Consider the following 59,144-nt stretch of genomic DNA (forward strand, 5'->3'; position numbering starts at 1 on the left):
ATGGTATCCTGTGGCATATTGCACCACCTTTGCTGTAATTGAGACTTTAGATCATGTAAACTCGTAAGCTGTCAAAGTTGGTGCCTGAGATAGTCCCATACCTGTTCTATTGGCAATAAATCTGGCAACCGGGCAGGTCTTGGAAGTGTGACTATGTTGTAAAGACATTCCTCTGACCCCCTTGTGTGTGCAGCCGAACATTTTCCTGCTGCCTCTTAGAAGCCACCATGAGAGGAACACATGTAGCTGCAGGATATCCTGAACATATCGCTGAGCTGTCATTGTCCCTTGTACCATTGATAGGGGTGACCGACTGTTGTATGCGATCGTTACCCAGACCATCACACCAGCAGGGGGCAGCATGCCGCTGCACAGTAAAGGCAGGATTGAGGCGCTCACCCCTAGGTCTCCAGACACAGAAATGGCCATTGTCAGTGCCCAAACTAAGCCTGGATTCATCACTGAAGACAACCCGGTTCCACCCTGTAGCGTCCAGTTTCAGCATTCACGACACTACTACAAATGGAGGCGTCGGTGGGTGTCAAAGGCAGTATGCGTAATTGGTGCAGTGAAGCCAAATTTGCTTCAGCCGAGACCTGGAAATTGTTCAGACAAAGGGACCTGTAACAATGGTACCACCTGTCTCTGGATGATGGACAACAAAACAGTTGGAGCTGCTCGTGCTTGTCGAAGAATCAGGCGCTCCTCTCTACTGGTGGTCTGTCGGGGGTCCTGAGCCTGGTTACTTTATGTGCCCTCACACATTCATTGGTCCCACGACCTTCCAACAGTCTGGTCAGATCGGCCCAGGTGGTTGGCAATTCATTGATATGACTATCCAGCTTCTCATATTCCAATAATGCGCCCCTCTCAGACTCTGGTAACGGGGTGAAATCTTTTCTCTGCATCATAGAGGCGTCTAGTAGTCAACAAGCTCTACACAAGTGGAAGAAGAGTCCACTACACACAAGGAGCCTCCGAGAGTCTTTTATAAGCTAAGGGTGGAACCACTTTTAGAGTCTCAGGTGGCAAGTCCATACATCTAATTATACCTGAGATGTAACTGCATGCCAAGTTTTGCAGTCAAACGTCAACTCCTTCTAGGTGCTACCTTTTTTGACAAAGAGTATATATTAAACTGGCGAAGATTTCAGCCGGAAAACAATGATTTGTTTCATTTTGGCATAACTTTATTCATTCTCCTGTTGACACAGTGATTTTTTCATTATCATGGCATTGTCTGAAGTTGCTGTGTCATCCACTCTGCGAGTTCTATCCGATGGCCTGGGTCATCCTCCATCAGGTGTTCCAGCATTTGCAATTTGTACGGATAACATTTATGTGTAGAGATAATTCACTCTACGGAGGCACGGCTATCCCCACAAAAACATGCTTCCTAATGTGGGTATGGCGATGAGCAAATTATCAAGATGAACTCTGGTACCTAGTGAGAACGGATCAAGTCTCAAAGAACCAGTGGATTGGCATGCCGACCGCGTCTTAGGGCTCACTCACACAGGTGTATGTGGTCTGCGTATTACGTGCATATTTTTCAGGCGTATAATCGACGGTGCTAAAAAATTCCTTGATTTCTATTAGGCCACTCCCACCTGCATTTTTTTAACGCGCATGAAAAAAACTTAGCATGTCCTATTTTGGTGCATTTTACGTGCCAATATAGGCTTTGGAGATTTAACATACACAGCAAATACACGTTACATGCGTATTTGCTGTGTACTGAGTATTACACGCATGAAAAGTACGTGAGCCACATAGGTTCATGTGAGTGAGCCCTTAAGCATATACAGCTGCTGCAGCACAGTGCAGGGTCCCCAGTGCGCCCAAGGAAGTTTCCAAGACTCTTAAGTCCTGGCTGGGATAAGTACAGGAAAACATACAGAGGTGCCAAGAGATGACATCCCAAAAGCCTTCCTTAGCAGTCAACTATTGGTGTGATGCAATAGTTCAAGGGACCAGAATGACAGAAGAAGTATGGCCCTATCCACAACAAGCGGACCATATGGCTTAAGCCTTGGTCAGCCGCCACAGTCTCAAAAATAAATCTATGCACCATGAAATACCAGCCAGGAAGACTGTTCAGACAACAACTGGACAAACTAATGAAGGGATTGTGTGATAAAAAAGGGAGATCCCTCCCTCAAGTTCCTGGGAGGGCTACTAGAAGCTTCTTTCAGAGGAATGATTCCCTTGAAGAATCTAGGCAGCAAAGGTCTTTTGAGTCAAGAGGATCCCAGAAGGGCTTCTGGGGAAGCACCTAAATAAAGGGGAAGGCTTTCTGCTCAATTTCCAAGAAGAGTGATTTCATACATGAAGTCGGTATTAGTGTATCTTGACGCCACCAGGAAGTGCTGGTGGAGTCAAGATGGACAGGGAGGGGGTGATGCCACCTGTGCGTGATTGGCTGCAGAGGTGGCAGGAGAGCAGGTTCTGGCAGCCCACTCTGGATGTCGCCTACAGCATCCGCCGCTGCCGCAGCGGAAAGTGTGTGGGTGCTGTCAGCAGCACCCTCCTCGGTGGAGAAGGACACAGCGTGGTGGGAAGGAGGGAGCTGGCAGCAGCAGCGTGAAGAAGAAGCTTTATCGGTATATCTCCAGAAGTCCGGCACCCGCCCCTGCCGACAGGATGTAAGTTAACCATTGCAGGCGGCGTAACCATAACCCCTGTTCATACCCCACCCGGTAACAGGGCACACAGCGCCGGCGGAATAAACACTGCTAGCGGTGTACAGTAATGCAGGACAGGGGATCCCACAGCACACAGTACCCACAACCCCCCTTAACAGCGCGACCGACAGCAGGAAGCACAGTCCTGCTGCACAGGGGATTCATACAGCAGCGCAGCATGTCCGGTAACATGAAACAAGGCTCCACCAATTGGCCAGGATACAGCAGCGACTTCATGTAACATACAGCCGGGTAAAAGGGGCCAGCACTGCGCTGGGAAACACAGGCAGCGCGCATCGCAGACCTCTGCACCTTCCAGGACCTAGGGATCTTCTGCCAATTGGGAGCTAGGGGTGTGAGAGGGGCGTTCTCCCTGTCAAATCCCTAGCTTCCGGTGGCGTCAAGATACACTAATACCCATGAAGTCATACTGTGATACACTTTTGATATTGTGCTTCTAATTCCGTTATATATGCGGTGATCCGTATCGCAGGAGACCATATTATTATTGAAATGGTGGGAGACTCCAATCAATGGCAGATCCTTCAAGATTACAGGATGAACAAACCTCTACATGAATGCATCATTTTGGGACTGGGGATCCCATATGGTACTATTGAAAGCCCAAAGGGCTTGGTCTCATCTTGAGAAAGCATATGTTGACCTGATGGTGACATACAGCAATGCCAAAGTAAAGAGGCTGTTCTCACTTTATAGTCAGGATCATTTTCTGGTGACAGATGAATTCTCCATAGAGTGGAACTTTCCTTTGATATATGTCTTCCCATCAATACCCATGATCCTGAAAGTGCTGATGGAAATCAGGGGAAATTAGGTCTGTGTGATGATCATCGTCCACTTCTAACCCAAAAGAATATGGTTACCACTGTTATTACAGCTAGCCAGTAGCAAAGGTGGAGAATACCATCGACTCCTCAACTACTGATGCAGGGCCACAAACTGACAGCCTGGATGTTAACGGTCCCCTACTGATAGACAGAGGTCTAATGAGGTCCGTGGTTAAAACCCTATGTCATTCAAGGGGTAAGACAACAAACAGAGCATATTCTCGGGTGAACAAATCTTCCAGGCCTGATGGAGGTCCAGAGAGCAGCCAGGGGACCAACAAACAATTTCTTCCATTCTAGACTAAGCCCCAAAAGTCTAAGGCCACTCTCACACACACGCCACTTTTTGCAGCGATTAGTGCAGCATCCAAGGCGCTGCGCTAACTGCGGTACAACACTGCTATTGATTTCAATGGGGCCTCGCAGACATGTACTCAAATGCGGCTTTTCTAATGCCGTGACTTTGGAGCACCATTTGTTTTATTTTCACTTGTTTTCATGCTTTTTAACGCACCTGATCACCCATCACAATGATGGGGAGCGTTAAAAAGTGCTGTCAAACGCTGTGACATGCGTCCAAAAATGCAGCTCAAAATCGTGGTGAAAATGCCGCGATTTCGAGCTGTGTTTTATGAACGCATGCGTGAGAGTGGCCTTTACTGGCATGTCTCTGTCAAATCACCCCTTGCTTCAGTGCTTCCTTAAAGCAGCTTTAAGGAAGACCTCGGAAACGTGAATGGGTCCCAAAGTGAGATCTAGTCTTCATGCCTAGTAGGCTGTCACACCAGCCTATTGAGCCACTTAGGGAAAGAGCCCTAAAGTTCTAGCGTCTGATAGTATGTTTCCTCATGGCAATAACATCTGCTATAAGTAGTAGGAAAAGAGCAATCCTGAGAAGAGTCCTATCTTTTCTTCCTAAGGTTCCTTCATTTTCCAACTTATGGGCTAATTCATACGGATGTTGTTTTCAGGCAGAATAGGCGCATGAAAGAAACTGCGTCTGTTAGAACCAATGGTTTACTATAGAAACGTTCAGATGAAGGAAAAAAGATAGGACATGCGTGACTACAATGCTCACATCTAAGGTCCGTGATGTGTGAAAACATAGGACCTGGCCTATCTTTGGTGCGCGATGCACAGGAGTCTCCATAGACTCTTATGGAAGCAGGAGTTTCCATAGACTCCTATGGGATAAGGAGTTTTTTTTTAACTCGTTTTATTGAACAGTATGTATTATACATTACATGGATAAACAATTTCTCAAACCGTGTGTATTTACATACACTAACAAATGGTTAAACCTTACATACATCAGAAAATTCTCTGTTAACGGCATTCAGTACACAAGTGCATTACATTTTCTCTATGTTTATTCAATATATCTCGGCATGTACATCTGTACTATTCATAGCTTTGTTGCTCGTTTTACCTGCCAAGCCTGGATGTGTTCTGTCTTAATAAATTTTGGAACATTTCTTGCGTGAAGTTTGTACTTGTTGTCCCGCACCAAATCCCCCACACCTTATCAAACTTTTCAGGGTATTTCCTGTTTTTGTAGACTATTTTCTCGTATGGTAGGATGGTATTGATAATACTCTGCCATTTTGCAATTGTCGGAGGGCGTCTGTCCATCCATCTTAGCGCTATAACTTTGCGGGCATAGAATAATACTTTAGTGAGGAATATTTTATCATAATGTTGCCATTGTTCCTCGTTTATAATCCCCAGTAAGCACATTACTGGATCCAGTGGTACTGGCAATCCCATCAGTTGGGTCAGGAATTCTGTGACCTCTTCCCAATATGTGTATACTATCGGGCACCCCCATATTAGATGATTAAAATTTGCGCTTGCTACGTGGCATCTGTGGCACTGGTTGGTTACTGATCTGTTCATTTTATGCAGTCTAGTTGGCGTTAGATAACATTGGTGTAAGATATATAACTGGGTCAGTTTATTATTCGCGGCTGGTGAGACCCTGGTGTAGGTGGCCATTGCGGTCTCCCAGTCTTCATCGGTCAGTGTTGGGATCAGCTCCCTCCATTTTTCCAGCACCACCATTCGCGTGTTGGGGATCTTAGAGTATAACAGGTGGGTTGGGATAAGGAGTTTAGCTGTGTCCGACACGCCGAAAAGAAGATTAGAAGTCATTAGGAGGATTTCTGCCGACCGAGGGAATTCCAAACAGCAGCGGTGCTGCTACATCCAGAAGCACATTTTAAATGTCCTGCTGTAAACTCCTGTTAGTCCCCGCGGGGATGAGGGGAAGCCCCGAGGGTTCCGTTCATCTTCCCGGAGGTTCCCTTAATCTCCGCCGGGACTGACAGAAGTTTACATCGGGACATTTAAAATGTGCTTCTGGGCAGTAGGAAATTCTTCCAGCCCCACTGCTGGGCAATTCCCCAGTAGTGGAGGGCAGCAGGGGACTCCCCCTACTTCTCTCCCCAGCATCGAGTACCCCAAGGGATTTCCCCATAGTGGGGAGAGAGGGTGGCAGGGTTAGAGGGCGAAGAAGCCCCAATTTTTATATGATGTTCATTTGGCCATTGTGAGATGACTACTTCAACTTTGTAGCACAGAATGCAATTTTGAGACACAGAATACACAGCTAAAATGTTGTGATGCGAAATAAACACTTTAATATGATTATTAGGTACTATAGAGTATGATTACATTACGATATATACAGTCACTGGTGTAACTATAGGGGATGCGGTTGCACCCGGGCCCAGGACCCTTAGGGGGCCCATAAGGCCTCTCTTCTCCATATAGGGAGCCCAGTACTATGAATAAAATATTATAGTTGGGGGCCCTGTTACAGGTTTTGCATTGGGGCCCAGAAGCTTCAAGTTACCCCTTTGTAATATATATATACACATATATATATACACACACTAACATATATATGTGTATATATATATATATATATATATATATATATATATATATATATATATATATATATAAAAACAGCTGATACAAGATGACATGTACCAATACTATAGAGGACAGATCACAAAGGGTGAGAATGTTGAGAGCATTATAGAGGATAGTTCACACAGGGCGACATGTATAGGGCATTCTAGAGAAGAGATCACACAGGATCACATGCACAGGACACAATGAAGGACAGGTCATACAGGATGACATATATATGACGCTATGCAGGACAGAGAGTACAGGATCATATCCATAGGTGTAACGTGAAGCTTCTGGGCCCCAAGGCAAAACCTGCAACCGGGCCCCCAACTACAATGCTTTATTCATAATATGGAGAAGAAAGGCCTTATGGGCCCCCTAAGGCTCCTGGGCCTGGGTGCAACCGCATCCTCTGCATCCTTTATAGTTATACCAGTGATCACATCTATAGTACATTACAAAGGACAAGTCATCCTGTGAGATCTGTCCTCTATAATATCCTGCATGTGCCATTCTGATTGTTCTGTCTTCTGTAGCACCCTACACATGCTATCCTGTATGATCTGTACATGTCATCATGTCATATTTTACCTTATAATGTACTATCCTGTGATTCTGTGTGGCCTGTCCTATACTTTGTCTGTCCTAAAGGTGCTATTCTGTGTGATTTATCCTCTGTAATGCACTGCATTTGTGATCCCGTGACCCATTATATACTTGTCAACGTGTAAGATCCATAACAGATCACGTAGGATCCCATATATAGTGCATGACAGAGGATAGATTACCCAGGATAGCATGTTTAGGACATTATATAGAACAGATCACGCAGAATCTCTTGTATAGTGCATTAATATCCGACAGGATGACATATACATTACACTATAGAGGGTAGATCATACTGGATAGCATATACAGGACAATATAGAAAACAGATCATACAGGATAGCATATACAGGGCATTATAGAGGGCATATCATACAGGATAGTATATACAGTACATTATAGCAGCCAGATCATACAGCATAGCACATACAGGACAGATCATACAAGATAACATATACAGTACACTATGGAGGGCAAATCATACATGATAACATATACAGGACATTATAGAGGACAGATCAAACAGGATAGCATATACAAGACATTATTGAAAGCAGATCATACTGGATAGTATATATAGGGCAGATCATACAGGATAACATATACAAGACATTATTGAAAGCAGATCATACAGGATAGCATATACAGGAAAAAATATACAGAATAGCATATACAGGACATTATAAAGGACAGCTCAAACAGGATAGCTTATACAGGATCTTATACAGGGCAGATCATACTAGATAGCATATACAGGACATTACAGAAGACAGATCAAACAGGGCGACGTACAGAATGGACAATACTGTACATAATAACACAAAATGACTCGTACAGAAGAATACAGAGAACAGCTCTTATGACAAGCAGGTTATAAGTGATAGAACATATAATATACAGTGCTTACATCACCGGCTTCAGATTAGGTCCTATATACTAAAATGCAGCAGTGTGACTGACTCTCAGGACAATTATCATGTGCGGTATTCAGCATTAACCATTCACTAATGATTACACTTAATAGTAAACCCCCTAGTAGTACATGTAACCCGGTGGGCATGTCTACTAGGTGAAAGGCGGTAACTGAATGAACTGAGCTAATAGTTAGCATGTTGGAAAGGGTTAGAATTACTAACCAGCTAATGTGGTGCTATGCAGCAGCCTAGGGCAGCTGGGTGACGGGCGCTGCGATAGCAACTAACTGGAAATTAAAAATAGCATTTGAAAACGTTCTATATGCCATGAAGTAGTACACAGCTTCCATGCGAGGCCTGGCCGTGCCGGGCGCTCCAGCGTCAGCGATGCTTTGTATCCGTTCTCTGCACTGATACATCTACTCTGTGAATACTTGGCTCGCAGTGAAGGTAATGATGTTGAATCCACACAAATTCATATAGATTCACTGTGGGCAGGTTTAAAAGGGTTATCCAACTTTTAACCCCTTAATAACCCGGCCTATTTTGGCCTAAGGACAATGATTTTGGGGGGATTTTCATCTCCACTTTTCAAAAGCTATAACTTTTATATTTTCCATCGACACGTCCGTATGAGTGATTGTTTTTTGTGTGGCAAACTGTAGCTTTTATTGGTACCATATAACCAAACTACTAATGACCACTTGTCTGTGACTATGTATGTATGTGTGTGTGTGATTCTTATGCTCCACCCCTGGTGATGTCATCACTCCAACCCCTGGTGACGTCATTGAAGGTCCTACAACATATATAAAACACAGTCTGACCGACAGAAGAACAACACAGTTAGGGCTCTTGAAAAGGAGAGGACAAAAATAACAAAATGAGAATACAACTAAACCGCTACTATGTTAGACACAACTTAGCACTCCTGACAGAACACACTGACCTACCACCACCACCACAGGGATCAGGTGGGCTGAAGGAGCTGTGGTGATGTCACTGCTGTGGGAGGAGCCAAGCTGTGTTTGTCTTGTGTGGTAATCTAGCTGCTGTGTGTGTGATGTGCCACCAGAAACACTGCTACTATAATTTTCTAATAATTACTAGTGTATTGTAAAACGTATATTAATTTTGTTTTGGAGGGCAGAGAAAAAAAACATCAATTTTGCCATTGCTGGTTTTTGCAGTGTAATTCATGCAGCATAAATGACATAATACATTTTTTCTGCAGGCTGGTATATATACATATTTTTGCACAATAAAAGTCCTTGTTTTTTGCATCGCTGCATTTAAAAGGCCACAGAAGGGGCACTAATACTTTGTAGCACCATAGAGGTATCCCTATTAGTTTTTAGGGGCACAGAGGAGTCAATATAACTAAGTGAGGCCACAGAATGGGTAATGTAGGGAGGATTACTGGGGGTGGTATTGGGGTTAATGAAAGGATGGGAAGAGTGTACAGAGACAACTCATAGCTGGAGGAAATCTTTATGGCAATTTGGACACAGAAAGAAAAACAAAAGACATCACTAATTGGAGAAGACGTCACTTCCTATCACTGGAAGTAACTGAACTACAATCAGTATCACTGTATAGAATTAGTATCCATTATTTACAGGTATACTAGTACTGTGATAAGAGTCTCTGAGGGGCACTATTATTGTGAAAGGGTCACTAAGGGACACTATTACAGTGAGGGGACACACAGGGTGTGGCTAAAATAAAAGGGACATGGCTTAATAGGGAAAAAAATTGCCACTAGCTCCAGCATGCTTGGGTTTCCAGCAGTCAACCTCCAGAATTCAAACATTTATCCTGTGGATAGGCAATGAACATTTTTTGTAGGATAACCCCTTTAATTCCAGGGACACTTAGATGACATTTTCTCTGAAACAGGGGGATTAATGAACAAATCCTATGAAGTGGAGACCCATCCAAAATACTCAATACCAAAACACATCTGCATTGGAACCTACATGCAGTGCTTTTTCATCTGGTAAAATGCCGAGCAGTTGAGGGGAAACTGAACGGACCCCATTATAGTCAATGGAATCCGTCCAGCGCTGTTTTGTTCTATCATAAGGCGGAGCCGTTTAACCAGGGGATTCCCCTTTCCTTCTCCCCGAACCACTCTGTGAACTGGCAGGCATGGAGGCTCTAGTACCCTGTTGTGCCAAGTCTAGCTTGGATACAAGATGTAATACAGGTGGGCATAGAGGCTCTAGTACCCTGTTGTACCACCTCTAGCTTGAATACAAGATGTGATATGGGTGGGCATGAAGGCTCTAGTACCCTGTTGTACCACCTCTAGCTTGGATACAAGATGTGATACAGTCAGGCATGGAGGCTGTAGTACCCTTTTGTGCCACCTATAGATTGGATACAAGATGTGATACAGGCGGGCATGGAGGTTCTAGTACCCTGTTGTACCACCTCTAGCTTGAATACAAGATGTGATATGGGTGGGCATGAAGGCTCTAGTACCCTTTTGTGCCACCTATAGATTGGATACAAGATGTGATACAGGCGGGCATGGAGGTTCTAGTACCCTGTTGTACCACCTCTAGCTTGGATACAAGATGTGATATGAGTGGGCATGGAGGTTCTGTTTGGTATGTTATCGCATACCATTCCATATCTGTTGTAATTGAGCCTCTAGATCGTGCAAACTCATAGGCTGTTGAAGTTGGCGTCCTAGATGGTCCCATTCTTGTTCTATTAGCAATAAATCTGGCGACCGAGCAGCCACAGAAGTGTGACAATGTTGTGGAGGTATTTCTGCGGCACCGTAGGGTGCGGCGAGCATTATCCTGCTGCCTCCTGGAAGCCGCTATGAGAGGAACAAATGTGACTGCAGGATGTCCTGAACATATTGCTTAGCTGTCATTGTCCCTCGTACCATTACTAGGGGTGACCGAACATCATATTCGATGGCCCCCCAGACTATCACACCAGCAGGGTGCAGTGTGCCGCTCCACAGCAAAGGCAGGATTGGGGTGCTCAGCTTAGGTCTGCAAACACGAACACGGCCATCAAGATGGAGTCCAACAGCACACACAGGCAAATCCTTATTCAGGCGAGGTGGATACAATGCAACGCCACTCAGAAGTCCAAAAATATTATAAAGAATGTGGCAGCATAAATGGTAAAGATTAAAACACTAAACCTTTATTTCTCCAAGTTTTTAAAGATAAAGCTATGTTTGACCTGCATTTGGTCTTTATCAAGCTTGATAAAGACCAAATGCAGGTCAAACATAGCTTTATCTTTAAAGACATGGAGAAACAAACACAGCCATCATCAGCGACCAAACTAAACCTGGAGTCATAGATAAAGACAGCCCGGTTTCACTCTGTTGCGTCCAGTTGCATCGTACACAACACCACTGCAAATAGAGACTGTGGTGGGTTGTTGTCAAAAGCAAAAATGTCCTTCAGCTAAATGCCTGGAAATGGTTCTGACAGACACAGGAGTGTAATAATGGGGCCACCTGTCCCTGAATGGCGGACAATGAAACTGATGCCATCAGCTGCTCATGCTTGTCGGACAATATGACGATCCTCTCTGCTGGTAGTCTGTAAGGGGCTATCTCAGCTCAATTGCCTTGTGTGCGTGCCCTCGCGCATCTACTGGTCACAACACCTCCAATCTAGTCAGAATGGCCCAGGTAGAGGGCAATCTGTCGATACGACCATCCAGCATCTCACATCCCAATAATGCGCCCCTCTCCGACTCTGGTAATGGGGTGAAATCTCTTCTCTGCGTCGTAGAGGTGTCTAGTGGTCAACAAGCTCTACACAAGCGGAAGAAGAGGTCACTACACACAAGGAGCCTCTGAGAGCCTCTTATAAGCCAAGGGGGGGAACCACTTTTAGGGCCTCCGGTGACAAGACCGTCCATCTAATCACACCCTATTCATTTACATACCTACCTAAGATGTAACTGCATTATGAGTTTTGCAGCAAAACGATAACTCCTTCTAGAGGATGGATATGTAAAACATAGTGCTAGTGTGAACCAATCCTTAGGTGGTGAGAATTCCTGCTTGAGGATATTACAGCTCCAAGCTATCTCAGATTTACAATACAGAAATGCAGAAAAAAAGAGAAAGACTGTTTCTTCATTTGCATTGTAAATGCTCATCTTGTACCATAACCTTTTGGTTCCTGTTGACAGCATTGAGATTTTGCAGTATTTCGCTCAAAATCTGTAGGTGGTGGTGTGATGTGATCCGTAGTCTTAGTGCCCATTTATATCTCATTATTATCTATGTCCGGGGGTTCCCTCAAGCTTTATGTCCAAGAAATGGAACCCCTGGTGGGAACTGTGACAGAAACTCTCCTTTCTATTGTTGAAATCTGCAGAAACGGAGACCATTTGAAGACCTTTCCTTTAGTTCCCCGAGCTTTGTGCCGGAAACAATGTGGCCCTAAGTAGTCTAGTACTGACGACGATGCCTCACTTGAGGTTTCTTAGATCACTTGATTTTCCCATTCTTTTAGACTAATTTAACACGGATGAGCGCAATATCTAGCCGTAAAACGCACGAGGAACCCAAGGATGCAGGGCGTTTCTGTGTCAAAAACACCTCCCATTAATTCAGTACAGTTGTGATCCTCTGGCGCAGTTGAGAATCAGTAAGTGTTTCCCATTGTTTTCAATGGGAAATCTCGCATCACATTCACATCGCACGCCATGTGATGTGTTTTCCGGCCCCATTAAAAACAATGGGCGAGGTTCTCTGATGGAACGCCCAAAGATAGGACATGCTGCGATTTTCCCCCGCATCGCGATGCAGAGAAAAGAACTGCTCATGTATATGACTCCATTCAAAAGAATACGGTTCACAATTATGCAAGATTTGTGAAAGCGGCCTTAATGTGGATTTACAGAAACTGGTTTACAGTAGAACTTGCTCCCTTGATTTTATGCGCCAATTGTGAAAGGGCCATTGTCTCTAATTGTATTGCTGCAAAGAGCAAGACTTTAGGTTCAGATTACGTTTTATAGAGAGTACAATAATATGGAAGGTTCAACAATAATAATTTATTCAAATTAAGTGATAATTGAGCATAGTGGTGAATATTTGTCCTTTTGTAAATTATATCTATATACAAAGGATAAAGGTTGCAGGCAGCACATCACAAAGTATAAAAATTGTGAATTAGCCTAGTGTAAGGGTTACATCTTATATCACATTATTAGCTAAAGCTTAATGGGCCTTAAACTAAAACAGCTTAAGGCCCATTTAGATGCAACGATGATTGCGCAAATGTCAGTTTGAGTGACAGTTTTGAGCGATCATTTTGCATAGACTCTTAAGTAGCTACTCAGTTTATTAGCGTTCAAATTAAGCCTTTTGCTGAATGCAGATAACAGCAGGCGGTCTGTTATTTGCATCCAGCTGCTTTGTTCTTGAGCAGGACTGCAGCTGAAAGAATGCTATCAGCGCTATCCTACTGAGAACTCAGCGTGCGGTCCTGATAAGACACATCGCTGACTTCAAGCTGGCTTGAAGTCAGCGATGAAAGAATAGTGCACGGAAAGTGCTCAAAGGGCACACGTTTAGACGCAGCGATTATTGCTCAAAAGATGGCTTTTGATCGATAATCGTTGTGTCTAAATGAGTCTTTAGATTTTACCAAAAACATCACTGAATATTGGTTCCCCTCGACTCTAGGGTATCGACAGATTGGAGACAGAATGAAGATGTGTCCTAAGTTTCCAATTTCACTTGAAAAATGTGAAAATGTTATGCTACTCTAAGGCTGATTCACACAAACAGGTTGGATCCATCGTGGAAAGTAATTGCGTATGGTTGCGGAAGCGTGCAGTTTTACGCTCGGATGTATGCGTATGCACAGGGTCTCAACCATGCAGAAGAAAGATTGCAGACAAGAAATTACACCACTGCACTCAGATTCTTTGCTCTCTTTCTCATCCAGCCCGAATTAAAGCTCGTCTATGTATTCTCATACAAAGTTCCGACCTATTTCACCGCTCATACACAATGTTAATTGCGTATGGGCTGCAGGGCGCAAAAAACCATTGACCTCAATGGAGGGCTTCTGCTCGGAATCTGCATTAAAATAGAGCATGCTGTGATTTTTCCTCTGTTTGCGGAATCCGCAATTTGTACAGACGAGTGTGAAGGAAAAGTCGAAAATGCATGCCTTTCAATGCCCATGTTTTACTCTGGATCGTCCGTGCAGACGGTGATCATGGAATCCAAAATCAAATCTGGTCGTCAGACTTCCAAAGCCCCATACACCACATATCTTGTCATAAGTAAAGAACAATCATACGGTACATTGTATGCCTCTCTTTACCCAAGACAAGATATATCTCAGAATACACAAGTCGATTCTTCTCTTGTGTGCATACACCAATAAATAGCTCTTCCCAAACATGACTATTTACCTTCCTGCCCAGAACAATGATGGTTCAAAAGTCATGTCTGAAATAATGACATACTCCGTAGATTCCTGACTGAATTAAAATGAAATTGAATCTAAATAATCAGACATTCCGTATTTTCCTGACACTAATAAAGTAGCCATTCAGCATAGAACGCACTAATTCATCCTTTTCTGTATAGTGCAATAGAGAATATGGCAATGTCTAGTAAGTAAGGTTTAGCTATGTAACAGTAATCCCAGCAGAAGTCACATCTGCTACCTTTTATCACAAAAATATTACTAGTGTTTCCCCGAAAAAAAAGACAGTCTTATATTAATTTTTGCCCAAAAAGAGGCACAGTGTCTGATTTTCGGGGGGCTTATACTCACCTGGTCCGCGGCGTCCCGGTGCCTTGTGCTGCTGGTCTCCGGTGGCAAAGCGGCAGTCTGCAGTGTCCTCAGCGCTGAGATATCTCTTTCTTTCTGGTGACGGGGCTTTGAATTCCCCGCCTCCAGCACAGTGAGCACTGTGATTGGATCGAGCGCCAGCCAATCACAGCCATTCAGTGATGTCATTCAAGAAAGGGATATCCCAGCACAGAGGACATGGCAGCTTGCTGCAGCGCTGGGGACCATTGCGAGGGACTCAGACGCCACGGGCCAGGTGAGTATTGAAGTTTTTATTTTTCATGTACTTTAGCTAGGGCTAATTTTCAGGGGAGAACTTATATTTCAAGCTGCCCCCGAAAACCGGGGTAGGTCTTATTTTCAGGGACAAACGGTATGACAAAACTCCTGCAGGGAAACAAATGGAACCAGACATTGTCATTGTCATTAATGAAGCAGACACCACTTTGGTATCACCTGGATGGATGAGGGTTACATTAATTTTTGCTATATTTCAAATACACTGAAATTCCTTCCATAGCAATTTTGACTAAAGGCTCTACTGTAGGAAACGGATACACTTGCTGTGCATGTTGTGGCAGGGTCGCTGCAACCAGTTATGTATGTTACGCCGCTTTCACATTCCCACTGGAGGGTCCATCGCAGATCTGGCATAAAATAACAGAAAAAAAAAAGTTCTGCATGCAGCGCTTTTTTGTCCAGTAAAATGCTGGACAGCTGAGCAGAAACCCAATGAACCCCATTATAGTCTATGGGGTCCGTACGCCGCTGTTCGGTTCCATCATAAGACAGATACGTACAGTCAGAAAATTCCCCTTTTTTGCTCCTGTAATGGTGCGGAAAAATGGAATACCAGGCGCAGATGTGGAAGTAGCCGTACAAAAGTGTTCGGATGATAAAAGTATTTTCTGTACTGGATGCTACGGTAAAACCTACACTTCTTTTGTACATAAAAGCTACACAAAACCACTAAGCCCAACACACAAGAAACAGAAGCATAGAAAATAGAATTTTATTAGAACTCAATTACTAAAAAAAAATGTTTAAAACATTGTATCCAGTGAGGGCAAAATTATCAAACAGCGTCTCTCTTTGTTTGGACATGTGATGCGCGATAACTCACTGGAAACAGTATTGATGCTTGGGAAAGTCAGTGGAAAGAAGATCAGGACGACAGGGAACAAGATTGCGAGATACAATCAAGGCACCACCAACATGTCAGTCGCGGAACTGAAAGAAGAGGTGAAAGACAGAACATTGATCCATAGATAACCTGATATTACATTTACACAATGTATTGGCTTGTTTGCATGTAATATTACCAGATAGTGTGAGTCTGTTTATATGGACACTGCATACTATGTTTTTTAAAACATTTTTTAGTAATTTTGAGTTCTAATAAAATTCTATTTTCTATGCTTCTGTGTCTTGTGTGTTGGACTTAGTTGTTTGGTGTAGCTTATATACAAGGGGCTGCTGATAAGTCTTTGGCTTTACCCAGAAAGAAAGGAGATAGGAAGATGAAGCTTTACATTTATTCCACATACTCTCCAGTGATGCCAACACACTTCTTACATTGGTATTCCAAGTTCTGTAAGCCTTGCAAAAAGAAGGATTTCGGTTGTGCCTCAAACCAGTCATCCGTAGCAGCCATGGCATCAGAAATGGTGTGAAATTTGGTCCCCTTGAGGTGTTTCTTCAGGTTTGGAGACAGATAGTCGGAGGGAGCTAGGTCTGGTGAATAAGGTGGGTGGTCAACCAGCTGGAAGCCTAGCTCCACCAGTTTTGCCGTGGTGGCTTGTGCAGTGTGAGCGGTGGCGTTGTCTTGCAGGAACAAGATTCCTTTGGACAGCTTGCCGCACCTTTTGGCCTTCAGAGCTGCCTTCAATTGGTCCAAAAGTTCAATGTAATGCCTTGCATTGATGGTGGAACCATTTTGAAGGTAGTCCACTAGCAGCACGCCCTCCTTTTCCCAGAACTTTAGTGGCTGAACTTCTTTGGGTGAGGAGAACCACTGTGCCTCCCCTCTTCTGACTGCTCCTTGGTTTCAGGGTCATACAAATAAATCCAGGTCTCATCCATAGTGACCAGTCGATCTAGGACGTTCTTATCCATCCGGAAGCGCTGACAAATGGACCGGGAAGTTTTCACTCGCATGCTTTTCTGATCTGTTGTCAGACATTTGGGGACCCACTTTGCAGATAGCTTCTTCATGTTCAAATGTTCATAGATGATGACACAAACACGTTCACCAGAAATCCCCATGATGTTTGCTATTCCTTTAGCTGAAATTCGCCGTTTCTCCAGTATGAGGTTGTGCACAACATCGACGATCTCCGGACCAACAACCTCTCTCGGTCGTCCAAGACGTTCCTCATCATTGGTGCTGGAGTGGACTGTTTTAAATTTAGCAACCTAGTTCTTAACTGTAGAATATGAAGGGCATTGATCCCCCAATGTCTGCGACATATCACCATGAATATCCTTCGCGGACTTTCCTTGCAGAAACAAGAATTTTATCACTCCTCTGCTCTCATTTGCGGTGAATATCACCTTAGACTCCCCCATTTTGTTTTCCCGTGTGCCTAGATCACTGTTGCCATAAGCTACAAACACAACATTTTGAAAACATATATTAGACACATAAGGCTTTCATGTGATAACATTCGTTACCATAGAAACAAAACAAGAACACAAAGCCAGAGACTTATCAGCAGCCCCTCGTGTGTATATATATGTACATACACACAGGCTTTATTTGTGATTAGGGTTGTTTCACTTTGTGTTTTTTTACATAAATATAGATTGGAAAACTAGGATTAATTTTACCGTTAATCCTTTTTCCATGAGTCCATCCTGACAGCACACATGGAGGCAATACCAGATTATAACGGTAACATTAGGGAGGGGGGGGGGGCCATGGCCTGGAAGACCTTCTGCCCAAAGGGCAGCTCCCTACCAGAATGGCGATCCAAGCGATAATACTTAGAAAATATGGATGCTAGACCAGGTTGTGGCTTTACAAATCTGCTCTGTAGAGGCTTCACTGCTTTCAGCCCATGAGGAGACGAGAGGCCTTGTAGAGTGAGCTTTTTATCCCCTCTGGGGGAGGCAGGCTTCTGGCTTTATATGCCTCTTGAACTGATGTTCTGATCCATCTAGCGATGGTATCTTTCGAAGCCGCTCTTCCTTTATTTTGGCGCTGAAATTGAAAGAATAAATTATCTGATCTGTGAGACCTGTGAATAGGTTAGGACTGCACATCTGACATCTAGGTTGTGGAAGTGTTGTTCCCTATCATTTTTATAATCCTGACAGAAAGGCGGCAGAATTATTTACTGTTCCATGTGGAACGTTGACATCACTTTGGGGAAAAAAGGAAGGATCCATGACTATCCTATCGTCAAGGACCTTTAAGTAGGGTTCTCTACAGGATAATGCCCGTATCTTTCCAATCCATCTAGCAGTTATAATTGCTACCACAAATGCTAGTTTGATGGTTAGGGTTTTAAGTGATACCTATTGTATGGGCCCAAAGGGAGGTACCCAGAGGCTGTCTAACAACAAATTAAGATCCCAGGATTTCCTAAAGAAGGGTTTGAGCCTATCTGCTCCACGTAAAAACCTACATACCCACCTATTTTCTATTAGCTGCGTGTCAAAAAAGGAACTAAGGGCTGCCACCTGTACCCCCAGGGTTCTATGGCTAAGTCCCTTATGTAGGTCGTTTTGTAAAAAATCTAAAATTGTAGCAAAGCCCGGGCTGCTCATGTCTGGACTATTTGATCTGCATCAGGTACGAAATCTTCCCCAAACCCTAGAATATATGTAGGTGGAGGTAGAGGTCTTTTGACTTTTTAAAAGAGTGTTTATTGCCTTGGACACAAGTCCTCGGTCTCTCACTCTGACGCTCAGCTGCCAAGTCATCAGCTTCATCCAGTGGATCTCCTGGCAGAATACTGGACCCTGTGACGGAAGGTTCTGCCTGAGAGGAAGCAAAATCGGAGTGTGGATCGTCAGAGAAGGTAGCAATGGGAACCAGGGCCTTTTTGGTCACGCTGGGCAATGACGATATCCCTAGTCCGGCAGTTCTTGGTTTTTCTGCAGGGCTCGGGAGATTAAGGGAAAGAGGGGTGGGGGGAAAATATATATTAAGTCCATATCCCATTCCTGGGATAGTGCGTCTAGGGCCAAGGAACTGTCCGCTGTATTTAACCCATTAAGGACCAGGCGCTGTAAATATACGGCACCTGGTCCGGGGATTACAACCCCGCCGCTAGTAAAATTACGGCAGAATTTTAAGCCTCCTGCCGCTGTAATCAATTAGAGGGTTATGTGACCCCCCCCCCCCCAGGGTTCCCTGCTACAGCAGAGCTGGAGGGTCATACTAGACCCTTGCCAGCTCTGCCCGTGACTAATGTCACTACAGGGGTTGTTTTTCCCTGTAACTGGGGCTGCTATGGATGCCCCAGCTACAGTGGGAAGTGTCAAATAAAAAAATGAATATCCCCCAGGAGGTCTTATATGACATCATGGGGAACATAGATAGTACAAACCATGATTACATAAGTAAATAAAAGTTACAGAATAAAACAACAATATATACATAAGAAAGAAAACACAAAGCCGACGCCAACCAAAACCGTCGCCGTATGCCCCCTGTAAACCAAAACCATACATACTATATATCAAAACGTCCGAAACAAATAGAGGAACCCATTTCCCATACTTTATTTTAGCATAAATATACTAAAAAAAACAAAAAAAAGCCTATAAAATGGGTAAAATCCCTAAGAAGTGTCTGATCCTTAAAGGGGTTAAGGAAAAAATCTGTGGCAGTTTGAATTAGTCTTTGACGCAAAGAGGTCTATCTGGGGATGACCCCATTGAGACGTCAACAGATTGAATACTTCTAGATTTAGAGACCATTATCCTAGTTGTTTTTTTTTTCTGTCTCAGAAAGTCTGCTATAGTGTTTTGGGAGCCTTTTAGGTAAATAGCCTATAAGGACCTTATTCAATCTTTTGCCCAGGGGAATATGCTTTGTGATGAGTGTTGAAAATGGGAATGTCTGGTACCGCGCTGATAGCGAATAAAAGACACTTATGTTGTCTGACAATATTTTCACGTACTAGGTCTTCTACTTGTATCAACGTTTCCCATACTGCTCTCAGTTTGAACATTGGAGGATTGAGAGCAGATGTAAGATGATCAGGAACCCTGCAGTTTCCTATCTGCCACCTGTGCTCCCTAACCCAACTGACTACTGTAGCATCAGTGGTTACCAAAACAAAGGGGCATAGGGACGACTGGACTATTTATTTTTTTTTTTTCAAGATTACGGGGATTTTTTTCAATGGAGTGGGACAACGTAAACTTTTTATCTAACAATGCTTGCTTTCTATCGCATATAGTCAGGATCTTCTGCTGGAGAGGTCTAAAGTAGAATTGCGCCCAAGGCAAACAGGCGGTCATTTGACCGAGAACCCTCATACCTTCTCTTATAGAGACGGAATCTCTATTTTTAAATTTATGAATAGAACGGATAATAAATTCTGCTTTTGGTTGAGACAAAAAGGAATAACCTTTTGAGGAGTCAAGGACAACCCTGAGAAAAAATCTTCCAAGTGTCCGGATTTAGGCTGGATTTTTCAAAATTGATGAACTCCTTTCTAAGTTGGGTTGGCTTAAGTGTCTGCCCCAGATGACCCTCCATACAGTCCAGGTTTGCTCCTGCGCCAGCCGCCGCATCTTTTCCCGGCAGACAGAAGCAGAGACTACTAGTATAGCAAAGACAACCTCACCGCTCACAGGGATATTTCAGAGGAAATCAATAGTGCATGTTCACACAGGACATAAATTCATAGACAGGCGCCCAGACTGTAAGGGAACTCAAATAGTGCAATACCATTTAAATCAGTTTAATTCTTAAAAGTTGAAAGTCCTATTGACTTTCACACTAAAAAGGCAAAAAAAAAATTCAAAGTGGCAGCACTGTGTTTACGAGAAAAAGCAGCGCCAACGCTCAAAGATCACGAGAACAAAGACGTGATATTGCCACGATTTTCTTGCAGCAATATCATGACCGCTCGTGTGAAACCAGCCTGAGGGCTTGTTTTTTGTGGGACGAGTTGTATTTTTATATAGCACCATTTCAAGTATCATAATGTACTAAAAAACTATTCTGAAGAAATGCAAAGTGGAGTGAAATGGAAGAAGACAACAACAAAGTTCTGTCATCTTTGGGGGGGTGAGGTGAGGGCGGTCTTATTTCTACATTATACAAATAGCAACAAAAATGACATAACTATTCTATGGGTCAGTCCGATTATTACAATACCAAATTTAGATTTATTTTTGTAAAAGTAGTTCAGATAGAAAAAAAATACCTATGCTCTTTGGGGAAAAAAAATACAATCTGGAAACTTCGACTCCTGCTTCCTTATATTCTTTTATAGGGCACGGCTTTTACAGGAATGAGCATCGTTAGTGAATGGAGGTGGAGTGGCCGGGGATCGCTGTGGCCCGCTCACCCCCATTCACAGTAAGCAAGCAGTTGTTCATAAGTTACAGACTGCTAGTTTAGACGCACCAATTAGTCATTGTTTTCTGAATGCAGAAACTGAGCGACAAATGTGAAACAAATGAATTCTCGTTCATCGTTTAGTCGGGGATGCACATCAGCACTAAACGATAATTGTTCAGATTCCCGCTGGATACAGGAATCTGAACGATTGGCCCGTGTAAAAGGGTCTTTATCCTCACCAACCCCAATGGGATTTAATTTAACTGTTCTATTTAACTAGATTCCTAGTAGCAGCTTTAGCACCATGTCTGTTTTATCTCACCTCAGTGCTGGAATCACATCTAAACTCTACAGTACTGCTGTATAATGTCCTCCATGCTGCTGTTACATATGAGGGTGTGCTACAGAGAGAAGCTATACTGCTCTATGTGGACCATGTATGGAGTTATCATAGCAGCTATTTTTACACCTATAAGCTCAGGGAAGACTTTTAAAATTAGAGATACAGCCTGCAGAAAGAAAAAAAATGGTGAAAAATGAAGTTATATATTAGGCAGAAATCGTGCCATCCCTCATGTGCGTGCATAATAGCTTATTGTGAAGCCACACTGAGAAATTGGAAATACATTTTTAAAGTGTACGTATCACATTAAGTTATCCACCTCTATCAAAAAGGGGATTCCCAGATTATGCAACAGAAGCCGTGTATATGCACTTCTGCTCCGCTCACTTCAATAGGATCACTGGAGATAACCAGGTGCTTAAACTTGGCCATCTCTGGCAGTATCACTGAATTGTATAGACTGGTGGCACGCATGTACAGTCTCCACTGTCAGAACTTTGGACATGTCAGTGCCGAAATCTCGAGATCTGTGGGGGTCCTAGCTGTCCGACACCCACACCGATCAGAAAGTTATCCCCTATCCTGTTACTTCACTTTGAACTTCACTTTACTACCGCAAAGTTGGGCTACATTCACAGCATCTTCACCCCCATTCTGGGCTTCTGTCCCAGGTCGTCACCTGGATGGCGGAAAACTGGACAACTGCTAGTAATAAAACCAAGAGAAAAGCTGCAAGCTTTGTTCTCAGTTTTGGCAGGTTTCCTTTCAGTTCCAGCATTGTGGCAGACAAAATAGTACAGTTAAATATGCTATTCAGTCCGGCCTTGGGGTAGATTGACATTTGGCAGAATTGTTGCAGAAGCTTCTGTGACTGACAAATCCTTCCCATATATGTGAATGAGGTTGTTTCTGCAGCAAGCACGTGGATTTCTGCAAGCCGCACTCAGACAAATGGGACAATCACAGAAATGTTTTTAACAAATTGCGCTGTGTGAATTTACCTTACTAGGATAACTGCAATGCTTGTCTGCCATCCCCTAAAAGGAGCTGTGTCATTTCCAGAATGTTAGTTTGTGTAGGTGATGATGGGAATTATTTTTAACAGGCCTTGAACATTTAAAAAAATGTAGCTTTTGGTTCCAAAATCCATAGGGACAATCTTTAACCTTTTAATGGTAAAAAGTCTACCCAGGACATTATAAATAAAGTGAAAACAAAGAGGTACAGTGTGTTTTAATCAACTTTATATAAAACTACAAAATCACAATCAAAAACTATTTCAAAGACTAAATCTGTGAATATTACATAAAAATGCGATAAACCAATCTGGATTTGGATCCACTTGTATTTTAGCATTTGCAGTTCTCCATATGTAGAATGAAAGCAGAAGAATGACAGCCAAGTCACACCTTGTATACAGCTGGATACAGTGTACAGTCACAGGCCGTCGGTCTCCGCATGGGACCTCTGGACAAGATTCTGCATGTTTTTATAGATGGGATTTGACTGGACTTTAGTGAATTCCCTCAGAATTAATTTTGGATTCTTCAGCTTTTTAGCCTGATCCTGCAATGAAGAGAGTCAAGAGTAGCTGATTTGCAGATTAGCTAAAACTCATAGACACGTCTCATATAGGCCTGAATTAGCCTGCATTATGCACCCAAATCTGCAGCTGTGGAATTCCACACCAGAATCTGCAGAACTGCGGATTTTGATGCAGAATTACAGGCGGGTTTATAGGTCACAGCTTTATTTACCTTTTCCATTGGCGTAGCTGTATGACAGGTACTACGGATTATGCATCATTAAACAAAAAAACAACATGTAGTTGCAAAGGCAGAGACTAGAAAATAGAGTGTCACCTCCTTACAATTAACAATGCAGAATTGGGGAGTGAATAGAATGTATGCCGTGCCAACTAAACTCATGAGAATATTGGACACCACGAGTTCCATCCCACAAGATGACAATCACATTATTTTCAAATAGCTGATATAGGTGGAAAAAGGGCTCATAAGGAATTCAAAGCAAAAATGCAAGTTACACAGCAAGCCCCAGACCTTGTGAACCGTATCCAGGCAACATCGATCTTTATAAACAATTCATTACACGGAACTATGGAGTTAAACAGTTTCCTCTACATGGGTAGGGAGGGATGCTTATGGCCCATTTATCTTTACAGGGATTTCCAAGGAAAATACTTAACTATGTAACTGCAAGCTCAGCTCCCGTTGATTTAAAAGTGCCGGCTACTATAAAGGGGTCGGAGCAGTGGCTTTCCCTCTGATCTGTGTATTTGTGGTGATGTCAGGGAACACCCAGTCAACCGATAGGCAGGGGACCCGAGCAGTGGACCCCGGCCAATCAACTATTGATAGCCTATCCTAAAGATAGATCGTAAATAGTATTTTTCCTGAAAAAAAAACCTCTTTAAGGCAACAGCCTTCTTAGCTAATAAGAATACGTATTCTCTGACAAATATCCCAATATGGTATTTCCAGACGTTTTTATAAAGAATCCCCAAAAAAGCATATTTTGGGACAATGGAGATATGGGCATGTTCAAAATTAAAGAAAGGAAACCCATGACCTGCTTTCAGATGTCCAGAATAACTGGGCATGCCCAGAAATCTGACCACTGGCAAAAGCATCCAATACGATTGGCAGATAAGGCCTTACCGATTTTCTGTAATCTTGAGGGGGTGAAGTATTACTGGTGCACAATATGCACTTGTATGAGCTTATTTGCCACAGGTGACACAAATAAAGGCGATTCGAAAACCTCCTGGAGGGTCTCATCTGTTAGACTGAACGTACTGGTGGAGTAATGAGTAATTTTGGACGTTATGAGATGACAGTATGGATTGGATATAAGGCGCCATTAGCCCTGAGAATGCAGAATCCTAATTATAGAATGATGGGATATACAATGCCTAGAAGGAAATTGTGTGCTTGCAGTGTGTCTAATTTATAAATCTCTGAAGAACGAAGTACAAGGGTTTTTAAACTTTGTAGTTGATCAAAAGAGGCCAGAATATCAAGTATGTGCATACATGTCTCCTAGGCAATGCATTCCAAATTGCTCCCACATAGCATGGGGAGTATAATTCAGGAAGGCCCGTGTTATTCCACATAGACATGGCAGCCATGGTATCCCCAAACTTACAAAGTAATAATTAAAGTCTTATTTTGCTGCGGTCTTTTGTCACTTGCTAGCACAAAAGACAACAAATTCAACAAACTATTGCACAATGGCTTATAGATGTGACATTTTACACTGGTATAGAATAAAGCGCACAGGGGAAAAAAAAAACCAAAAACGATTATGCGCCTCATGATAAATCAGGACATTGCAGTTAGACAAGTATTCTTGTCTGCAGGCTTCCATGACTGACACATTTTTTTTAATGGAGAGTGTCAATATCCGTCCACTGATATGATCATCTGATCTGCTTGTGTAAAAGCAGACAAGTGATAAAAGACCACAGCAAAATAAGACTTCAATTATTCCTCTTGTGAAATCAAAGCAAAAAAAATAAAAAAATTATGCCAACTCAGCACTGGAGTAGTTGTGTGAGAAAAGTATCAATTTTTTCTTTAAAACACATCAAAAGAGAAAGAAAAAAAAAAAACTAACAAAAGACACACACAAGTACTCCAGCTACACCATGTCCACTTTTTCCAAATAAGATTCAAAACTGCTGAAAAGGCATAACACACTCAGAACCAAGCACAAAAAGATTTAATTCTGGCATGAAAGGGAAAATTAATACAATTGCTGCAAATTGCTCCAATATACAGGAACGAAATATGACAAATTAGCCCCAAATTCTAAAATAAATACGTTTCACATTTGCTGCCCTTTTTTTTCCAGAACTAACAAAGCTCTACATACTTGCATTGTTGGAGCCTCAAATGTTCCTTGAGGAAGCTGCAGGGAGTTTTTTTTTGATAAGATTGGATTCTGTAAAAAAGAAATAATGTGATGAAAATTGCATTAAAACACAGATAAACTGAATAAAACAAGTACACTGACAATATTCAGGACAAATCATCATGGACACACTAGGGTGGCAGCAACTTATAATGCAGCTGCAGGGACAGGGTGACCCGCCACCTCTTAGAATATTATTAGAGACGTCCATAAATTGCATGAGCGGGTGCTCTGCCATGCTTGGTGAGTAGGGCTGCAAAACATATTTGGGCAAATTTACTGGTTGCCTTGTGCCTAGACTTTGGTTAAGTTAGTCAAAGTTTAACATGCTTCGGGTGCATGTTGTCACATCAAGTTTTAAACACTACATTTAGTGTTAACAAATGCAGCAAAAAATAAGCCATTCCACTGCAGTGAGTCTGGCCTAAAATTAGTTTATTTCTTCACAGCTCCCCATTCTGTTGCCCGTGCCACTGCTGCATTTCTATAATGGAGACAAGACTCAGTCTTGTGTGCACTGAAAGACATCAATACTCAGCATCCTCTTGTTTCCCCTGCAATGTGGCCATGGCCTCTCTCACACATGCCTCATTAGAGTTTCAGGACTGCCTTCCAAAAGATAAAGCATAGTGCAAGTGCATGGTCTGTGATATGCACTCAACTTGAATAAAATATATACAAGTTTTATAAAGTGGTTCAACTATTGCTTTTAGGGCTTATTCAGACGAACCTATATCGACCGGGGGCGGGAGCTCAGAGCACGGCTCCCGGCTCTACCAGCCTGCAGAGAGGGACGCCGTACATCGGCCAGTGTGAATACCCGGCCGATATACGGTCGTCTTAATAAGCCCTTAAGCTGTATTTCTTTTTTTATAATCTAGGTGACATAATGACCAGCCATTATGAATACAAGGACATCGTGCATGTTCTTACTGTTTTTTTTATTAGTGTCGAAAGAGAATGAGTGGATCAAGCCTACGGTGGTTCCTGAAGATGAAGGCTATGCCGAGTCAATCCTCTGGGTGGAGGTGCTGTCAACCAGATATATGCCTCACAGGTAGTAGGTGTAAGAGGATGTGCAGATGAAAAAAAAAAGCCTTGCACATGGCACAACCTCCCAAGAAAAAAGGTTTTTGACAATGAATGGAGGATTAAATCTTCTTTATTAAAAAAAAAATCATATACAGAATAAAACCAGGAGTAAAAGGCGTTTCGAGGCAGATAGCTTCTTCTGTGAAAATGTATTAAGAACATGAGGTGCTAGTAAAGCTATCAAAGGTTCAGGAAGGGGTTAGGTACTAATTTGAGACATCCAGAAGCGTGAATTCAGCAAAGGTCTGGAAGCTTAGATAGATAACTAGCACCTCACGCAGCACGCTGTCCTCAGCCTCTTCAGTCCAGCTGGATTATTTGCCTCAAAATGCATTTTATACCTTTTTATTATGCTCAAGACTTTTCAATAAAGAAGATTTGATCCTTCATTATCAAAAACATCTCACCTTGGAAAGTTGCGCTGTGTAACAGATTTTGTACTTCTTCCATCTTACTGTTTGATTCTTAATTTAGTTAGAAAAAAAATGTGGTTAATATTCCCTTTCAATAATCATAAATTTTAGGTTTTATAAAATTCTTTAGTCCGTATAGCAGACTTTTAGTGACCAGCATAACACACGTGTACAGCATAGTTCGGGAATTCTCTCCTCTTGATGAGGTACATGGAAGTCATATTGCAGGAAGGGGTTAATGTAGGAATTTTGTAAAAACTCCATGAAAGGGCTTTACATACTGTAAACACACATTGCTTAATCTCAACTTCTACAGCTCTGCTGCATCTATAAATTTGTTCACCTTTCTCTGCAACTAATGCTCACCAGGGATGAGGAAGTTTCTTGTGCTTGTTGCTTCAAAGTTTCAATCTTCGATTTGAGACTCACTGTAGACTCTTCTATCTTCTCTGTAGTACTCACAACTTCTTCAATTTCATGCTAAGGACAAAGTAAGAAAATTACACAGGTACTTAACAAGCACTCACATCTACACTAGGACTAACATCTGTAGCTGAAATACCTCTGTAAAGACCTTTTTACAATGAACGACCCTATCGGGCGCAGAGCACCCAACAGTTGTCCCAGCAATGATTGTTCCTCTGCTTTTACACAGGAACGATCATCGCTCAGCGAATGGAGGTTTAGTGTGCCGGGGATTGTTCTGGCTCGCCTACCTCCATTCACAGTAAACAGGCAGTCATTCACAGATGAATGGCTGCCTGTTTACACAGGCTGATCATCATTCAGGTTTAGGTATGTGTTAGCGCAATTAGATATACTATGGGTGCCATATTAGGCGTGGTTTGTCTGAGCTCGAAGAAATCAACACACGTAACATATCATGAAAAGGTGTTCAATAAGCTGACTTTCCTTTATTGTAGTTAGGTGTCCATTTCTATATTATTTTGAGGAGAAAAACGCCCTACAACGAGCCAATCACAAGAACAGCAAAATTTGTGATAATGTACAACCAGTTGCAACTTGTATTTGTATCAATCTATTTAGCATCTAACTTATTAGCATATAAACAACATTAATAGATGCACATGCCGCTTGTTCTCAGCAAATATTTTGACTCAAAGCTCCCATCTTATCTGTCATCTTTCTATGGCAACAGCGTTTGTTAATTTACAGTGTTTTATATCAGCTGGTTTGAACATTTTCTTCTGTAGAATAAAAAGATCACATGCTGAAAATAAAGGCCCATTTACACTGGACGATTATGGCTAAAACTTCGCTCACCGGTGATTGTTTTAGCGATAATCGTTGCGTGTAAATGGGCGCGGGGCACCCGCATTTCGGGCTCTTTTCGGTGATCGTTAAAATCAAGTGAGCTTGATTTTAGCGATCAGTATTATCAGTCATTCTGCACGGGTGAGTGCCGATAGCATTGTTTCCTGCTGACAGACTCCCTTTAGGCTGGGTTCTCACAGGGCGGATTCTCGTCGTAAATCTCGCGGTTTGTCCGGAGCGAAAAACCGCGAGATTTCCGCCGGGAGAACCGCTGCTGCAAAAACTGCGTCGGCTTTGAAGCGGCCAGGTCGCTCGCTCTTCTGCTGCGGACGGCGCTCCCATAGAGGAGAGCGCGGCTGCAGCAGGAAAAAATAAAAAAATAAAAAAAAGGGACATGCTGCGCTCGGCAAATCCACGCCGCAGTGGCGGCTTCTGCCGGCTTAGCCGCAGCGGATTTGCAGTCCCGGGTGGATGAGATTTCTGAGAAATCGCGTCCACATGGCTGGCTAATCCCGGGATTAGCGGCCGCATGCGGATTTGCAGCGGCGAAATTCCGCACGGAATTTCTGCGGCAAATCTGCCCCATGTGAACCCAGACTTAAGCTTGGCTATACATGCATCTGCGGAGAGATTTCCAGTTTATTGTTCATGGTGTTCAGATACAATTAAAATGAGCTATAATGCACATGCCCATCTGGGTCACTTAACAATATCAACCACTATCTGCAATAATAGGAATAAAGGGGGCAATTTTTTTTTTCTTCCAGAAAATGCACCACTTACATTCAGTGACTCCAGAGTGTCTTCATACTTCTCCATCCTATGCTGCTCTTCCTGCAGGTCTTTGGCCAGGTTTCTCAAATTGCCCAATTTAGTTGCAGGAAGTTTCATATTCTTACAGAGTTGGAGAAGCCTAAACCAACCAATAATCACAGAACTATTAATCCCAGCTAGAGTTGATATGAGAACATGGACAAAGCTCATAAAAGGGTCCTAGTATCCCCATAAAGTAAAGAGTTATCCTGAAAATGGAATTTCTGCACTAACAGTTTACCAGGAACACTGATCCTCAGAGCTACTGTCCATACGTTTTTGCTCTAGTCTAGCAATTCTAGATACTAAGGGCCTATTCATATGTCCGTATTTTGGGGCTGCACACTGTATTCTATAGACAGTTCACAGCCCCATAATAACCAGACTATTCAGATGGGCTCATGGTCTGTGTGAAAAAGATCACTGCATGTGCTATACTCATGAGTTTTCAGGAATTAGTAGGGTATGTAGTGAGACACCAAACTGAAAACATCAGTTGAGTGTCTGCAAAGGAGGTATAGTCTGTGTAAAAGGAGATAAATAAAAAAAAAAAAAAAAAGAAGTGCTGAAAAATGATTAACTCCTGCTTCCCCGCAGAATCCTCAATTTAATTTCGGATGGGCCGCGGATCAGATGGCTTCCATTGACTTCCATGGAAGCTCTCTGTGCAGAAACCATTGTCACCGTAGCAATGAAATCCTTTTTCAACTTTAATGAAACTTGTCACCGAAAGGACCAAAAATAATAAAACTTAGCTTTTATTGATTTTTAAATAATAAAAAGGCGTCCTTATATTTTCTCATATGTGCTAAAAGTCACACAATAATTAAAAACAGTAGGGCTTAGATATATAGATGAACACTGCTCTGTCCCAACAATCTAGGTGCATTGGCCGGGAATCGAACCCGGGCCTCCCGCGTGGCAGGCAAGAATTCTACCACTTCTACCACTTTTGTATTCCCTGATGTCTTTTTCTATCCAGGGTTACTCAGATTTCTATTTGTCAATGACTTGCACCACCAGATGTTTATTAAAAAGTGTGGTGAAGCACTCACTGTCAGTGACCTTGAACACTTTTAGTTCTCTATCACAGGGTAGGCCTGATGTCCTCTGATTAGTCACGGTACAGTGATGTCTGTTAATTTACAGTCAGTAATATTGTACCTGACACACACATTTACTAGTACTGTCGTCCCATTTATAACAGTTGCTCATTAATATTGCTTGGGTCGTATTTGTTCTTATTATTTCTAGAACAATATCGCGGTGATTGATTTATATAGAAATCACCCCGATATGTCACCATTAGGTGTTAAGTCCGGAGTATGTTTTTGTATAACGCAGACCCAAGCTTATATTGGCTTGATACTCTATGGTATTCCCTTATGCCTATGACTGATCGCATGAGCCATTCATTTCTTATGGCTCATGTGATTATATACCAAGGTTAATTGCAACCAGACGACAGTTTCAGTGATTATCAAGGATAGAGATAAGTTGTTCCAAATAATAGTGTGTTTTCAATATGTTCTCTCTCCTACTTATACATGGGCTCTATTCCGGAGAGATGATGCTCCCACTTGTATAAGTGATTATTACAGGTAGAACGTATATAAGATGAATAAAGACAGTGGCTGCATTAAATGGAACAGCTGCAGTATTCATCTATGAGCTACACATCCTTCAGGATTTAAATAGCTGCAATAAAATGCTCTGTCCCAACAATCTAGGTGCATTGGCCGGGAATCGAACCCGGGCCTCCCGCGTGGCAGGTGAGAATTCTGCCGCTTCTACCACTTTTGTATTCCCTGATGTCTTTTTCTATCCAGGGTTACTCAGATTTCTATTTGTCAATATGTTCTCTCTCCTACTTATACATAGGCTCTATTCCGGAGAGATGATGCTCCCACTTGTATAAGTGATTATTACAGGTAGAACATATATAAGATGAATAAAGACAGTGGCTGCATTAAATGGAACAGCTGCAGTATTCATCTATGAGCTACTCATCCTTCAGGATTTAAATAGCTGCAATAAAATGCACATAGATAGTTTGGTGGTAGCCCAGAATGAATTCTAGGCTATCACCTATATCCAATGCCCTTTTGGATAAATCTCTGTCTCTGTATATGCAGTCTGTTGTGATGCACCAACAGCTGCTGACTAGAGTGATAATGATAGACTCTGTCTGTTATAGTTGTAGTTGTATATGTCTACGTGGGTTGCATTATGATGAACATACAACCCCCACATAGATTAGTTCTTATGGAGAGAATCGGCCCATGGAACCTATCCCTCCCTCTCCATCTACGCGTTTCCACAACCTTGGAGATGGTTGCTTCCTCAGGATGGAGCTAACCTAACATGACCAGCCTCTCAGGCTGTCAGGATGTAAAATGAGCAGAGATGGTAAGTGTTGCTATCCCAAGGGTTCTTATACCCAAGGCTCCGCCTACTTCAGGGCGGGGCTTGTATTGTAGGAGTGAATCAGGCTGCAGTCCAATATGTCTCACATTTCCCTTGCGCTCATTTATATGCGCTTATTCGAGTATTACACTTGGCTCCTCCTCGCAACGTAATCACGTAATCCAGGAACATGTCATGGACCGCAGCGTAGGCTGCTCTGTTTGACTGTCCGATCACGTGATGTCATGACGTGCGGGGGGCGTGTTAGACCGGAGGTCCGATCATATACATTTTCCTTATACTCATCTGTAAGTGCTTCTTCGGGTGTTGCCTCCCCGCAGCGTGATCAGCGATCAAAGGACATGTCATAGAACGCAGCATGAGCTGCTCCGTTCTGACTGTTCGATCGCATGATGCCATAGCGTGCGGGGGGCGTGTCAGACCGAAGGTACGATCATGTGATGCCGTGACGTGCGGGGGGTGTGTCCGCTGGCCTGGCACTCCGATCACGTGACATCATGACGTTCGGAATGTCTATTGGCCTGATCATCCGGTCCCCTGCTCCTGTAAGTTACAGATGGGCGTGTCAGACCGAAGGCACGATCATGTGATGCCGTGACGTGTGGGGGGTGTGTCCGCTGGCCTGGCACTCCGATCACGTGACATCATGACGTTCGGAATGTCTATTGGCCTGATCATCCGGTCCCCTGCTCCTGTAAGTTACAGATGGGCGTGTCAGACCGAAGGCACGATCATGTGATGCCGTGACGCGCGGGGGGTGTGTTCCGCTGGCCTAGCACTCCGATCACGTGACATCATGATGCTCGGAGCGTCTATTGGCCTGATCATCCAGTCCCCTGCTCCTGTAAGTTACAGATGGTATTAAATATTCAACCAGCTGTCTCACAGGAGACTCTTGGGGATCGCAGCGAACATTTTAATCGTTCATTCGCCTAAACCTGTGACACATAGTTGGACATATTCCTCAGACTGGTAGTCACCCAGTCATACAATGCGCGGAAGATTGGTATCTTTACCGCACCTAGCGATTATCTCACCGAAATTGTGTGTCACTTCGGTTGTACACCTCAAGTGATATATCCGTTATAAGTAATTAGCATATTTTAGACTGCAGCATAATTATTCATGAACACTACAAGACGTTAGTAATCTACCGCCTGATTATATATGTGGCAAAAACATTTTCTCTGTTTTTGATATTATGAATCTCGCATTCTGTGACCAGACAGCTGATTCTCTCTCAAGATCAGAGTGTTTGCTTCATCCATAGGGGGTAATAATGGGAATCAATGTCTCATATATGCAAGGACGCATGCTTTATAGACGATGAGGTTTATTCTATTGTCAATATCATCAGTTTTTACGTGAGACCATCAGATCAACTTCATATCGATTCTTTTGGGGACATTAATCTCCTTTTACCTCATAGACGAGTCAAAAACAAATGTTACTCATCATTTAGGGATTACGGAGGAATTCCACTATATTGTCTCGCCAATCTTCAAACATCCCCTCTTCACTGTGGCCTAGTTTTAGTTCTGTATTATACTATTTTCAGACGAATGATGCAAAGGAGAGACATTCATTTAAACCCTTAGGATGGATGGTTTCAAGTCTATATATCCATCCGCACTCTTTTTGTAAAAGCTTCCGGTCCAGATTTCCTCTTACAGGAGCAGGGGACTGGATGATCAGGCCAATAGACGCTCCGAGCATCATTATGTCACGTGATCGGAGTGCTAGGCCAGCGGAACACACCCCCCGCGCGTCACGGCATCACATGATCGTGCCTTCGGTCTGACACGCCCATCTGTAACTTACAGGAGCAGGGGACCGGATGATCAGGCCAATAGACATTCCGAACGTCATGATGTCACGTGATCGGAGTGCCAGGCCAGCGGACACACCCCCCCCCCGCACGTCACGGCATCACATGATCGTACCTTCGGTCTGACACGCCCCCCGCACGCTATGACATCATGCGATCGGACAGTCAGAACGGAGCAGCTCATGCTGCGTTCTATGACATGTCCTTTGATCGCTGATCACGCTGCGGGGAGGCAACACCCGAAGAAGCACTTACAGATGAGTATAAGGAAAATGTATATGATCGGACCTCCGGTCTAACACGCCCCCCGCACGTCATGACATCACGTGATCGGACAGTCAAACAGAGCAGCCTACGCTGCGGTCCATGACATGTTCCTGGATTACGTGATTACGTTGCGAGGAGGAGCCAAGTGTAATACTCGAATAAGCGCATATAAATGAGCGCAAGGGAAATGTGAGACATATTGGACTGCAGCCTGATTCACTCCTACAATACAAGCCCCGCCCTGAAGTAGGCGGAGCCTTGGGTATAAGAACCCTTGGGATAGCAACACTTACCATCTCTGCTCATTTTACATCCTGACAGCCTGAGAGGCTGGTCATGTTAGGTTAGCTCCATCCTGAGGAAGCAACCATCTCCAAGGTTGTGGAAACGCGTAGATGGAGAGGGAGGGATAGGTTCCATGGGCCGATTCTCTCCATAAGAACTAATCTATGTGGGGGTTGTATGTTCATCATAATGCAACCCACGTAGACATATACAACTACAACTATAACAGACAGAGTCTATCACTCTAGTCAGCAGCTGTTGGTGCATCACAACAGACTGCATATACAGAGACAGAGATTTATCCAAAAGGGCATTGGATATAGGTGATAGCCTAGAATTCATTCTGGGCTACCACCAAACTATCTATGTGCATTTTATTGCAGCTATTTAAATCCTGAAGGATGAGTAGCTCATAGATGAATACTGCAGCTGTTCCATTTAATGCAGCCACTGTCTTTATTCATCTTATATATGTTCTACCTGTAATAATCACTTATACAAGTGGGAGCATCATCTCTCCGGAATAGAGCCTATGTATAAGTAGGAGAGAGAACATATTGACAAATAGAAATCTGAGTAACCCTGGATAGAAAAAGACATCAGGGAATACAAAAGTGGTAGAAGCGGCAGAATTCTCACCTGCCACGCGGGAGGCCCGGGTTCGATTCCCGGCCAATGCACCTAGATTGTTGGGACAGAGCATTTTATTGCAGCTATTTAAATCCTGAAGGATGTGTAGCTCATAGATGAATACTGCAGCTGTTCCATTTAATGCAGCCACTGTCTTTATTCATCTTATATACGTTCTACCTGTAATAATCACTTATACAAGTGGGAGCATCATCTCTCCGGAATAGAGCCTATGTATAAGTAGGAGAGAGAACATATTGAAAACACACTATTATTTGGAACAACTTATCTCTATCCTTGATAATCACTGAAACTGTCGTCTGGTTGCAATTAACCTTGGTATATAATCACATGAGCCATAAGAAATGAATGGCTCATGCGATCAGTCATAGGCATAAGGGAATACCATAGAGTATCAAGCCAATATAAGCTTGGGTCTGCGTTATACAAAAACATACTCCGGACTTAACACCTAATGGTGACATATCGGGGTGATTTCTATATAAATCAATCACCGCGATATTGTTCTAGAAATAATAAGAACAAATACGACCCAAGCAATATTAATGAGCAACTGTTATAAATGGGACGACAGTACTAGTAAATGTGTGTGTCAGGTACAATATTACTGACTGTAAATTAACAGACATCACTGTACCGTGACTAATCAGAGGACATCAGGCCTACCCTGTGATAGAGAACTAAAAGTGTTCAAGGTCACTGACAGTGAGTGCTTCACCACACTTTTTAATAAACATCTGGTGGTGCAAGTCATTGACAAATAGAAATCTGAGTAACCCTGGATAGAAAAAGACATCAGGGAATACAAAAGTGGTAGAAGTGGTAGAATTCTTGCCTGCCACGCGGGAGGCCCGGGTTCGATTCCCGGCCAATGCACCTAGATTGTTGGGACAGAGCAGTGTTCATCTATATATCTAAGCCCTACTGTTTTTAATTATTGTGTGACTTTTAGCACATATGAGAAAATATAAGGACGCCTTTTTATTATTTAAAAATCAATAAAAGCTAAGTTTTATTATTTTTGGTCCTTTCGGTGACAAGTTTCTGTGCAGAAACCACACTGAAATGTAGCATGCCGCGTTTTTTTTGTTTGTTTTTTTTTTTAACCAAAAGGTCCGCAAGTCAAAACTACATGCTTTATTTCATTTGCGGATGCCCATGTATCCCTATAGGCGGCTTGGTGCTCGGATTCCGCCAAACAGATTCGCCCATGGACATTGGGCCTAAGGCAAATGCATCATGTTGAATTATCATGATGGATATCTTTTTTTTTTTTACATGAAGGAAGAAGGAAAACAAACCCCAAATAAACAGGATGTTTCAGGGTTTACAACAAGGTTTACCTTTGCTTGAGACGAGAGAGATGGACTTGTACAGGTTCAAAGGCTGTAACTTTTTTCCTGCCCAGTACTGACCTAGAAAATAAAACAAGTGAGGTCTTATTGCAAAAGACACTTAATATATAATATAGGGTTAATAGCTATGTGTATAGTGGACAACAAGTTTTTTGTACTCTATGTAAAATCTCTCTTTCATCACGTTCATGGGTGGGAGGGGTGGGGGGTGACCGTGGGTATAGCTACTGCCAGTAAGAGGCGGACACTAAGCAAAAATCATTACTCCCTTCTACCAGCTACACCTTCTGCAGGCACCAAGCTAACCAGTTTGTATGCCAGCAGTAGGAGTAGCAGAGCAAGATAGGAAAGGATTTAAACTGTTAAAATTAAACAATTAACATTAAATAGCAAAGAATTATGTGCAACCCCTGAGAGAACGCTCCAACAAGGAAGTTGATATCAGAGAGTCCTAACTATTGAACTGGGCAAGTCCTGTGTTCACCAATGAATACGACAAGATCGATTTTACAGCAAGTACAAAAATCTGGCTTTCTCCTCCGTGTCATTGAGGGACAGAGCTGAAGACCGTAGGATGTTGCAGAGCAGTCCCCAGGGGGTGGGGGGGGGGGTGAAGAGAGTATATAAGGACACTTTCAGTCAGTTTAAGTCTTAACCCGAGAGAAGCATCAGCAGATGTAAAAGTGTGCACCTGGTAGAATTTTGAAAAATGTGTAGAGGCGACCATGTGGCGGTCTTACACACTTGAAGAGCGGAAGTACTGTTGCATAAAGCCCAAGAGTCGTCCACTGCCCAAGTAGAACTTGCAGTAACACTGAAGGGAAACTCTGCCCTTAGAATGGCAGGCTTCCGCCATGGCTGACCTGATCCAATGAGATATGACAGCTTTGGAAGCTGCGAGGCCACATCTCAGGTCATCCAGGATCACAAAAAGTCAGAACGTCTGAAAGCAGACATATGAGACAAGTAGATCCACAAAGTGCAAACTAAGTCCAACTTGTGGAGAGCACGTTCTCTCAGATAAACGGCGGAGGGACAGAATGAAGGTAAGACCATGTCTTCATTGATGTGGGAGTCCGACACCACCTTAGGCAGGAAGAAGGGAGCAGAACTACAACATTACGTTGTCCTGATGGAAGATAGAACGAAGTTTTGCCGACAAAGTTGTGAGCTGATGGCTAGAGGTGACAGCCACCAAAATAGCCACCTTCCAGGCCAAAAGGCAAGCTGGAATATCACACCAATTTTAATAAGTGAAACTGCATCCAGTGCAATACTAGACTGAGGTCCCAAGGAGATGATCGCTTGAAATTCGTTCAAATGATGGTAGCATTTACACGCAACGATTATCACTCATGTGGCATCATTTGAAATATAAGCGTACGCGAGTACTAACCGTGTGGTGTCGTCCAAGCTGCAGGCCGCCGCAGTCGGCAAGGCACCACGGTACAGGCCGCCGCAGTCGGCAAGGCACCACGGTACAGGCCGCCGCAGTCGGCAAGGCACCACGGTACAGGCCGCCGCAGTCGGCAAGGCACCACGGTACAGGCCGCCGCAGTCGGCAAGGCACCACGGTACAGGCCGCCGCAGTCGGCAAGGCACCACGGTACAGGCCGCCGCAGTCGGCAAGGCACCACGGTACAGGCCACCGCAGTCAGCAAGGCACCACGGTACAGGCCACAGGCGGCCCACAAAATACAAACACATGGCGGACACAGCTAGACAGGAGGGGGGTTCCTGTTATGGCAGCTAGGGGAAGATACTCACCTACCGTAGCTACTTACCTACTCTGCCAGGTGCCCTGATGCTAGGAATGCTCCCTCATCTCCAGCAGTGAGCCCCATCCCGAGAGGATGGGGGTGCTCCAGGATGGGGACACTATGGCTGGTGGGTCACGATCAACTTAAGTCAGAGCTGATGTGCCTCCTTTTCTTTTTGGAGGAGGACAGACACTTGCCGTCTGCCCTCCTCATGGGGAATAGGGAGAGTCCTGCCTGCCCTGTTGCCCACATCCATGTAAAACTGGGACAGGGGAGTCCTCGGACCCGCAAGGTTTTTGTGTCGGGATGTTGCATGCTACAAAACATTGAATGTGTGAATTAACCAATAGGAAAACATAGGCTTCACATACATCCGATTTATAGCATTGTAGCAATGCAACAAAATCGCACGACTTGACACCCATGTGAAGGGGGCCTTAAAAGTATCCTTACAAAGCATCTGGATGGTCCAATCTTTGATTGAACCAACTAAATCTCTGTAATGGTCTATTCAGTGCTGATCTTACCAAATAGCGGACCATGAATTATTGTTCCCATGAGATCCAGTAGGTACTTAGGATATAGCATTTATAATTGAATCACTCATATGATTGTCAGCTCTATGGCCAGCTTTAAGAGATTAGTCACATACAGCAATATAACTTACATTACCGCAGTGTTCATACAACTCTCGATGTGCTGTATAACATCTGCTTTAAGAGGACACACATTTTTTCCTTTTATCAGACGCATAGCCTTGTCCTTAGAATTCTGACCTGTATAGAGATCACATGAGCAGTAAATAAAAACAACGTAAATAGAGTAATAGTTGTACTATGAGAAATTAGGATGAAGTCTGCCCCTTACGTTGCCTTTTCCTAGATGTTTGCTCTTGTGAGTCTGGATTCTTGCGTTTCCTGACCTGTGGACAGAAAATAAATTCTGATTCTACATAAACACCGAACTACTGACAACTATAAATCCTCCCACTTTGGAAAGATACAACCCTGCGGCAGAGATCAATGATCACAGCAGGTGGCGCTGTGTGCAAGACTATTACAAAACAAAGACCATAACAGACAATGGTGCGAAGGTGGCAACACAAATTGCATAACATATACCAAATGGCAGAACTCTCTGCCAGCTCATAGAGCTGTCACACAAAGTGGAAAGGAGGGGGTTCAGCAAACAAAAATAAATAAAAATGTGCTTTTATATATAGGGGAGCCGGATGTGTGCAATAAACTGTCCCAGGGACTACTGCTCCTTTGCTTTCATAGAAGACTACTGATTGCTCGCTAAATGGAGGCGGTGCGCAGCAAACATCTCGCCTGGCCGGCATCCTCCATTTAAAGTAAACAGACGTTTAAACGGGATGACAAACCGGCAGCTAAAAACAGAGCAACGACAAGTGAGCGGCTCCCTCTCACTCACCCTGCCGAGTCCCGTGTTTATGTGAAACGTCAGTCGCCCAAAATGGCTTGTCTGGCTGTTGGCCCATGTAACTGTACCCCGACACTTACTCAATTCCTTTTTGGACAAGTCAGTACAAGGGCTGAAATAAGTGTGTGCGTATATTAAATTACTAGTAAGGTACTACACCCAGGACAAACTCGCACACATCATTGCTGACACCTCACCTCCATGCTGGAGAGGCTGCGGGTGTACGGGCATGCTTTTTTTTGGAGCTGCCCACTTATTTCTAGTTTCTTAGAACACCATGATCATTAAAGGGGTTCTGACATGAATAATTTTTTTATGCTTTAGCAGCCATTGTTCCCTGGTCTGCCTAATGGACACAGGGAACCCATGGGTTAATGGCTGCTAAAGCATAAAAATCTTATACTTACCTTGTCTCCTGTTGTTGTTGACATCGGGGGGTCATCTCCCGGCAGCATATTAGCACTTTCTGCTTAGGTTAAGCAGCCTGACTAGAGCCACCTGATTGGTGCACGCTGTGCAGTCACGTGGTGCCGAAGAGCCAATCAGGTGGCTCTAATCAGCAGCGCTGCTTAACCTAAGCAGAAAGTGCTAGTATGCCTCCCGGCAGGCAGTCTTCTTCCTCCAGCAGCCGCGCCGCTCCGGGATCGCGCGCATGCGCAGTGGAGAGGTGCCCTCTGACAGGAGTCAGGACGGGCTGCGTCTCCACTGCGCATGCGCAGCACTCCGGAGTTCAGCCGGACGGACGGGCCGCCCACAGCAAGCACTGCTTGTGACGTGCTTGCTGTGGCGGTCCGTCCGTTGACCTCGGAAGTGCCTGACGGACGGACCAGAGCAGGAAGCGGTATTTTTGACCGCTCCTGCTCTGCTTTAAAGGCAAAGAAGAAGATGCCGGCTGGAGGGGACATGCCTGGCGATCGGGCCAGGCCAGGCAAGGTGAGTACAATTTTTTTTTTTTCATGTCAGAACCCCTTTAAAGAAAAAGAAATAACTTGGTCAATAAAGTGCAAAACAGGACAGTCACTTAGGGGTGAACAAGGGGGTATCCTGCAGTGAACCATGGGTGATAAAAGCAGGAATACGTCAGCTCTGCGGCTGAGAAATAACGGAGATGCACTTACATTAGTGTCACTGCTCGGCTTCACGGTTTTCATAGTTGTGATGCTTTGTCGCTTAGGAGCCATCTTTTTGTCACTGGGTCCAGGCTGCATGGAATAAACATGGAAATCCAATTATTATAGCTATAATTAAGTCAAGGAGTACCACCCCAGGCAGTGCCAGGACTTCCACCACAGTGACCCCTATAAAGTGTCAGACAACAGGTTCCCCTTATAAATAGCCTCCCCCTATGAAGAGTACCAGGCAACAGGGTCCCCCTAAAAAAAAAAAAAGAGTCAGCCAGTGAGGCGGCTGCATTAGGGTCCAACTATAATCACAGCTAGCAAGCATTCCCCCATAAACCAGGTCATCAAGCATTTCCTGATACACAGTGGCAACTGGTGGGGGTCTTCCTATATAATATGCCAGCCAGTGAGATTACCCCGTGAAGTTTCAGTCTGTGGAGTTTCTCAGTGTTAACCAACAGGACCCCCCATAAGTACTTCCAAAAAGCAACCCCCTAGGCCACTCTCACATAGGCGTCTGTACAAATGCAGCGTTTTACAGAGTTTAAGAACGGAGTTTGTAAATGCATTCAACAGCGTTTTTAGCGCACCCAGTCATTGCAACGGGTGATGGGGGGTTTAAAAGTGCTGCACTAAAATAGGACACACAGCGTTCATTTAGTGTGGCCAAAACGCTCTTCTGAGAAGGCCCATGGAAATCAATGGAGGCTCAGTACAGCGTTTTGAGCTAAAACGTTGTAAAAACGCCTGTGTGAGAGCGGCCTTATAAGCAGCGCCAAGCAGCCGTGCCTTGCTATAAACACAAAAGTTAAACAAAAGGGGCTCCGCAGTGCAGACACCCAAACACAGAAAACATTTGATTACGCCAAGTAAAGAGAAAGAGAGGATAACTGCTGCGCTCAGGGTGACCCATGTAGTGCCGAATGTGACTGCCTGGGATGGACATGTGTAGGTGTGTGGACTAGTATAGCCCGTAGGACGCGGTAGAAAGTAACAGAGCCCTCTGTGATAAAACAAATACAAGTTTATTAAGCGGAGCTCCAGTGGACAGTGCAACGCGTTTCGGAGCCAAGGTGCTCCTTTCTCAAGCACAAGATAACTGTTATAGATAAAATGGTGCAATACAAATAAATAAGAGGCACAGTGTAAGGCTGCCTGTCCACGGGCGTTAGCTCATTGCATTACCCGCAGCGATAATCTGACTGCGGGTAACGCAGTGAACACTCCATAGCAACGCTATGGATAAAGCGCAGCCCCCTGTCCACAAGTGGAAAATCATTGCGATTCACCGCTCGCGAAATTCAAATCGCGTCAGCCCGCAATTCTCTGAAGTGAGCCTATCTGTCAGAAAGGCTCACCGCGAGCACTGACAGCTCTCCCCCCTCCCCCTCCGGAATATCACTAGCCATGGACAGATAATAAAAAGATAATATGTAATTAGAATGAGTTAAAAACCAATTAATAAACAATAGATCAGGTAATATAGTCCTAGATGTGGTTACAATCAAAATGGTATGTCATTGCAGGTAGAACAAAGTGACAAGTATAAATAAAGCAGGGGAGAATGGGGATAGTAGTAGTGGTGGGAACGGTCCCTTGTGTAGGGAACACATACCATAAGACAAAGCAGTGAGGAGCGCTGATGGGCTGTAGGAGGACATATACGTGGGACAAGCGTATTTAAAAAAATGAAAGCAGGTCCGCGTCATACCAGTATATGGAGTGCACTGGCCGGATCCTCTATATACCTTTCAAAAAGCTGGCGCTCAGAAGCCGGTCTGTGCCGGGATCTCCGACACTGCGATCACAGCCAGCGGTTTCTCGTCCACACACACGACCTCAAGCGTCATTTTTAGTCAAAGACCCTCGCTCTGCCAAAATCCTCAGGATGCCTTCCAGGGCCTATATTGAGGCACCTGTAAGCTTTTTGCAGCATTGGATGCTGCAAAAATGCCTCCCCCTCCCTTCTCTTTCCCTGCTCCCATAGGAGTCTATAGGACCCGCCGGCGTATATTGGCCAAAACATATTCCAGAACTATGTATTGGCTGAGCGTATATGTGCCGGCCGCGTATATGTTCTATTTATTGCGCTGCCGGAGTATTTACGCGCCGTATATTCGCCAGTGTGAACGGCTGTATTGGATACCAGTGCTTCACATGGATACCATATATGCGCCCGGGCGTGAAAACGCTCTTGTGCGAGACCCGCACAGACATAGAACATGCTGCAATTTGTTTTCCACGCGTTTTTAATGCAGAAAATCGTGGTTGTGTGCATGGGATTGTATTTTATAATGCTATCCTATGGCAGCGGGTCGAGCGGAAATCCTGCCGCGGAATTTCCACCCGTGTGCAGAGGGCCTAAATATATATATATATATATATATATATATATATATATATATATATATATATATATATATATATATATATATATATATTTTTTTTTTTTTTTAAACACACTTAAATACGCAGCGTATTTACGCACATTTAAGAAAAGTTATGGTTTGGAAAGTGAGGAGGAAATTAAAAAACAGAAACTGAATGATTTCATTCCATTTCATTACAGCTTTTTGCGCGCGCGTCTGCGCAGTTCTGTACTTTTTGCGCGTCTGCGCACAGCGCCGTGCTTTCTGCGCGTCTGCGCACAGCGCCGTGCTTTCTGCGCGTCTGCGCACAGCGCCGTGCTTTCTGCGCGTCTGCGCACAGCGCCGTGCTTTCTGCGCGTCTGCGCACAGCGCCGTGCTTTCTGCGCGTCTGCGCACAGCGCCGTGCTTTCTGCGCGTCTGCGCACAGCGCCGTGCTTTCTGCGCGTCTGCGCACAGCGCCGTGCTTTCTGCGCGTCTGCGCACAGCGCCGTGCTTTCTGCGCGTCTGCGCACAGCGCCGTGCTTTCTGCGCGTCTGCGCACAGCGCCGTGCTTTCTGCGCGTCTGCGCACAGCGCCGTGCTTTCTGCGCGTCTGCGCACAGCGCCGTGCTTTCTGCGCGTCTGCGCACAGCGCCGTGCTTTCTGCGCGTCTGCGCACAGCGCCGTGCTTTCTGCGCGTCTGCGCACAGCGCCGTGCTTTCTGCGCGTCTGCGCACAGCGCCGTGCTTTCTGCGCGTCTGCGCACAGCGCCGTGCTTTCTGCGCGTCTGCGCCGTGCTTTTTGCGCGTCTGCGCACAGTGCTGTTGCGCGCGCAGCGCCGGTCCACGCCCCTTCCGTTGTTTAGGGTGTTTTTATTTCCCACCATTGCGCGGTATTGAGTGCGTATCTGCGCGCCTCTCATTAGACTTTTATGGGGCCCTTGGTCTTTGCAGAAGCACGACATACACGCAGCACGCCGATGAGACGCAGCCACGGACAGCAATGGCTTCTGCGCATAGCAGGCGTATACTTTACACGCACCAATACGGTCAGCCGGGCGCTCACATGCCGCTGTGCTCCAGGGGCTGCACACAAGACCCCCACAGCTCTCCTCTGCCCTGCAGGCTTGTGGGGTCCGCCTGTCAGCGCTGCCCTGAGGTCTCGCCCCCTGCAGTCAGCGCCGGGTACTAGCAGCTAACATGCATACAGATAAGGGGACGCCATTATTGTCCTACAGGTCTCATCTCCCTCAGAGATACCGTCTACAGACCTGCAGCGCTTGTCTCTCCGGATACTGTCAGTCAGGGGAGGACTAGCTTCTCCGCGGCCGGTAGTCGCTCCCCACCCTCCTCTATACGGTTATTCCGGTAGAGCTCCATTAGTATACACGGCGGTCACATGACCCACGTCTCTCCTCACAGCGCCCTCCTCCGTGTTTCTGGCGGGAGAAGTCACGTGACGCGCCTGTCGCTCTGTGGTGATGGACACTTTCTCATGTCCTCCCCGGCCTCTCTAGCCGGCCTGTACTAACCCATAGTATATAGTTATTCATAGTGAGGCTACATTCACACGGGGGAGCGCTTGTCAACGTGCGTTTTTCATGTGGTTTCGAGGTGGTTTTCATTCAAAATCGCCTCCCATCGACGCACAAACTGACCTGATAACGTTATTCTGCGGGTCGGATACGATTACTGTATAACTTGTATATTTTTCTGCCGCCATCTTCTGTGCGCTATAACTTTTTTATCTTCCCGTCCACATAGTTGTGTGAGGGCTCATGGTTTGCGGGACGTCTTGTAGTTGACGTTGACACTATTGTTGAATACATACGACATTGATTGCTTTTTATTGCATTTTTTCTGAGAGACGGTGACCAAAAAGGCGCATTTCTGTCTTTATTGTTTTCTCACAACGTTCACTGTGCGGGGTAAATAATGCGTTATTCTGATAGATCAGACTTTTACGGACGCGGCGATACCAAATATGTATTTTTGTTTTATTAGTTAGAGTCTTTTATTATAAATATGGCAAAAGTTGTTTTTTTTAACTTTTATTTATGTTTTAATAATTAGTAAAACTTTATTGATCTACTTTTTACCCCTTTTTTAGCCCCCCTGGGGGACCACAACTCACGAGGCTTTGATCGCTCCTGTAGTATGATGTAGTGCCATAACATTACATCATACTGCGATACGCCAGGCAGTCTATCAAGGCACCCCAAAGGCATGGCTTGATAGACATTCTGCCATGACAGCCCTGGGGACTTTCAGAAGGCCACCAGCTGCCATGACACCCGCACGGCCCCCTGTGATCTCTTCGCAGCGGGCTGTACGGGACCCCTGAAAATCGGCCGGGTGATTTAAATGCCGCTGTCAGAATTAACAGCGGCATTTAAAGGGTTAACAGCTCCGAGGAGCCGCGTGGCTTATCGGACCTATTGCCATCGGGTGCCAACTGTAAGAAACGTAGATTTTCACGCCGCTGTGAAACATTTCTATGGCAAATACACCTCCCATCACTTCTGTGAAGTAGCGATCCTCTAGCGCGTCTGTCAGGCGCATTAGAGAATTGGCAAGTGTTTACCATTGTTTTCAATGGGAAACCTCATCACTGGGTGTGCCATGTGTTTTACTGCATCATTGCAAACAAAGATTGCAGACATTCCTTTGATCTGCCTGCTGGGCTGACAGCTGATACAATGTTATCAACTGTAATCAGCTCTCCGTGGGCAGAACACAGCTTGTTGTCCTGCTTATTAGCTGTTCTGCTGAACAAGGGTTTTCAAGCAGAACTGAAAACCGTCGTTCGGCAGAAAACTGAAAGATGGGCCCATTTAGACACGATTATCGCTCAAAAGACGGCTTTTGAGCGATATAATCATTGTGTCTAAATGGGCCTTTACCAAAATGGTGAGCGGTCTGCAAACCCTGTCCTATGAGGAACAGTTAAAGGATCTGGGAATGTTTAGCTTACAGAAGAGAAGGCTGAGAGGAGACTTAATAGCTGCCTACAAATATCTGAAGGGTTGTCACACTGCAGAGGGATCAGCCCTATTCTCATCTGTACAAGGAAAGACTAGAAGCAATGGGATGAAACCGAAAGGGAGGAGACACAGATTAGATATTACAGTGAGGGGGATCAATGAGGGGAACAGGTTACCACGGGAGGTAGTAAGTTCCTTCAATGGTGGTGTTCAAAGGCTGGACAGACATCTGTCTGGGATAATTTAGGCCCAATGTCGACGGGGGGATTAGAATTACGGAATCCGCAGTTCAAGCCGCCCATAGGGAAACATGGGCGTCCGCAACTGAATTAAAGCATGTGGATTTGATTTGCGGATCTTTGGGTGCAGAAATCAAATCACAGCATGCTGCATTTTAGTGTGGTTCCACACGGACGCCTGCCATTGAAGTCGGAACCGCGGCCCATCCGCAATTAAAATTGCGGATAGGCCAGGGGAAAAGCAGGAGTTTGAAAAAAACCAAACTGTACAGCGCATGTGTTCTCCAGCCGGCGCTTCCGCGCACATCTGCAGTACAGACCAAAGAAGACCCGGACAGCAGGAGGTCTGTTCCTTGACTACAGCTCCCGGCGGCTCACACGCTGCTACTTGGTACTAATAGGTATTAGTACCAAGTAGTAGCTTGTGCAAAATGATCGCTCAAAAGCCATCTTTTTAGCGATCATCTTTGCAATGTAAATGCACCTTAACTTGCTCCAGTTTGTCTTTTTTTAAATCTGGGTGCCCAGAACTGGACACAGTATTCTAGATGAGGTCTGACTAAGGAAGAGTAGAGGGGGATAATGACCTCACGTGATCTAGACTCTATGCTTCTCTTAATACATCCCAAAATTGTGTTTGCCTTTTTTGCTACTGCACCACATTGTTGACTCATTTATAAAAATACTGAACAACACTGGGCCTAGGACAGAACCTTGTGGTACCCCACTTGATACATTCTTCTGGATGTGCAGCCATTTATGACCACTCTTTGAGTGTGATCCCTCAGCCAGTTGTGAATCCACCTAACAGTTGCCTTGTCAATCCCATATTTGGTCATTTTTTCAGTAAAGATGGTAATAGGTAACTATGGCAAATACTTTACTAAAGTCAAGATATACTATATCCACCACATTTACCTGATCAACCCAGTTGGTGATTTTGTCATAGAAGGAAATTAGATTAGTCTGGCATGAATTGTTTATTACAAACCCATGCTGGCTCTGGTTAATTACTCCATTCTCATCCAAGTACTTGCATATGTGCTGTTTAATAAGTTGTTCAAAGATCATTCCTGGTATAGAAGTCAGGCTCACAGGCCTGTAGTTTCCTGGGTCCACCTTGTCCCTCAAAACACTACTAGGGGTGACTGACCGTCATATATGATGGTCCCCAGACCATCACAGCAGCAGATGGGACAGTTTGCCGCTTCACAGCGAAGGCAGGATTAAGGCGCTCAGTCCTGGGTCTCCAGACACGAACACAGCTGGATTCCTCGCTGAAGTCAACCTGGTTCCACTCTGTAGCAGTCCAGTTTAGTTGTTCACAATGCTATGGAGGCAACAGTGGGTATCAAAGGCTGTACATGTAATGAGCACTGTGAGACCAAGTGTCCTTCCACCAAGTGCCTGGAAATGGTTCCGACACACAGGGAAGATGTTTCCACCTGTCTATGGATGGCAGAAAACGAAACTGAGCTACTTGTGCTTGTTGGACAATCAGACAATCCTCTCTACTACTGCGTTTTCCCGAAAATAAGACACTATTTTATATTAATTTTTGCCTCAAAAGAGGCACGGTGTCTTATTTTCAAAGGGTGCCTAATAATACCTACCGCCAGCATTCCGGTCCTCTTGCTGGTCTCCGTCGCCACGTTGTCTTTAAAGCCGACAGAGCAGTTCTTCCTGGAAGCAGGGCTTAAATACCCTGCTTCCAGAAAACTAATGCTGTGATTGGTTAATCGAGCGTTGTGTCACCCAATGAGAGCCAGAGCTCGATTAACCAATCACAGCCATTTAATGACTCCATTTCGGGTTCATATGTGTCATGGAAAACCTGGAATTTGATGAAAGTCATGGTATACCTGGAAAGGTCATGGAATTTTGTGATTTGACATGGATTTTTGTTTTTTTGCCATGGAATGTTTTTTATGGTGTTTAACGATATAGGCCAAAGGAATAAAGAAACAGTTTTGGATAAACAGAACTAAAAACACACAAGAGCCTCAATACTGAATCTTAAAAATACAAAAAATATTTCAGATTTTGAAGTGCATTGAAGTTTTTGTTCTCAACGGCCTCTCACTGTTGGGGATTTTTAATTAAAAAATCTATATATTTAACTGGAACTAGCTTGACTTAGCAGAGTGTGTCTTTTATTATTTTTGTATATAAAAAAAACAATAAAGATGTCTTCACACTTGTGAGAAAATTGCGCTTTCTTGAGCAATGCGAGAATTAGTGAAAGCGCAGAATTATGAAACCAATGATTTTCAATGGTTATCTTCATATTTGCAATGTTGCGGGGGAAAAAATCATGGCATGTCCTATCGTTCTGCTTTTTAAAAATCTCCCTTGTTTCCCTATGGAGCCTCCTTTTTATCGTATCGCAAAGCAGGAACTTGCGATTTTTGTGCAATGCATTTTTATCATTAGAAAGTCTTATTGACTTTCTCGCTAAAAAATTGCGGCAAAATTGCTCGGGAAAATTGCAAGTGGCAGCCATGTTTTTGTAAGAAAAAACAATTCTAATGCTTAAAAATCACGGGGAAAAAGTTGCAACTTTGCTGTGATTTTTTTTAACGCAACGCTGTCGTGATAACCAGTCTGAAGGAGCCCCAAACCTTTGATTGTGTGTATTTCAAATTCCGCAAGTGTCATTGAAATCAATGGGGAGTCTGTCAAAAACACGGTAGAACACTGTGTACAGCGTTCTTGAATGCAACGTTCTATGCCACCGGGAGGGAGAGTGAAAGTGGTTGTTACGATCGTGTGGGCAAACTGAGCACGGGGCCCACACAAACGCGACCAAAGTGGACTTGGTACACACACACGAGTTTCTGGCAACTGACCCTGTTCTACACGGGAGGATGGCATGGCCCTACCTGAGCGGGGACATTGCCCCAATATCGGCAGGCCAGCGGTCTTCGGATCTGGGCTCTAGCTGATCCTAGGAGCCATGTACCACAACAGGACGCATTCACATGCCACATGACGGTTTGAACAACAGGACACACAGAGCCAGAATACACAGCATACAGCAGCCAAAATGCAACCACTAGTAACAGATAGGAAGCTGAATATAAATACCAGGTATTAGTTGACATTTTGTACAAAACATGAAAGCTAGTGGGCCACTTCACGGCTCCTGGCTATACCGCTAGTCCCTACACTAACCAGGAGTCCAGCACCACCAGACACAGTTCACACAGCAAGCTGCAACAGGACACAGATAGCAGGTCACACAGCAAGCTAACACAAAACTGACATAAAATAAACGGACATGAACCAGCAAGACACAGATCACACAGCAAACTTCAACAAACAAGGATTCATGACTGCTCACTAAACACTAGACGGAGACTGACCAGGAGCTGGGTTTATATGTGAGCACAGACCCAGGAGATTGGCTAGCAGGAAGTACCACACCCAGCCAGCTCAATCAATTAACCCTGTGAGGGCTGTGCTGCTAGGAAGCTTAGAACTGCAGATCCCAGCAGCACACGTGGCAGTGGTGAGGTCATCAGCTTTCTTTGCATGCACTAAAAGCGCAGTAACAATGCAGGTAAACGCTGCACAAAGCAGCTCTGCCCTAGTAAAAACACAGCGTTTACTAACGCCTGTGCGAGAGTGGCCTTAATCCAAGAGCATTCACCGTAATAACAATAATTTGAAAACTATTTCGTACCATTTTCCTTTCTTGGGCATGGCCTCTTCCTCAACAAAAGAGGAACCTGTTAGCGTTCGTTCATGTGCTGCAGGGAAGGTCCATACCAAAAAGCTGTAACTAATCTGAACATAGTCTTATATGATTGAAGTGTGATGGAGTGCGTGCTGCAGAATTGGTAATGTCAGTATACTTGGCCTGTATGGGGCTCACAAATTTCTGATGGCATTGTTAAAAGAGGGCTGTGAAAATGACAACTACTCCACTTACCCACAAATGTACCCACATATTTGTCACTTCATACAATTTAGATTGCTGGAACAGTGCTTGCTTTAATTGGAGATGTGCTTTAAGGTTATGTTTGCAATACATTTGTCATCTATTCCACAATGGAACAGTGTTATAAACTGGACTGATGAAAAATGTTGTCAATATCATCTCCAAGATGTAATGGTGGAAGGTGACATAAGCAATGACATCACATTGGAACAGACTTTCTGTACAGTATCCCACAGGGTTAATATAATTCACTTATAGGCCCCACAGAATTTCTGCCCGTGTCCGGTGCCATAGGATTGCATTAGAAAACACAATCCTAGGCAAACGGCCGCGATTTGTCCATGTGAAATCACACGCGGAAAACAAATCGCGGCATGTTCTATTTCTGTGCGGGTCTCGCAGAGGCCTGCACAGAAATGTCAGTAGTGCCAGGCCGGCTCCGCTCTGTCCATGCACTGGCTGGCAGGCAGCTGCCACATCACAGAGCCGCGGGAGCAGGTGAGACCCACACTGGTCCCTGCAGGGGCGCGGGTTCGGATCCCGCTGCGAGAATTCTCGCAGCAGGATTCGACCCGGCCGTCTGCAGGTGGCCAAAAGCTCGTAAAAGTGGTCAAAAGCAGAACAGGCTGCTAGAACCAGCTTGTTGGAGGGTGTAAAATGAACTAATGTATTCAAATGTCATAAAAGTCCTTGACTGGGATATGCAACAAAATAGTGGAGAAAAATGCTACACATTGTATAAACTATGCAATAATAAACGCTTCAGAAGAGCTTAGAAACATCACTTGTGTGTTTCTCACTGTTTTCTTCTCCGATGCATCGCATATATAATGACGCATACCTGGTTGATAAGGCTGCGATACCGCTTGAGTGTTACCTAAAGTGGAAGGAATACTTTAACAATCCCAAGTGACATTAATATTAGCTTTATTGACAACACTATCACATTGGTATCACAGTGTTAGTGAATGACATCATCATGGTCATAGACAGATCCAAATAAGGATCTCAAAGAAAATATAACATTAGAGATATATAGAAATAAAAAAAGTTATATTTTCTTAAATTCAAGTGAAAACGCAAAATATACAGACAAATTCATAAAGTTTTTAAAACTCCTGGCTGACTGCAGCCATCACTAGGCACTAGGGGGATTTAATCCAGTCTGATTGAGGATCAGAGGGGACTTTTTTACCCCTTACAGGCAGATTAGTTTGTGGTTTATGGGGAAATAGAGGTTTTAGTGTTTGATCATGCCACTTCCCTTAGTCCACATCCTATCCCATCCCTTGGTTGAACTTGATAGGTTTACAGTATGATTTTTTTCAACCACATTATGTAACTAAGGAGCTTATTGCATAATTTGCATACATTGATGTCTTTAATTAAAGGGGTATTCCCAAAAACGGGATTACTCGTCTATTTGCCAACACCACTGGCGGCTAGCATTACAGAAACAGTTAAACTGTCTGTCTGAGATGCAGAAACAGTATAGCCTGTTGTTCTGTGCTGTTTACGCAATTCCCATCCACTACTATGGGAGTTATGGGAACACTGAAGAACAGCCAGTTGGGCTGTTCCAGAATTTCAGCCATCCTGTGATGGGGGGAGTTTTTGAGATAGGGAAGGGTCCCACATCTCTCAGACATTTATGGCATAGATCTTAAACAGTATGTAATCAGCTCCATCTAGTGGTGGCTGCAGACAGTCAGAACATCTCCATTTAACTGTCTATTTAGGAGGTTTGGAGCTTTAGCCTTTTAACAAAAAGACAACTAGTTAAATATACCAACAGCATGAAATGAACAAACAATTGGTCCTAAGGTTCATTCAAGCTCTTCATTGCTTATAGACTTTCAATGATTTTTGTTGGACTGTACTCTATTCATGAACTATTCTCAGGATAGGTTATCAATATCAGATTGGTGGGGGTCCTTTACCTGGCACATCTGCAAGTCAGCTGTTTTTCTGAGCCACTATGGTAGTGCTGAAGCCACAGTGTGCCATGAATACCACAGCTCTGTACGCTCTGTAGTGGCCTAGAATGGTACTGCAAGCTCTGTCCTATTCACAGCTTGCAATACCATTCCCGGGCGCAGCACAGTTTACAGAGCTGTGTTATTCCCGATGCGCAGCAGCTCCAGCACTGGTCAATGGCTTGGAAAAATAGCTGATTGGTGGGGTGCTGACCCCTATCGATCTAATAGTGATGACCTATCATGAGGATAAATCATCAATAGTACAGTACTGGACACCACTTGTGATGATCTTATGGTTAAAAGCTGTTTCTTGTTCCATCTGGCCAAACTAGATCAATTTTGCAATCAAAGTGGTAACACACAATCAAACCTCAAAGAGTTTCACCAGATGAGAGTAGACACACAGATCCTGCACAGTACTCATCACATCTATTCAGGGCACACAGTAGGGTTGCTTCCCAACATGGCGGCAGATGTTGTATGGATACAAGCACTTGGAGGCCTTAGTCATCATGGTTGCCATATATAAGGGATTCATTGATCAGTAGGATGTATAAAGTGGGATTCAGAACACAAAGTGGAGTGAGATTCCATGTTGTGCCATCTGCAATAGAAAGGCAGAAATAAAAATAATGTAGGAGAGTAGTAAATATGGTAGTATATCAAGGATCTTATAGCAAAAGAGGAATGAATCCAACCAATGCGATTGAGGAGGACAAGCAAAATTACATAAAAGCCTCACTCCACTATGGCCCTGACTGAATGATGGTAATACATTGTATTGGCCGCTGCCTCCTTTCTTGTTCTCCGTGTTTTGTGACCACCCTTTCATATTCATCAAAAATTGAGCATTTCTTACTCCCATAATAAGAAAAGGGAGAACAGAGAGTAACTCCTAACCCAATGCACTGGTTTATAGACTTTGGACCCCCAGGTACATGCTCCACTCCCCCATTTTTTCCTTCTCATTTTTCATCAACCCCTTTTTAAGGACCTTTCATATTGGCCGGAATTAGGACACACAACACTCCACAAGCCGTGGTACATTCTACACCAAAATCCATAGGTTATCTGCAGATTTTGACGCAGAATTGAAAATGGTTTAAAACCTGTCCGCAATTCCGCATCACAATTTGCAATTAGACCTGTGGCCTTTGGCATGGAATTCCACAGCTGCGAATTTGGGTGCATCGTGCATCCTAATTCTGGCCCGTGTGAAAGGTCCCTAAGGCAGTTTTGGCGGAAGATGCTACTGTATAGAATACGCACTTGTACTGTTGCCTGGATTGTATCTTGCTAGAGAAGGAGCATTCCATTTCTGTGTGTCCCTGTGTACTTTCCTATTTGTTTTCTGTATAAGGCTGGGAAATTCCGCTAGATTTCCGCAGCGGAAAGGCTGCTTCAAAGGCAGGTTTGAAGCGGCTTGTCTGCCTGTATTCCGCTGCGGAAATCTCTCCCCATAGACAAAAAAGAGACAGCAGTGGAAATGGCGATACAATTGACATGTGGCAGATTTGAATTCCGTGCTGCATGTCAGTCTCCACACGGTTTGTCTACAGCGGACTGTCCGCAGCGTGTGGATGAGAGTTTTGTGAATCTTGTCCACTTTGTTGCTTTTACGGGTTTGAAAATGCTTGGTGGGATTTCTGTGCGGAAAGCCTGCACGGGAATTCTGTGGCCATTCCGCCCCTGTTGAACCTTAGCGTTTTTTTTATCCTACTCCGGCATCAGTTTAATGTGCTTGATGGACATGTTGAATGTAAAAACAGAATATCATTGCCACATAACAGATGTGTCCCGCCATAATGGTCTCTAAAGCATCAAGTCTACATTGTCCCTAACAATACAACAAGTAAATGATATATTCAGGTATTTTTTTACCTTTCTGGAGAATTCTTAACATGTATTTTGACAGGTGCTGGAATACGGGAAAGCAACCATTCATCAGCGTCAACATCTCGAAAACCCTTGGCAAATGGGTTGCTGGCAATCTTCAGCTGTGTGATCTAAAGAGACATTGGATGTCAATCTATGATACATGATTGCACTACCTGGAAGTCAGCGGAGACCAGTCTGGTGCCGTCTGCTGAGGTCGCGAAGAGCAACAGAGTTGAGTTTGAGTATAGGCTTTTTCATTGAATGCATATAAGGGGTATATATGGTGCGAGCCATGAAGGGCAGAGATTATGAGGGACATTTTTTACTAAATGGAGGCCATGAATTACATAATTACTGAATGGGGCATAAAGGGGCATTTTTACTGATTGCAGGGAAGAAAAAAATGCATTATACTGAGTGGAGGCACTTTTAACCCTTTGCAATCCAATTTTAGATTCAGGGTTTCTTAGGGGTCTTTCTCTTTCTGCCATTATACAATGGCACCGTCTGCTGGCTAGAGCCAGTACTGCGGTATGGGACATGCTGGAGAGGCCCTCGACAACAGACTGGCCAGTAATATACAGTAAGAATACCCTGCCGGACGTCTTTCGACATCAGAGCTGTACAGCCTTTAATCAGAATGTCTTCAGACTTCAGACAGTGGATTGGAAAGGGCTAAGCCTCATACCCATGGCCAGGTCAGATTACAACTACAAGAGTCAGGCAGTGGAATGCAACCCGTGCCCCGGCATTGACCTCCCGCTTACCTGTCCGGCGTCTTCTCTCTCCGCTCTGCGATGTGTCGGCTGGCACACAGCTGCGCAGAGCAGAGCCGGCGCGTGAGTGATGATGTTTCTGTGCGAGCCTCTACGAGGCTCACACAGAAATAGGAAATGCCATGATTTTAATACCGCGCATTTTTTTCTTACAGTTAAATCGCGGCTATCAGCATAAAATTGCATAAACTAATGCAATCCTATGGCAGCGTGCAACAGCAGAAATTCCGTGTGGAATCCCGCCAAAGAATTTCCGTCCATGGGCATTGGGCCTTACTGTGGTAGACACTAAACATGTAGACACTAAACATGGTTCTGTGTGGGACCTGCAGAGAGCTCACAAAGGGGGATACTATCACTGTAAGGTACCAGTGACATTTAGAGATGAGCGAGCATACTCGCTAAGGGCAATTGCTTGATCAAGCATTGCCCTTAGCGAGTACCCGCCCGCTCGGGAGCAAAGATTCGGCTGCTGGCGGCGGGCAGGGAGCAGCAGGGGAGAGCGGGGAGGAACGGAGGGGAGATCTCTCTCTCCCTCTCTCCCCCCCGCTCCTCCCTACTCATGGCCACAACTCACCTGTCACCCGCGGCGGCAGCCGAATCTTTGCTCCCGAGCAGGGAGATACTCGCTAAGGACAATGCTTGATCAAGCAATTGTCCTTAGCGAGTATGCTCGCTCATCTCTAGTGACATTATTACTATCTGGTGCACTATAGTTGGGGGGTACGTAGAGGTGTGGAAAACGAAGACAGATCGCTGGAAAACTGAGGAGTTAAAGATTTCTGTGTGTCAAATTCTGTAGATACAAGTTGTAACCAGGAGAAATGGTCATGGTGGACTGGTTATTATATAGAAGAAAAGAGAAAGTGAACCACTCCAGTCAGAGGGGTCATCACTCTTGATCACTGGATATAACAGTATTGTAATCACTTATGCAGTCTGCAGAGCGCCTCTGTAGAACTGATATCTACTGCTATATTGTCAGTATGGTCTTTCTACAGTGTCTTACCGTAACATTATAGTATTATGTGATAATGGTCTAGGGGTATTATTGGTCACCCATGTAGTGTAATTATGGGTAATATTGGTCTTTATTCAGTAACAACATGGTGGTAGTAATCACTATGAAGAAGTATTATTTGGCCCTTATATAGTGGTATTATTGGTCTTGTATAGTGGGATTTGTACAGTGGTGAAAGTAATTATATGGGTCATCATGAGTACAATGGTACTGTCTGTCTGTCTGTTTTTTAAATTTTTACAAAATAAAACCAAAAATTGTTTTATAAAACTGTGTACATTTTTTCAATAAGATTTATGGACATTTATTACGTTATTTGTTTAGTCCCACCAGGGACGTCACTATGTGATATTTTGATCACTTTTATAATACTTTTTTATACTCAGTATAAAAATCACTTAAAAGCAGCCATACTTATTAATACTAAGGTACAAGCACAAGTGCAAACACCAGTTCCCAGCAGCATACAGAAGACAAAATGCTATTAAGGGAAGATAGCGCAGGTACAAAATACCGAACAACTCAAATATCTACCATGCAATTGGGGAGTGGCTGCTTAGTATAATGCTTGCACACAGCTAAGGCTTGTTAATGGTGCCAGTTACAAAGGTACATGTAGTGCACCATGCACCCTTACAACCTATTAGTGACACCCATACTATTAGACTAGGTGGGCTGCCTCACACTATCGAAGTGTACCATACAAAGCACTTACATACTGGCATCTCAGGCTTCTGCAGTATGTCCAGTAGTAGCAAGCTCACAACCCACGTTAAGAGTCCTCATGTCTTGTGTGAGTCCCTACACTAACACTAACTATGCCCAGGGTAAATATTTAAAAGGGGGAATGGTTAAGTCAAGTTAGATGGGGGTAAAGTGGGACAACAAACAGAGTTAGGTTTCAGAGAGAGAAGGTGGTGCCAAACTGAATCTGTGGTATCCCAGAGTGATGATCTGACATCACAAAGGAATTATTTGTTTTTCGTAATGTTAGAACCTCAGTGGCCGATATACGCTCGTGTGAAAGAGCCCTTAGGCAAAGGAAAATCTGTCTACGACTCTATTCAGAGGTCTTGAGGAGTCCATGCCTTGATAGGTCAGAGTTACTTTAGTTAGTTACTGTCTGTAGGAAGTTTGAGATCTCTGAACCATCTGTGTCACTTACTCTGTGATTCTGATACGCTGTCACAGCTGTAAACTGAGTCTCTGGAAAGATGAACGATACAAAATTTTGTGCAGCACGGGCTTCTCCACCTTGATGACGATCGGAGAGCAGAACATGGAGCCTCGGCTGGTACCGATGCATCGAGTTTAAAATTATCTGCAGGTTCAAAACATTAATAACACAATGTTAGCCAATGTCATATTCAATATATTTACAAAATTGCTATTAACTGTTTAATCCCCACAAGGTGATCTGTTTATTTTAAAAAAATTTAGTGCACATAAAACTATTTTGAATTTCCTTGTACTTTTTTTTTACCGTTCTCCTTTGCCCATATATCCCTTTTTTATCAACTAGTGCTCAAAATTAGACAGCTTATTGAAGACATAGCCACGTTAGTGCTTTATAAAAGGGGCAAGATAGTTATTTTGTAGAAGTCATGTTTTTTTCTAAAACAAGGCAATATTTTGTCAGCTTTACTTACAACACTTTGGTATGTTATTCTGACTATTCCAGCTAACAATGTAAAGAATCTTCACTCTGCTCTTCTGAGTGTATATATAGCGCTCACCAAGGAAGGTACGGAGTAGTACTACTGGACAAGCAGGCAATGTTGTGCTCTAATCAGGGGCGTAACTATAGAGGGTGCAGGGGATGCGGTTGCACCCGGGCCCAGGAGCCTTAGGAGGCCCATAAGGCCTCTCTTCTCCATATACTGAGCCCAGTACTAGGAATAAAGCATCATAGTTGGGGGCCCTGTTACAGATTTTGCAATAGGGCTACCTCTGTGTAGTGCTCATCCACATGCTTATATGTAAGCTTGAAAACTCCCGTTTTGTGAATTAAAGCATCCCTCTCATTCTGATGATCAATAAGAGCCATAAATGTTTGACTCCCGAGAAAAAAACCATTTAAGTGTCTCTTGCAATAAGTAAAAACAGTATATGGTTATGTGTTCAATATAATGACTAAAGGCTAAAGTTAAAAAAAAAAAAAATTATATATATATATGCAGTTGGAGAGATACTATATATTGTAGAGTTTTAGCAGTTTCTCACATGTCCTCTCATATCTTGTGCATTGTTGGTGAGCTTGAGTCGGTCAAAAGAAACAGTCTGTCGCATCCAATGAGATCCCCGTGCAGGAGAGTCTGGGTGGAAATGAAGACGACCTGGAGGTGCTGGATCTGCAGTGCCTGAAACCAGCCAGGAGGAGGAGTGAAAAGCATACCTAAGGGAGAAAACCATACCTAAATGGTAGATGTCCATATAGAAGGAAAAATACATCCACAATACAGTACAGGAGGCAATTGGCGGACATTGAAAATTCTTGAGATGTTGATGTGGGTATCATCATTGACTCAGCTGTAGAATGCAAATCAAGTGGGTTATATGCTAGTGCTTCTAGCAATGCTATGGTACTTTAGACAAAAGCCTACCTCCAGTTTACTACAATTGACATACAGGCTAATATAATGGAGAATTGTCTTCACATAATATGGAAACTAAATAGAATGGAAGTCCTGAAGAAGTTTACTTTTCCTATGTTGGCCTTCTGGGGTTTTGGACCACTCCTTGTAGAAGGTGTCATTGTGACAAAATATTGGACGCTTTTTGGACTTGTGCCTGTCTGGGTAGAGTGAATGATTAAAAGGTATGTTTGGATCCATTAGGAGGGAACCACGTGGGTTTATAATTACCTGTGTGAAGTTGACATTTTGATCTTTGTAGTTTTCTAGTTTTTCTTGCCTGAATTTATTTTCTTTTGCCGCCTTTTTCTTGGGAGGCGGCAGACTAAGAGGTTAGCTGCCAATGGCAGCTGATTATGATACTTTTATTGGGATGTAGTTGCTAAGGCGGCTATTCCTTTGTCTAGTGACAGGCAGAGGTTTGCACCTATGGTGCAGGAGGCTGTGATGGTAGTATAATGCCGCAGACCTTTGAAAATATGACGTTGATGATCGTATGGGGTACGATGACGGAGATGCATTGTCGCTAGTGTGGTTCAAGTGCCTTGCCGTTCTGAAAACGCTAGATATTGTAAGCGTGACTTCAAGTTAAAGTTATTATGCAACGTTCAAATATCATGCCCGCCTATGGAGTGTAAACACTCAATCACCCATCCCGTTACACTACTAGGCTCAAGTGTTGGGTGGACATCGCCAATCATCCTGCCCACTCCCGAATGTGGATTTCCTTCAAGCGAATCCTGTAGTCCCAATTCTTCAACCACAGCATTCTTTGCCTCTTGTATCCTCTCTTTTCTCAGTGGAGCAGCGAGTTGGTGAGCACTCCGATGAAGTTCAACAGGTAATCGCCACATGGTGAGTTTGCCTCTCATCTGGCCCCTATTATGTCTTTCTCAAGCTCTCTCCTATATTCAGGCCGCTGTTAAGTCATCTCACATCTCTATCCCTAATGTTCCCTCAGCAGCCCCCCAACTTGGGAACATCACTGATGCCTGGCGTCTGAAGATCCCCCTTCGGTCATTGATAGTGACAG

The 59,144-nt window shown here is 44.0% G+C and overlaps 2 protein-coding genes across 2 annotated transcripts in view; both read right to left on the minus strand.

The window, feature by feature from the left end:
* Positions 1-22,867: 22,867 nt before the first annotated feature.
* Positions 22,868-44,092, minus strand: CENPQ (centromere protein Q). The gene is made up of 9 exons (XM_066586529.1): positions 43,930-44,092; positions 40,310-40,393; positions 38,616-38,670; positions 38,416-38,524; positions 35,977-36,048; positions 29,146-29,275; positions 27,454-27,567; positions 25,544-25,612; positions 22,868-23,215 (listed from the first exon to the last, which is right to left on the minus strand). Exons 2-9 carry the CDS (start codon positions 40,370-40,372, stop codon positions 23,087-23,089), a joined length of 741 nt encoding a protein of 246 aa, XP_066442626.1. The 5' UTR covers positions 40,373-40,393; positions 43,930-44,092; the 3' UTR covers positions 22,868-23,086.
* A 6,642-nt stretch (positions 44,093-50,734) lies between these two features.
* LOC136588787 (T-box transcription factor TBX10-like) overlaps positions 50,735-59,144 on the minus strand; it is a 19,373-nt gene continuing 10,963 nt past the window's right edge. Inside the window, exons 4-7 of the mRNA XM_066588243.1 lie at positions 57,702-57,873; positions 56,644-56,799; positions 53,685-53,809; positions 50,735-52,407 (exon numbers count right to left, since the gene is read on the minus strand). Coding sequence (XP_066444340.1) covers positions 52,338-52,407; positions 53,685-53,809; positions 56,644-56,799; positions 57,702-57,873 — 523 coding nt within the window. The 3' untranslated portion in view covers positions 50,735-52,337. The remainder of the gene's footprint in view (positions 52,408-53,684; positions 53,810-56,643; positions 56,800-57,701; positions 57,874-59,144) is intronic.

The sequence above is a fragment of the Eleutherodactylus coqui genome, chromosome 13 (assembly GCF_035609145.1).
Source record: "Eleutherodactylus coqui strain aEleCoq1 chromosome 13, aEleCoq1.hap1, whole genome shotgun sequence".
In the NCBI taxonomy this organism is placed as follows: domain Eukaryota; kingdom Metazoa; phylum Chordata; class Amphibia; order Anura; family Eleutherodactylidae; genus Eleutherodactylus; species Eleutherodactylus coqui.

Bases quoted from the DNA above. Each gene is read 5' to 3' on its own strand.
- CENPQ (XM_066586529.1), bottom strand. From the start codon at position 40,372: ATGGCTCCTAAGCGACAAAGCATCACAACTATGAAAACCGTGAAGCCG. The intron at 38,671-40,309 runs GTAAGTGCATCT...TTCTGTCCACAG, and splicing joins AGCCGAGCAGTGACACTAAT to GTCAGGAAACGCAAGAATCC. The intron at 25,613-27,453 runs GTGAGCATTAGT...TCTTTTTTACAG, and splicing joins AAGAAACTTCCTCATCCCTG to AATCCAATCTTATCAAAAAA.